The 72089-nt window shown below is 46.9% G+C and overlaps 1 long non-coding RNA gene across 1 annotated transcript; it reads right to left on the reverse strand.

Moving 5' to 3' along the window:
- Positions 1-14329: 14329 nt before the first annotated feature.
- On the reverse strand, positions 14330-45134 carry LOC119376891 (uncharacterized). Its single transcript, XR_005180689.2, has 3 exons — positions 45043-45134; positions 28323-28436; positions 14330-14513 (listed from the first exon to the last, which is right to left on the reverse strand). It is a non-coding gene; the product is annotated as an uncharacterized LOC119376891 (long non-coding RNA).
- Between the last annotated feature and the right edge of the window lie 26955 nt (positions 45135-72089).

Genomic DNA, 72089 nt, shown 5'->3' on the forward strand with positions numbered 1-72089 from the left:
GATGACGACTGAAGCGATACACAGGAGTTGCGACAGGTGCGTCCGGGATAGATGAACGGCTCCCAGTAGGAGTGTGGCGCATCAGGCAGGGTTGCGGTCGAGCACCTCCACCAGTGTCACGGTGCTACACGAACAAAGGACAAGAACAACTTACGACGACAAAACAGCTTCTAAAAACCAGCTGATAATGATGATAATGCCCTTTATAAATGGCTCACACCCACTCTGGGGGATTGGCCAAGAAACGAATAATTTATAGTTAAATTTTAGACATGTGAAAATGAATTATAGAAAGTTAGAATATATTAATAGTGCTAATTTAAAAATTCAGAATCAAAATCGCCCTGATTCAATTAAGAATTTTTGTACAGTGAAACAAACATCCCGGTGACAAGGACCTAATGAGGAGGCTCCCAAGCATAGAGTATTCGAAGTAATGAAATCCAATCTAATACGATTAAACGCTGGTTTGAGAATGTTTTTTCTCAGTAAATTGAAGCGGTTACATGATAAGAAATAATGTTCAACTGTTTCGTTCTTGTTACAAAACGAGCAAAGAGGGGAAGGAGCCAGACCAGATCTATGCATATAAAATTTTAGTTTTGGAACGCGACATCGTAATTTAGAAAAAATAACTTCATATTTTCTTGTTAAACAGAAATTCCTGCGCCAAGGGAACAAGAGGTGTCGATATTCGTTTAGATTAGTGATTAAAGTTTTACCGGAAACCAGCTGGACAGAAAAACGTTTCCTTCTTCTTTCTTTCCGAAACCTACTGCCCCACTAGCCAGAGTCTCTAAAATACTCCCATCGTCATTCTGTTATATGTAGACGTGTCAATATGAATGCATTGTAAAAGGAGGAGTCGTCGTATGCGTGGCAGAAGCGTAGAATCGCGCCAGGCTTCAAAACATGTGCATTGTGCAACGAGTGGGAGTTTTAAAGGCCCACCCATTACAAAGCGCTCAGACGTATTTAATCATCTTCATCAGCAAAAGCATGATCAAAGTGAGATGCCGCGCAGGTTCTCGTGTTGATTACAGACGTTTAGTGGGCCTTTCGCTGATTCACAAAAGGAATTATGGCGTAGTGCGCATTTCGCAACTGTACTTGCAGTAGGCGTCCTAGGATGGATTGAAACGGCCAATGTTACGCGCACAGACGTTCGTTTCTTTGCGGCACCGGTGAGGCATCCACCGAGAGCGGAAGCTGGGCTAGCAATTGACAAGGTGAGGTGCACGGGGCCCGATTACGCTATCGCGTTTTACTCATGAAAGGAAGCTGAAGCGTCTTCCAAGTTGTTGCTTTTAAGTTTGTTCTTTTTTTGTCTTCTTCAAAGTTAATGGTATGATATTATTTATTGGTTTACTTATTGTGTTATATTATGGTGTTATTATGTGTGTATTGTGCAATGCTATTTTATGCTACTATTGTATAAAGAGAAATGATCTCTTGTATTATACGTATAACCACTCCCCCTCAGTAAGGTTTCTTAACTTGGAGGGTAAATAAATAATAAGAATAAATAGTAAGGCTGAAATCCACAAGTAACACGGCGAAAAAACGCTTTCTCTGAAGCGGAAATATACGTGACCATGGCCATGTGGTACATTTTAAAACGTTCCTCGTTAAGGTTACCAATGCGTCAATGAAGAAAGTCGGGACGGGGGTAGGGTGCGTACACTAACATAGGGAGCTAGCGAAATCAGTTTTCTTTATTGTTGCGTCCTTTGCAGTGGTTCTTGAGCTTGCTGCGCGCAGCTCGGAACACTTCCTCATGCTGAAGAATGCACTCTTAATAGTGGTCGCACTTCGGAAGTTCAGCCAGTTCAGCTAAAGTGGCTAAAGCCCCTCGAAGCCACCGCTATAGCTACCGCAACATTGATTCATGCGTGCGATTCACGCGAACTTCGTATTCCGTAGCGGGACAAGCGTTGTTAGGCGTGCGCTGGATCCCAAAAATTTCTAACTGGACGGTCCGGAACAAATACGGGGCATATAGCTGTCCAGATAGGGACGCGCGGGACGCTGCATGAAGAGTTGGGATAGTCCCGGAAAATCCGGACCGGTTGTTAACCCTATTCCACGTTGAGCTAACTTTCAGGGGACCGGATTGCGCGAAAAGGTTGATTTCAGCGGTAGTAGTTCGCGCAGTCCGCGCAGGCCTGGCGTTTTTCATTGCAATAAAAAAACGGAAGGAGTTGTCTTTATCTTAGCAAAGTCGACAGCTGGGCTAGTTGGTAAGGCTCCATAATATTTTAGGACAGTGCAACTTCTTGTGTGAACTTCTTGTCCTTTGTCCCGTCTTTTGCGCTGTCCTAAAATATTATGGTTGTCTTTATTTATTAGTGACCATTTCCACTTGGTTGGTGCCCATGTTTGAGGCTTGAGCCGCGGTGTTCAAGCCTCAAACATGGACACTCCATCTACATGGAGTGTGCCTTGATATGTGGACGTTTGTGCTGGCAAGGACATGTCCATAATTTGTCGGGTACATTTGAAAATTCATGGGAGACACTTCAGCACCTCAGGTTAAAGTGTTCTGCGTTCCCCTCGCAGCCAACGTCGCTAGTCGAAGTATACAATCGACATAGTCTGCGATCTACGATCTCCAAAGGTCGCCTGTATTTGAGTGTTTGTGATCCTTGGCGAAGGCTGGCGCGTCTCCAAGGCGTTCATCAATCACATCCCGTCACAGAAGAATAGACTTCAGGCACACATTCTTGCGCATCAGAAGTGGCAGCACAATGCGGGGAATTGATTGATTGTTTACGCTGTATTTTTTTCATTAACCATTGCAGACGCCTGAGTATAGCACACTTCTTCTAAAAACCCAACAAACTTTCAATTGATGTGGCCTGCTTCCGTCACATGATGGGAATGCGAAGTTCTCAAAGAATAGTACGCGTTGCTTTAGAACAGGTAAAATAGGTGCAGTTATTTCCACCGTCCTCACTTCGTTTTACATGGGCGTAATACTGGCGTGTACACATACAACAGAGCCAACATCATCTATAGCGGCATGATGCGTACCGATATAACTTAGTTAGGTATAGCTTTAGCGCGTATCATTTATTCGACTTAAGGTGGAGTGAGACTTCGTTTGGTCAAAAAATACGATTTTGAGATTTTGCAATCATCTTATAGTAAATTTTTTACCATTCCAAAAATTATCACACTTTGGTACTCACGGTTTCAAAAATAATTTTGGTGTTTCTTTTTTGACACGTTGACTGGCAATGTGGGTGTACCTTCAGCTGATATCTGCGTTTTCCGCCAAACAACATTTTTTCATGTTCGTGCACCTTTTATTCACGAACTATAGGACGTAAGCATAAAAAATTCTCACATGTGTTAATTGGTGGGATTTACTTAACTGGAACTAGAATTAGCAGCCTAGGTGCATGTGTATTTTTTAGCATAAAAATTTATAGTTGGTATTCATTCTAAAAAGACAGGGCGTGCAACACGGACACAAGAAAGAGATCAGGACACCACAAACGCCGACGGACCAAGCAAATAGCAATTAAAGAAGCCAAAGAGGCAGGATTGTTCAGATAAGTAGGAGAACACGGAAAAGGGCTCAGAGTACTAGAAATGAAGTCCTGCCTCTTTGGCTTCTTTAATTGCTATTTGCTTGGTCCGTCGGCGTTTGTGGTGTCCTGATCTCTTTCTTGTGTCCGTGTTTGCACGCCCTGTCTCTTTTTAGAATGAATACGTACCAACTAGCTCAGCTCTCTGTTATAGTTGGTAGTTCTCACGATAGAGAAGTGCAAAAAACATAAATCTAGTATGTTTTCACACCGACACTTTGGTTCGACTTCTGTAAAGCGTTAGTTGCTACCTTTGTACAATATTGCAATGCTCAGCAGATTGTAAATAATAAAAACAGGCAAACATGTAGAAAAACTCAAAAGAAACTCAAATAAAACGCACTAAACACAATTAAAAGCTAGTTTTGATACCAATGTAACCTGCGCCTTTCATTAAAATTGCTTGAAAACTTTATAGCCATATTTATTACTACTCTGTACAGCGAAATTTAGAAACTCACTTTCAAAGTCACAACTAACCTTAACGTTTTTATGTTGCGTTTCATTCCCCTAGCACTGTACAGCAAGTTAGTCCACCTGTCCTCTCTCCTACCCTTCGTAACGCACAGCTCGCTTCACTGGAATGGCTTAATATTTATGCGGGTTCATAAATTATGGTGCGAACGTAAAATAGAAGTTGGATAACCCCTATGCTCGCAACTCTTGTTAAAAGTATACGCTACGGATAGGAGACTAGTATCGATTAAAATGACAAATCAACGAGAGAACTTATCATCTGAGGGTCCACCGATCGACCACCGGGATGTTATTACTTGTGGCTTTTTGGCTTCCTTATTTTTGCCTACTTCTCCAAAAATTACTAGTCGCTATGCATGATCCGAATTTAGAGAAAAACTAGAGAATCGGGAATTCGTCCTCCAAAGCTGTACCGGGTCCCGTATCGATCGGTATTTTTGCTAGAATGAGTACTCAGGTTTTCTGAGATCTCTCGGCCTTTTTGTCGTCATGCGTATAGTACATACATTAAGTTACTGAAGCATCTCGCTAACTCTTCGGCAGCTTGAGATTGGCGCGATGCTTTATAACGGAAGTTAGCCTTGTTAACTTCCGTAATTCTTCAGCTTTGACAACAACTCTTTCGTTACCACGCCTATGCAAATCGATCGCCGGTGATCGATGCATTGAACCATCGATTTTGTCATGTTAAATTTGTTTTTCATGCACCTCGCACATCCTACTAGTGAGTCCAGCGACTGAACTCTCAGAATCAGTTTCAATTTGCCCGTTTTGGCAAAACAGTGATTTTTCACACGCCTTTGCGCGAACTAATGTGCGTGTGTTGTTGGGAAAATGCCGTTGTCTGATGAACTGAAAGAAACGCATGCCGCTCGGGGTTATGCTCCGGTAACATCAAAGTTCTGTAATAAAAATAACTTTTGCAAGTGAGATATCAAATTATGGTGTCAGCGTCGCAATCTGAGAGTGTTGAGCGGTAATAATTGCCTGAAATTTATGCCACCTATTCACTAGAGAACTCTTGTTTGGAGTCGAGGAAGATTTATTCTACCACAAAAAATATTGAAGGTCCGCCGCATGTATAGCGTGTAGACGTGGCCTTTCAGCCAGTTTCCGGCAGCTTGGATTTCCCTTCTGTTGTTATATCAAACGGCCGCATCCTGCGTCGCTCCTATGGTGGCATCTTCACGCGCGCACGGGTGCGCACCTGCGCCACGAGAAACGCGCGCTGCTCGAAACTTTATGGCAATCGTACCTCCATTTAGTGCCGACAAGCTCTTAGTCAGAAGAGGACAGCACCTCAGCTTCATGCTGCGATGGCGCCGATGTTTTGCGTCACTCTGGGGCATCCGCAGCCGTCCAGGTGTTGCTTCACCGCATTGGAGGTGCAGTGAAGCAGTACCTCGGTTCAGATTTTTTAACACGAATGTGTTTTATGCCGGTGTCCACCAAGTACATCCGTCACAGATATGACGTTGATAAAATGGACACCAACGGGTGAGAAAGAAAAAAACCAAGAAAAAGACACCCCGCTGGGAATCGAACCCACGACGTTGCGGCCGCGACGGCAAGCGCCCGACGCGCTACCCACTAAGCCATCTCGGGAGATGCTAGGCACGGCGCGAACGCGCCTTATATCTTTCACACATTCTCTTTCGCGGCGGGCGGAGCGGTGCAGTGCCGCCGTTGGTGAGAGGTGAAAAGAAGTAATGCTTCATGATCGACACTTACTAGCGCTTACTCCGAGATTGCACGCGATATCTGAGGTCATGGTTAAAGCGTCTCGATACCAGAGAGGTAGAGTGGCCGCGCTGGCGTCGCCGAGGCACCCTTGACGCAGTTACGTTCTTTGCCTTTGGATTCGTATTAGCGTGCGTCGGCTCATCGGAGTAGTGTAGCTTCCACGTGCACGACGTGCACCAACGGATTTCTCCGGCGCCGACTGCTTCAGTTGCGAGAGCACCGACTAACAAAACTGCTGCAATATGCGTTGCAAAAGGACGCGATTTCGACGGGCGAATCTCGTGCCTTGGTCGAGTGAGAGCAGCGCCTGCGAGACAGAGGCCAGCGGGACGCACTCGTTTGTGGCTCAGGCTACGAACCTCTACCTCCCGTGTTGCTGAAGCGCAGTGTGTGTTATGCATGCATGAGCACAGGCGTCGGGTACTCATTACTAGAAAGCGCACACCGTGCCGTTTCTGTCCTTAATTGACGACGCTTTGAAGAAGTGCATACCGGGTACCACTGTTGATTAAGAGCTTGTTGATATCATCCTTACGCGCGATTCACGATTCGCTGTGTCCAAATATATGTTCACACCGTCAGCTACCACAACGGTTTAATCATGATCATGGGCGTTAGTCGTCGCGATAGAGACATGCTGTCAACATGGGTGCATCCACGTCAAACGGTGCTATAGCTGCCAAACACGAATAGACGTTGTACAAGCTCTCATATATCATTACACAATAAGCACTACTTCTGTAAAGACACGTTTCACTTTCGTGTTATACCGATTTCTATGACGGAGGGATCAGCCATGTTTTTTTCTATAATCTAATGGAAACGTTGTGTAGAACACTATTATTTTTACTCTATACCTGTGTCATATATCTTCAAAATTTATATTCTGAATTTTCTTTGTTCTTAGTGTTTTTGCATATATGGCGTTTCTTATTGCTCTGGCGTTGGCAACAAAAGGTTACACGTCTTCAAATGTTTATACATTCTGCAATAACTTTGTTGCTTTACAACTTATATTTTTTTGGAAAGACCATTTCATTATGCGTAATTTGGTACGCTGCAATGCATGCTGGACTACTTTTCAAACTAGCAAAAACGTTCTTTCCGAGACATAAGAAAATAACGATTTTCTCGCTGTAACGAAAAAGTAAAAGTGTAGTATTGAACCCCCAATAGATTAGGCTAAGCAAGGCATCCAATACCGTTCAAAGCAACTGACGAGATGTTCTAAAGGCAATTTCTACCATATGATCCCAGCGATATTGTAATAACTGATTTATCTGGTGATTTAGAAGAGCGTCGAAAATTTACTTTCATTAACAACGATATTGTAATTCCAGCCCGAAGGTCCGTAAGTTTCACTCTTCTAACAGTCAGGAGGTTGAGGAACAATTTTACAACGCATGCGCACAAAGTGTAGAAAGTGCAGGAACACGGCAGAAGGCTGAACGTAGACCTTTCTTTTTAAACGGTTACTTTCAGCTCTAATTCATTCATTCATTTAGTATTAGTGTCAGCCCTGTTATAGAGCTATTACAGGAGTAGAGGTAACATTGTACTAACAACGTTCACTCAATATACGTACCGAAACAAAATAATACTCTTTTTGAAAATGGTACACCAAGGCAAATTCTACTGGTGATCCTATAATATACTAATATAACACTAATATGACATTCACTTGGATACAGTTTAAATAAGTACAACAACAAGAAAGCCACACGCACAAAATTAGAAGTGCGACACACGACTGTAACCGAAGGCCAGCATTCATAGGCAGGTTGTGTTACTCTTACACGTAATAGAAACGTTTGGCCGGCTTCATGCAGGGCGGCAGTGAAGGGCGTATATCACCATTAGGCTGTATGTATTGTTACGCGAAAAAAACCACATACGCAGGGTATATTTGACAGCAAAAGCCTACAACGCTGCCGTAGTCCAAGCTCGTTCCGCTCAGCACTTCGTCGTCGTCGTTCGCTGCCTTTCTCCCCATGGCATTACCCCCGGCGGCAGAAGCACCGTCCCGGTGCGATGATTTCTCGGGGCCAGAGTGGTACGGTTTAAGTCGCGATACATGAACTATATCGCTCGTGGCTGAAGCTGTCGCTGACATAGCATTGAGTGTAGTGATCTCATAGGTCACGCTAGTGATCTTTCGTATGACGCGGTAAGGGCCAACGTAACGGGACATCAGTTTTTCGCATGACCAACCGTCGTGATGGTAACCACAGCAAGACCAGCGACCCCGGAGAGTACTGCACGTCGCGGTGTCGGCGATCGTAACCACACTTTTGGTTAACCTGTGAGGCGCATAGACGATCCCAGGCGACCTGGCGGGCGATGTCAGCACGGGCCAGCGCATCACGAGCATAGGCAGTTGATGAGTCGGCGTCAGAATGCAACATGGTGTCCATGGTAAAGGCGGGTCGTAGCCAAACAACAGGTAAAAGGTGAAAATCCAGCTGTATCGTGGCGCGAAGAGTTGTATGCGAACGTTACAAAAGTAGGTTGTTGTCCCAATCGCGCTGGTCCTCAGAGATACATTGCAAGCATGTCTGTCAGGTACGGTTCAGCGTTCGGTGAGGCCGTTCGTTTGTGGGTGGTACGCTGTAGTGAACTTGTGGTGGGTCGAGCAAGATCAGAGGGTCGTCGACTACTTTTATAGGAAGCAGCGGCCGTGGTCCGTGATCAACTGACGAGGAGCACCATGACGCAGAATGATGTCATGAAGAATGAAATCGGCTAAATCAGTAGCGCAGCTGGTGGAGTGCTCGTGTGACGGCATACCGCGTTTGCGTATCGGTAGCGACGGCAATCCGCCTGTTACTTGTGGCCGACACGGGACAAGGTCTGAGAATGTCGAGGCGGACTCGGAAAACGGCTCATCTGGGACTTCAATGGGCTGAAGACTGCCAGCGGGCAAAAGCGCAGGTATCTTGCGCCTCTGACAGAGGTCGCACGCCGCTACGTACTGTCACACAGAACGATAGAGGCCAGACCAAAACAATCGCCGGCGAATGCGGTCATACGTGCGTGACACCCCAGTATGGCCGGCGGGGGTGTATCATGAAGCTGGGCCAAAACATCGGAGAGGAGATGCGCAGGAACAACGAGCAAAGCTCAGCACCGTCAGGGCGGGCGTTGTAGCGGTGAAGATGTTGTGAAGGACGAACATCTGTAGGGAGCGGTCAGGCTGTGGAGATTGCAGACATCTATAATAGGACGCAAAGACGGGTCGCGGCGTTGCTGAGCAGCCATGTGGATAAAGTCTGTAAGAGAAACGAGTGCTTCATGTTCTCCCGTCGTTTCAGGGGATCGACTGGGTGCCGAGACAAGCAGTCGGCATCATTGTGAAGTTGTCCAGATTTACAGGATACAGGAAATGTGCACACTGTAAGCGCCGCGCCCAGCGACCGAGGCCTCCCGTGGGGTCCTTGAGCGAGGAGAGCCAGCAAAGCGCTTGATGGTCTGTAATAATCGTGAAGTGTCTGCCATACAGGTACGTCGGAATTTCGTGATAGCCCTGACGTGAGCTAAGCACTCTCGTTCGGTGATCGAAAAATTTGTTCCGATGGCGACAAAAGGCGGCTTGCGTACGCGACGACGCGGTGCATGCCCTGTTGCTGATGTGGAAGCACTGCGCCTATACCGTGGGCCACGCGCATCGGTATGAAACTCTGTAGTGGCAGAAGGGTCGAAATGTGCCAGAAGTGGCGGGTGGATAGAATGGCAACGAGGGATGAGAAAGCGTGCGTTTGTTGTTGGCCCCAAGTGAATGCCACGTCCTTTTTCAGTAGGCAGGTCAGTGGACGGGCTACGTCGACGAAGTGCTGGACAAACCACGGAAGTCAATCAGGTTTTTCAATCAATCAATCAGGTTTTATTCATAACAAAATTGAGTACAGTGCTTAATATTTATACAGTTGGGACCCAGAACTCGCATGAGCTGTGGAGCACAAGTAGGAACACATTCCAAGAAAACTGCGGACGTCATTGGCCGAGCGGTAGTGGGAAATGTCGAACTCCTCGAACTTTCCCAGGGTCGCTTGCCCGCGTGCAGCGTCAACAAGATGACCGAGTACGCAGATTTGGCGATGTCCAAATTGACATTTTGACGAGTTAAGTTGAAGGGAAAACATCAAGCGCTGTGGCAGGCGAGTAAGATGGTTTTCGAAGGTGGTTGAAAAAACAATAACATCGTCCAGGTAGCAAATGGACCACTTCATGCCGCGAAGGAGAGAGTCCATCATGCGCTCCATAGTCGCGGGAGCATTACACAAGCCAAAAGGCATCACCTTGAACTGATAAAGTCCATCAGGGTCACGAAGGCAGTCTTCTCTCGGTCTGGTCATCCGAGCGATCTGCCAGTACCCTGAGCGCAGGTCGATGACGAGAAATATCTGGCGCCGTGGAAGCAATAGAGTCCGTCGTCGATACGCGGGAGAGGATACACATCTTCTTGGTAATATGGTTGAGAGGGCGGTAGTCAACACAGAATCTCCAGCTATTATCCTTCTTTTTAACAAGGACAACAGGGGAGGACCAGGGACTGGAAGAAGATTCTATTATGACCTTATGAAGCATTTTTCCACCTCCCGTTATATAATAACCGCAAAGCTTGGTTAACCTCCCTGCCTTTCCTCTTCGTATCTCTCTCCTCTCTCTCCTCTCCGGTGCTGACACACGGTATGGCCGTCTGTGAATGGTCGAGCATCACCGGTATCAATGCGATGGGTGACCACGGATGTCTAACCCAAACTACGGTTGCCGAAGTCAAAGATGTCCTGGTAGCAAACGAGGAGGCGGTGGAGCAGACAATTGCTTTGAAGTTAGCTCTTCGGATATCATTGGCGTGAAGCGGTCGCAAGAGGAACGTGAAGTGCGAAGAAACTAAGAGTAATTAGGGGTACGAATACTAATTAACAGTATTTAGGATATTTAACAAAACCAAAACACGGAAATAAGAAAACTTTATTGCGTGCTTGAATGGATTACTAAGAAATAACGCAATTACTACTAATTAAAAGTATTTCAGTGTTGCAAAAAGCGAGAGCGACTACTTATCAACTCTTGACTCCACGCAAGACTGGTCGCGCCAGATTATGACTAATTCAGAGTTCTAAAGTGTAGCGTACACAAATTCGGATTGATTTCAGACTCAGCAACGCAAGCTGAAAATAATCAGGCGTAATTACACTCAATTATTACTTATTTAAATAATAAAAAGAAGCGAAGAATAAAAATGAAATGGCTACGCATTGACACTTTCGCCTTGTAAGCTCTCTTAAGGCCGTACCGTGCTGCCACAGCCCGTCCGATTCCGGTCCGTTTTTCTGTTCTCTTTCGAGCGGTCCGCAGGAAGCAGCCGCTCTCGGTGGGACCGTACGAGCGGACGGCATGGGCACACTGATTGGCCGACGCGATGTTCGCGAAGTGCTAGTAACCGTACGGCGCAGCAGATGTGTTCGATGGCGGCGACTATCACCAGCAGACGACTCAAACATATACTTTTGCCCATGTCCGTTCGATTTTCCACATTGTGGAGTAAACAAAGCATTTGCACAGTTACGTTCAGTTCTACAGCGGCACGAGTTGCATGGTTGCTGTCATGGACGCCCGAATAGCTGTATAGAGATGCTTTAACCTGTGCAATAGTTGAAATTCATGTATGCTGCCGCGGCTCATAGAAACAATCAGATCTGCGCTAGGACGCGTCCAGCGTGACATCGCAGCATTTGAAATTGTGTGTGCGTCAACATGCAAGAACATGGACCCCGCACACGTCTCTAATACGATGATTCAGGAAGGGAACCTGTCGCGGCTACAGCGCTGCACGCTCACGACGAACAGGCGATCGAATGCGAAGTGCAGACGTGTAGGTCAAGAATGAAATTTCTTCCTAGTCATGTCATAGAAGTGCGGAGTGCAGTGCCATAAACTAACGGCGGACCCCTGCCGCCGATGGCACCGTCACCAAATGCAATGAAAAAAAGCCACTTGCACAAATGGTATGTTTTCTTTGCAGCAACACTGCAGAATCTGCGCAGCTAGCAACAAAGGCACGATGCTAAAAAAAGCTGCAAGTAGGAGAATTTCCACACGATTCACTCGTATATCCTAGTTCGTCCAAAGCCTTTCGTCATAAATCCGCGGCCATGGCAAAGCCTAAGTGCCTGCTTAAATTAATGTCACTGCTTTCGGCCGTCATTTTTTCTGATAGATGTATGAGCTTCTATTAGATGTTGTAACTTTTACTGCTATAAGTTACAGCATCAAATCGGCATCCTGTACTATTATTGTGCAAGCCTGTGAGTGACTGTGTTCTTTTCTTATTCTGCCCAGATAAAATACATGGATACATGATATGTCTTTTTCTTGTGAACAGTTATGGCATACTGAGGAAGACATTACCAATATACAGTCGCGATACATGAGTTGTGCAACCAAGGAACAGTTATTCGTACAGCTAGGAAGAACAACTGGGACCCAGACAGCCCGATAATTTAACGGAAGACAGGGTGAAACTTATTTAGTTCTGCATGTATTCCATGCCCAGCCCCGCCAGAATGATTCACAAGATGTGGCAAAATCTTTGTGATAATTCTATCATGGATCCCACCCGGTATCTCATCGAATGCTGGCGATCAAGACAGCCACCTACATAAGTGGTAAACTGCACAGATGGCAATAATCCCAAAGCCAAGAAAAGAGACGCAAATAGATAATCTCGGGTCCGTTTCATTAGCATCATGCACAGGCAAGCCTACTTATCATGTAATTCTCAGATGACCAAGTACAATGAAGTCACATGAATGCTACATTAGTGACATGCTGAAATGGTCACACCAAGCCAGAAGCTACGCACGTAGCTTGACGTGGAATTGGTGACCGAAATCTTTTCCTGTATTCTGTGATCAGGTTCAGACCAAAACTCTCCGCACACAACAATATGCTACAAATTGAACCCTAAATATGACGTGTAATTGCAGATATTGCATACCAAAGCAATCATTAGAATGAGTCTCATGTATGCATTTGTCAACATCACACACAAGGCTGTTATAGAGACGCTACAAAAGCTAACCATCCGTACGTCTATGTAAGGACACCCATGTGTACCGTGTGATGGTGACCGTAACAGGCGAAATCAGATCATAAGACATAGAATTCAAAAGCTGGCGAACACGTTGGGAATTGGTTCCGTCTCCCTTTCTGCTTAATGTATACGTTTCCTGGCAGACCTGAATGGCATGACAGCATTACAGCATGGCCTGTAAGCTGATGGCGTCATTTTGTGGGTAGGTCACCGAATGTTCAGAGAGAAAAAAAACTGTGCAATGCACCACACAGGCTAAACCAGATGCCAAACAAGTGATGTGGCCTAATTATCTAAGGGATATCCATTTGTCATTCTGACTGAAAGAGCTCAACTTGATACGCCTAGTGCAGGCCTTCATATCATGCTGTGTGCAACACCCTACCAAACTGCAAACGTCAGGGACGACTGCTATGAATAGTGACTAAAATTATGGAATATTACGACTCACACGGAGTTCCATGGGCACACATATACCCAAAAAATTTCACATAATAATTACAAAGCATGAGACCGCACAAACAGAAATATTTCCCATGTTTTGAACGGAGAAATCTTTATTTACACCTTCTACCTGGAAAGATTCACTCCAAATCACACAAGAAGAAGACAGCAATGATGTGACAATGGACATAGTTTTTGCAACGTGCCCGTTGTAACAGATGGCGATACCAAGTGCGGGGCGCCATGTGAGCTGAAAGCAGCTAAGGAGCAGAGGAATGCCCCATTGCATTGGCAATGGCTTCCACGTGAGCCAATTATGTAATCAATAAAAGAAATGAATTTTGAGGGCTCGTTTCATTGTTTGACGCAACCGTAACGAAACCCAGCAAATAATGAAGTCAAGGAAGCTATAGGGGACGTTACTTGATTGTGAGTATGAGTTTTTAAACCAGTACATGTGACGTAGATGTGCAACGTTTTTCGTGCCGGCTGGTTTTTTGTTGATACGCAGTAATTGGTGCGTTCCTTCGGATTGCGCATGCCGGACGCTTACGGCGATTGTTCTTTTAAGGGTGTTTTCTGAAATGAAAGATTCAGTTGTAAGTTAGCGCTATGTTTCGTGTTCCTTCTTTCTTGAGTCCGTGTGTGGTTGCGTTGCCGTTTCATTACGAGGTTCACAAAAGCCTGCGGAGCGCGAAAAACGTAGGGGTTAGCCATGCATCTGTGGCGGCTGCACCCATGCCCACTAAACATCCAAGGTAGCGGCACGGCACATACATAAGGGGCGGAACTTGAATCCAGCATCGGTCTTGACAGCTTGATACCAGGGAGACTTGATCCGAGGAATGACGTAGCTGCAGGTGTGCGCGCCTTTCAGATAGAAGAATTTGCGCGGCCTCTGTGTGGAGTGACACTGTCAAGGAAGGAAAGGTGGCTGGCGGTGCAATCACGAACTAAGGAACGTACAAAATTTGATAGTAATTCACTTTATTACGAGTTGTACGCGTTGTACAAAACGCTGTTGCCAATGTGTTATCCGAAAAGCGTACAGTTCGTAATATTTGTTTGACTTAAATTTGTTTTTAAGTATTCCAAGCAGATCTGCATTGTACTGGTCATGTTCTGGTCGTTCCACACTCGGACATCGTAAAATGTTGAATCTGCAGCAAGTAAAAAATGGTCAGAAACGCGCAAGCTCATTTGCATACTTTTTACAACACTCAGTGCCAGTTCATTTGTGAAATTTTCACCAACGATATCAAAGCGCTCAAGTAAAGGGCGCATGTTCACTATCTACCGAATTGTCGGGAGCATTCTTTGTCGAATGATCTGTGCTTCAGCCTTATAAGTGCTACTTTCTCTTACCTATAAGAATGCACATCGCAAAGCCACCGGCAGGGTTGCCGTTGGAGGCTACTTTGCGCCAAGCTGACTACTTTTTAACCCGTCTGGAGATGAAAATTTCAGGTGTGCGCCATGAATATTTCTTGGCTACTTTGAGCTATTTTGGCGCATTCGGTAGCCATTTTTCTTATGATTTGCAGATAAAGTACCGAGGCAACTGAATGACTATTCTTTTTTTCCAAGCTTCTCTGGCGTGTCAGCCCATGCATGCGCATGTCCTCCCACCGCCAGCAGGCTGGTGCTGATCAAGGCACTTCAACGTAACGCGCGGCGCACCTGCTGAGACGGAGTGATGAATTTATTGTTCTTGTTCATCTGGTCTGACACCCGCAGGGGGGTTTTCACCAAGAACTTCGTGGTTTGATGAATTTAAATAAAAGTTATGGGTGGGGAGGTTATACAGTAAAACTTGCAAATTAAAGATGAAATTTAACTGCGCCTTTTGGTTATGATCAGACCGAAGAAGTTGCGCCTATGTTGACCTACGCGTGGCTAGCACGCTGTCCACGCTGCCCACCATCGATGCTGACGCTACGAGCCAGTTTCTGACGCTGACGCACAGCGCCCGTTCTCGTGAGAACGTGACATAAACGGAGATCCGCAACAGAATGAAGCTTGAGTTGTCATCTTAAACTAGATACCGCTACTTGAAGCTGGACTGGCATTATGACAACTACTAATAATTTTTCATCCACAAGTACAAGCGCAACCTGCTTCTGCGATTATATTCCTGCTGGCTGGTTGGCGGGATTGTTCCAATCTTGCTCTGTCTGGCAAATACTCTACATATTCTAGATACTATACAGGCGCACGGAACGTATAAATTGTTCGTGTATTTGCAACTTGCTTATGGCAAGTTGCAAATGGCTTGAAGACCTAGCAAGAGGAAAACAATAATGTACTGTTATTTCTTTTATTGCTAATTCAAATTGATATCTCATTATCAATTTTCCTCTTTCTTATTCTTTTATTCATTCTAGTTTACGTTGTTTTTTGTTTTTCTTCAATACTACTTCATGTCAGCGGGCTTTAATCTAGCCTACCTTCCCATCTTTTTTTTATACATAAATAAAGAAGACGAACAATAAACCATTTTCATATAATGCCTCTCTTTTTTTCCTTTCGGCTACAAGTATGGCGATAAGATGAAATGGCTTGGCTACCTTTAGCTTGTGTTCTGGCTCCTATTCGAACCCACCCAACAACAACCCACAAGCGGGAAGGAATAAGAGAAAAATTTCTCAAGAGATGAATCCTGAAATTTAAATGTCGGGCTCCAATGGTGAGGTTGCTGTATCGTATGCTCCCATTACTATCCCTTTCTATGCCGGCTGCTGTATAGGACCTCGGCGGCACAAGAGGAGGCTGGCTTTCGTCTTCCAAGCCTCAAGTGACAGCGCGTTACACGATTCAGCACATAGGATTTTTAATATATATTATATGGGTCATTCCATGTCAAGTGTACCAGGTAAATTTTCGATCATCTCCGATCGTGCTGAAATAAATTGGCCTGGTATATGTGAATGTCAGATGTAGAGCTTGAGGCGTTATATTTCGGGAAAAACATCTGTGTTGTCTAGAGGGCGCTTCGAACTTGGGGCACGGAAGTGAAACTGTGTCGTAATAAAAATTTATATAAAATCGCTGGTTTGAGTTATTACAACGAAACATTTTTTTTGCTTAATTCCAAGGTGCTGATCTTTCATGACTATGATAGTTTATTCATTTTTGTTTCAACTTTCTTTTTTTCGCCTTGACGAATATCCGCAAGATGCTGCATGTTTAGAATTTCTTAGAAAGAGCAGCAATTTTTCCGCGAGTCTATATTCGCATTGAGGGCTTTGCGGGTTCCCATAGTAAGTGATAAAAATACTGCGGGACCGAAAGAAGAAGAAACGTTGCCACAATAATGTGACAAATTTGGAAAAAATAGCGTTTGACCCATATTGCGGCTTCATTTTCACAATGTAGCGTTCCAATTAAAAATATGACTTTTGCATCGTTGTGTAGTATGCTTTCTGGGTATGATGTACAGGAACCTTGAAAAGAGTTTTTTGATATAAGTGAAAAAATTTTTCTCACTGAACAACCACAAGTTCGTACTAAGTTCTCCTTTGTCTCGCCTTCACTGCATAGCTCGTCAGTGGAGGATTTGAGCGGGGTCCTTTCCGCAGCAAATAATGCAAGTCATACAACTGCTTGCCACTTATTTTAAAAATACTGCTGTATATAACGTCAAAAATAGCCATAGGGCTAAAATTATGGAACGGTACTATCCCCTTGGTCCATCAAAGTGCAGGTAATATTCAACCGCTACATCGTCCAAAGGGGCATAATTATATTGAAGTCAATGGCCTGCAGAGCTATTCTAGGGCGTCGTGTTTGGCTTCTGACAATTAAGATCCGTGGTCTTACGCAATAATTAACAGCAAAACTAAGCTATAGCTTGTTTAAGTTGTTTTTATGATCTTTCAGGTATAAGCCAGCTTGTGCCCTATATGGCCAATATTATACATCTATGCTGGCTAGCGGCTTTCTTCCCTGCGACTTCACGCAAAGAAACACCACGAACTACTAAATTGTCTGTATGCAGCATATATACGGCTTGAAGCAGACTATCTTTCGAATAAACCAAGTACTTTAGACAGAATGTTGGGCTTTTATCTTACAATACTGATAATTTCTGTAGAATGTATGTCTCCTTCAAAAGTATGGGTGAGATATGTACCGCTCATATATATTCCCACGTTTTTCAGCATTCATTCGCGCATTCCATTTGTTTGCCGCTATGTCGTTTTCTTCATTCTCGAACACTTCGTCATTGAGAACGTGTGTGTAGTATAAGTGTATCTTGCTCATTGTATGTTTGTGTATCGTGTAGCTCACTAATGTAATGTCCCCTCTGCTGTCATGGTAAATATCGGTTTACGCCTGCTGGTGGGTCTTTCGTTGTTCCCCGCTGATGACACTCCCGTAGACATGACGAAGCACTTTATCATTAGAATGAGCGCTATTTTTTAGTCTGGCATAGCGTTCCTAATGAACCACCGTAGATTATTGCTTAATCAAAAGACGTACACAACTTAAGCAACAACCGTACATTACTCCCGCTGGCCGAACGTCGCATCGAACTCGGCAGTAGTATGAGTACGCCCTCGTACTCATACTACTACTTTTCCAGTTCTTTTTTTTCGCACAACCACAAATTGGAACAGCCTGCCCCACCAAAAATCGCCGCCCTAACCAGCGCACCCACATTCATACAAAAAATAACCGATCATTTTTCAGAATAAAATATCAGTTTCACCGCAGTGGCGAAGCAATGAATGCGATAGCAACATACGAAGTAAGATTGGCAGCTAACGTTTTTGGATACGATCTCGCGTAACGCTCGAAGATGCGGTTTTCATATTCTGCTCCTGTTGACAGCACAGCACGTGGAAGGGTATACGAGCCGTATCCCGTATGCTTGCCGAGATAGCGTGCGCAGTGATCGCGACCGCGCCCTTAGAATCAAAGTTCACAGTTCCTGCTCGCACGACGGACATGGGTCGGCTCGTTTCATCTCTGCTTCAGCCGCATTCCTCGCGCCCGCTCGTGCGTTTTTACCCGCGGATGGAACATACTATCCGCGGGGGGATGTTACCGATTGCAACTTTATACGGAGCATGCCGGCGACGGCGATGGCGATGGCTACACCTACGGCAAAAGCCCGTCGAGTGTTCATATAATTGCTATTGCAATAAAAGTACTGGATGTCATTTTTATTCCGGCCGCTTGTGCACATTATCCGGAATCATGTACCCTATAACTCCTGCCGTGTTTAATAATGGTCATACACATGTCATTTCTAAGTGATGCATATTAAACATATCTGAACCCTCCCCTCATATAATTTTCATGTTGGGCTTTTTAGCTAACAATATGAAAATAAACGAAATTAAATAAATGTATCTCTGTGCCTGTTACTGTGTACCAGTTGATGTGAACTCCTTAACAAACTCAACATTATCCAATGTGGTACCAAAAAAAGTATTTCATTCCCGCATATCGAAACAAGAATAATTATAATATGCATTTTGTCATACGACATCAGCATCAACAAGTACTGATTCAATAAATAGAGATCGTCGATTCTCTGCACAACCCCGTGTGCATGACCACTCATCTGTTACATTTTATTCTAGATACATAAATAAGAGAAGACAACAAATTTGGTGTACATTTCTCACCTATGCAAACTTGAAATGTCGCAAAACGTTCACATCATCGTATAAACAGCACGAGCATGAACAAGCAAGGAATACCTGCAATTTTCTCCGCTCCAAACAGATTGTACCAGCTAGGCCAAGACATTATGGGGAGCATTATAGTGGCAGGTCATGTGTAGCAAACTAGGCCCTACGTGCACTGCTTCACAAGTGTGGTACACCATTCCGCTCTCGTTCGGAAAGTTTGATACAGGACGCACTGGTCGGTGCGTTATTGAACCAATGAGGGATCACCCCAAGAATTTGTAAATGCATCTGTCTGCACATCGTGGGCACTCTAAAGTCTGTTCTACGTCGGTATTGTCAAAATTATAGGCCGAAGTAAAGACAAAGCCACTCGTAAAACTGGAAGCATCCCACAATAAAAGAAAATATATTAGCTACGTGTGAGTAAAACGTGTAATCTCTTGTACAGCGCCGTGTAAATTTTTTACGATTTTTAGGGTGATTGAGCTGATATTTTTAAATTATTTTGTATTGAAAAAATATAGAGAAGTTGAGAAAGAGATAAAAGAATCGTTTAACAGGTAGTGTCACAGCACCAAGCGCTTCGAAAATTAGACTAATCATTGTCAAGGCAGCAACTGCATTCCATAACGGTAGAAGGATTGAAAGCTGGGCTAGTTGGTGACAGTACATGAACATTCTTGAAAGAGCGCAACGACAACAAGCACGAAGAAAAAGGAACCAGCGCTGTGGTTTGTGGTTCCTTTCTCTTCGTCCTCGTCGTCGTTGCGCTGTTTCAAGAATGTTCATGTTTCATAACGGAGTATTTGCATAGACTACCTTCACTCTCCCCCCAACTTCATATTGGAAGAGCAGTTAACAAAGCAAGTACGCAGAGGGAAGGGAAAGAAAGAACATTAGGGCCTAGTGAAAGAAGCTGCCGTGTCAAATGGGAAAGTTAGGAGGGACAGCAAAAAATCATTGTTTCGCCGCAAGGGCCATAAAATGAATGCAATGACAACAAATTGCAATGGTATGGGAAGCAAGGCTTGCAGATCACTCATTTACGAAACGCGGCCGCTGCAGCCAATGAAGTGACGTCCGTGCTGTATATGGCTTCAAGAAGCGCAAACCTTGCGACGAGTACACGAAACGCACAAAAGCATGAGCCGCATCTTGGTGTCCTCTAATGTTAAAGCCGGCGCGACTTCTAGTGAACACGTCCGGTCGGTCAAAGTACGCATTTCCTGTTGATTCCAAACAACAAAAACCTCCCCCCTCCTATCGCCATGCGCCTTGCGCTCGACGAAAGACGGCCGCAAGATTCTTCCCTGCTTGAGCAGCGACCGTCGGAGGCACTCGAACGTAGAAAGTACGACGCGTTGGGCGATGTTATCGATTGGTACTTTATACGGAGTATCTCGCGGGGGACAGCGACGGCGACGGCAACAATGCGCGGGAAGTGTACATATAACTGCTTTAGGAATATATTGGTGGGAAGGTAAAAGCCCTAGATGCCGCATCAAACGCAAAATTTTACTGTCGGCATTCCGCGTCGGCGGCGCCAAGCGTCCTACGGAGTGGGGTACGAGTGATTAAAATATCATCTTCACGTGAGAATGTCACACATCGCCAATATTGTGCTGTCATCATGGCGTCACAAATTTTGTCGTGACGCAACGTCACATGATGCCTCCATCCGATGATATCGTAGCTTGGTCAAAGGCGGACCGATCACGGAGGCGTTGCAAAACTTGTTGAGGTGCCTCTTATCTTGGTGGCAGTGTAAAACCATGTTTAGTACACGAAGCTTTTGGAGAGTGGCGGGGCAGGATCAATGCATCGACTGAGAAGAAAAAGAACATGGTTTTCGCCTTCGAGCCGCAGTAGATGGATGCACAAGGGACCCCGTGAGGTTTATGTGATATCTAAGCACGCAGTGATTTACTTATCCCCAGCTAATATCTTGATAAGAACCGCGGTTCCGGTCACCATCACTGATCACCTGCGGTTTCGTTCCGCACTAGGCAGCATTTTATTAAGAACCTATAAAACTTGCATCGATTTTCTTTGTAGGTAAGCTTCTGGTTGAGCTAACATGCGTGAGCATTGAAAATCCGGCTTCTATCCTCCCCCCCCCTCCATAGTGCATATGACACTTAGAGTATTACGAAAAAACAACCAAAAAGAAATGGAGGGGGGTTGCAGAGGATCCCGGCATGTTTGAGGGTCTGCTTCAGGTAGACAAGGTATGGAGGGCTGAGTCATTTGGCTCAGTCATGATTCCGTTCGGGTGGAGGAAAATTGCGCAGTTGATTTTCCCCCAGTAATACGTATCATGGTGACCGGCAACTGAACATGGTAATTTCGGGGCAAGAATGATTAAAAATACTAAAAGAACAGGCTCTAGTGTTTCTGGTCGTCGATATGTGTTTAATGTATTGGATATATTCAATACCTGTCTTTGAAACGTGTATACCTATCGGGTAGATGGCATTGAAGCTGTGAATAAGATGTGAGAATATTTCTGCCTCTGCCTTCTCGGTATCTCTCGGAGACAGGATATTTGATCGGTATATACAGTGGTGTATATAGAGACAGGATATTTGAGTGGTGTATATCAGTTGGGAAAACGAAAACAAACAGATTTACTGGTACTTGTTGCACACTTATTTACATAGTAAATATTCGGGGAGGACAGAAGCATGTAGGAAAGGGTGTTTGAGCTCCGCTAACGTGAAACGTGTGGAGGGGCGAAGCATGCAGTGTGCACATGTGTTTCCCAAAAGCAAATCACTGCTGTTGGGCAATGAGAGACAGAAGAAAGATTAGGCACAGGTACCTGCAGTCCGCTTTTAGTTGACCTGCACGCTCTGAATCTTTATTGTTCAACTACCCACAAGAGAAATCTCCCACCGGCACTACATTGCATGTCAAGATACAGTGCATATATATACTGGGTGGCCGGTGAACGGTTGTGCAGCGCGACCAGTCTGTTTTAAAGACGATAGTCTTTCTTGGGGAACTTAAACGCAGAAATTTTGGTCTGTCTTTCTGTTTGTCGGCACTCCCTCGATTCAGCCACTCGGCCAAAGTTGAACCACTTGCACAAGGGCCAGCCATCGTGAACTGCTCACTAGGTTCATACTTGTGTACATGGTTGATCAAAAAGCAAACATTACGCATATCTGAGGCGCAACATCACTAGGTAAGTATTAGGTGGGTGTTCCTTTAATAGAAAATACATAGATACGTAATTCTAGAGACCCTAGTTTCTTAAGCTGCGCTGAAAATGCGACTGCGCCGAAACTTGGCTTCCTCCGTGCCCTCTGCGCGAGCTCATTGTGTTTCGGTTTCAGTTCAGTATTGCACTGTACGAGTGCCATGGGGCGCCGCTCTGGCATTCCTGCTTTACCCAGGCGACGTGAATATAAAAGAGTGTGTGGAGAGTACTCGTTGAGTGCGGACCTTTCTCCTGCTTCGGCGCTTCGCGCCAAACCGCGTGTTCGGGCTGGCTGGCGTCCCCGCCGGTCGCGTTGGTCACCGACGGTTTGCCTGCTGCTGCGCCGGGACTACCGGCCCGCAACACAGCATTCACGTTTCCCGACGTATTGCCAGATGGCGTTCCTATCTCACGCGCCTCTTCTATCGTCTTTAGACGACATTTGCAGCGAAGCACGCAGATACGCGGCCAATTTTTTCAATCAAGAAACTCGCTAGCAGACGCTGTCTGCGTCGGCGTTGTCTCTCGCGGGCGAGGTCGCGTTCTCGTTCCTTGCGAGCTGGCAGTTCAGCGTTCATCGCAGAAAGAGCGTTTCTGTTGCCAACGCGCGCCGTTCGCTTTCTCTGGCCACACGGCGAGCGCTGAGGCGGGGCCGCCCTCTCTTGCGCTCAAGCAAATGGACCGTCACGACAGCACGCCGATGCACGCCGACGATGCACGCCGAGACCCTAAGGTGCTTCGCCCCTAAAAAGAAGAGCACCACGTGGCTCACGATGGTGCGAGCTAGTGGAAACGCCTTGGCTTTTGCAGGCCTATGCCACAGGCGGAAAGGAACGAGACGGCTGAATCAGAATCACAGTGTATATCAGATAGATGTGTCAGTTACCAGAATCGACGTGTGCAGGGAACGCGAGCCGTAGCTACACATGCCGCTGCGAAGTTCCGTCTTTCTTTTCTTGTGTTGATATCGCGTGCTCCCTTGTTTTGTTCGCCGCCCAAAGGAGGGCACTACAGGGTCTTGGGACATACAGTGTTCGGACAACACGAGCGCAAGCGTCCGAGAGTGGATTGTGTTCTTCGCATGCGCCCCGGTGGCTCGAAAATTTTCTGGGTCCCCTAGCTCCTCTAGTTCCCAATACGACTTTTTTACGATGCCGTGACGCGTGCGCCCTTCCCCTAGCGGAGAAGTCGCGAAACACCCCTCCACCTCAGAGGCTTTTCTTCTGGCAATACCGGTTGGCCCAGCCCTCACCAGTGTTCGCACGCTTATCTTTAGGCGAGGTTCGTACGTATTGTGCTTTCACAGCGAAGTTTGGATTGAACCTGTACACTGCATGAAGCTCACTTCGCTCGCTGCAGCGGCCGCGTTTGCGAAATGAGTGAGGCGCTAGCTAGAAGAGCCAAAGTAGGGGTTAGTTGATGTAATAACTGTGACAGTTCGCCCTCGTCCTGTGTGTACCTGCACGTTCTTTTTGTGCGTCCTTTTTGTGCCTGAGCAGAGTGCTGCAAATGTCGAGCTGTGACAGTTGTTAGTTCCCACTCACACTGTGTGTGTGTGTTCTTCTCCTGCGTTTTTTGTGCTTGAACATCGCGCAGGATGTTTCGAGCTGCTTGCAATTCTTCACGTCACATTACAATTTGCTGCTATCGCATTCATTGTTTCGTCCTTTTGTAATCACCGTCACTGTAATATTGCGTATAAAGGCTAAATCGATAGCATAGTCCTGCGGTAGCATCCACCCTATCTAAAGCGCGGATCAGCAGACGCCTTATAGCTTCAAACTTGTCGTGTTCCTGCTGCTCCACTTGCGATGAAGTGAGGGACGGCGCAAAGGTTACTTCGCTCGCTGCAGCGGCTGCGTTTCCTTACGCTAGTGTTTTGTTGAGTTATGCCATGTCACATGCTAAAGAAATAAGCTGCTAGACTTACGTCGTATAGCATTAGAATTTGTTTCTGTCCCCTACATAGCTTAGACGTTGCGGGGAAACCATGATTTTTTAGAAATTGCTTGTACTCATGCCAAGACGGTGTGGACGAGGTAGACGCAGAATTCACTTCTTCAATCACTTTTTTACACGCAACCGTTTTATGCCGGGGTCCACAAAGACGTATTTCCATGACCGAAATACGTCAGAAAAATACACGCAATGAGACGTCGAAAAAGAAATAAATGAACTCAAACAGAAACATCCGTTGACGGGTGTCGAACCCGCGACATCACAGTGCGCGACAATAGGTGGCGGGCGCTTAACCCAGTGCGCTATCGTTCAACACAAGAAGGGCACAAAAACATGCCTTTGTCTCTCACACTTTCCGCTCAAGTAATCTTGGTTCGGGTGGTGGTATCGCGGTGTGGAAGCGGTAGACTGAAGTAATGCGTCACCTCCGCGATTATCTGCGGGAACGCGCGCATGAGGATGAGAGAAAGTATATTCTTTTAACGCGCCCTTGCTACGGCTGTCCCATTCGGCTTTTTTCCAGACGGCGACACCAACCGGCGAAACCAGGATCACTAGAGAGGAAAGTGTGAGAGCTAATGGCGCGTGCGCGTAAGCTTCTTGATGTTCGACGATAGCGCAGTGGGTTAAGCACCCTCCAGCTATCATCGAGGACCGAGATGTGTGTGTGTGGATTCCACTCCCCTCAAAGGAACTTTTTGTTCGAGTTTTAACATGAAAGTGTTTTATGCCGGGGTCCGCCAAGTACATGCGGTACGGATATGACGTTGATAAAATGGACGCCAACGAGTGAGAAAGAAAGAAAAATATGAAAGAGATCCGCAGCTGGGAATCGAACCCATAACGTTACGGCCGCGACGGCACGCGCCCGACGCTAAAGCGACTAAGCTACCGTCGCAGATGCTGGACACTTCCCGAACGCGCCTTACATCTTTCACACATTCTCTCCCGCACGGTGCACTCTGTAACCAGTGCAGATAGGCGGGGCGGAGCTTTAGGCGGAGTGGGGTGGTGACGCCGTCTGGGAGAGGCGAAAAGAAGTAATGCGTCACGATCGACACTTACTAGCGGTTACTCCGAGATTTCGTGCGATATTGGAGGTCATGGTTAAAGCGTCCCGATAATAGCGAGGGCGTCGCGCTGGCGTCGCCGATGCACCCTAGGCGCAGGTACGTTCTTGGCCTTTAGCTTCGTGTTAGTGTGCTCCGACTCATCGGAGTATTGCAGCTTCCACATGCATCAAAGGGATTTATCGGCCGCCGACTACTTCGATTGCGACGGCACCGACTAACAAAACTGCTGCAATACGCGTTGCAGAAAGGGCACGATTTCGACGGCTGAATGCCTTGCCTTGATGGAGCGAGACAGAGGCCAGCGGGACGCACACGTTTGCGGCTCAAGCTACGAACCTCTACGAACTAGGCGTCAACATGGGTGCATCCGCGTCAAAGGGTGCTATAGCTGCCAAACACGAATAGACATTGTGCAAGGTCTCATACATCACTACACAATAAGCACTACTTCGGTCAAACAAGTTTCACTTTCGTGTTATACCGATTCCTATGACGGAGGGATCAGCCATGTTTTTTTTCTTCTACATCTGATCGCGTGCATTTTGCTGACGTATTTCCGTGACGGAAATAAGTCATGAAAGTCTTGGTGGACCGCTGCCCAAAACACTTTCGTGTTAATAAGGAGGATAGAGCGAAAATAATAGGGTATCAATGTATACTACAGTATAGCTGGGGGTTTGGAACACGAAGTGAGTATGAGGATGAGGGAAAGGCAGAGGGGACGGCCACCAGCTTCGATGTCTCCTCAGTCTTTGCACCACTAGTGCGCAGCTGCCCCATTTTCTTTCCACCTCATACGACCTTGAAACATTGAAAATTAAGGCTTTCGCCTTGAAAATTTCTAGGACCTTCATGTTTTCTATAAGGCGACTTGCGTATATTGCTTCTAGAAAATAAAAATATGTTCCCAGCAATGCCTTTGTATTTTCACATGAAGCCGACCTTTAAGGAGATCAGTGTAAGCTTGGTCTTTTTAGGCCTACTTTGTAACACATAGTGTTGCATGGTAGCGTACTTAGCCTATATTCATGGTGGCGGCTTCATCGCCGATGTGTAGCGGCAGGACTCTCCACAGCGGTTTTGAACGCTGATGAGCACGTTCACAAACTGGTGTTTGACACAAACTTTGCCTCCAACATGTTACCACTGTGTCGTGTGCTAAACAGTTTCACTGGTCAACCACCTTCACAAAGCGTAATGGCTCACAAGTTTGTTTTTCCTCCAATGGAACTTGGGTGTGACACCGCGGCAAATATCACTCTGCGTTAAAATTGTTGCTCCTAATTCATTAAACTTCAACCTGATGACTCCTGATATCGGAAAATTCTTCTCAGTTCAGATAATAAACGACGCGTTTAGATATATGTACACAGTAAGAGCTCGTTATTCAACCTCATTAATTCAGAAATCGGATAATTTGGACGTGTTCTCCGGGCGGGGACCATACGCATTATTTGATGTCATGAAGCTGTTTCAGTCAATCAACCTTCGTTAATTGGGTCATATTTGTCCTCAACCCGCCTAATTTGGACAATCCTTGCAGCGTCGAGCGCGAAGCCCTGCAAATACGCGATGCCGAAGAGAGAATCAGCGTTCGCTAAAATGTTCGGCTGACAATTGAACGAGGCAACCGCTGTCGGCACCGCTATCTTCATCAGTTAACCTGCTTTCTCGATATGCAGTTCCGACACTCAACAGATTCGTTTGACTTGACGCAATGTACGCGTATGTCACAAAACTCAGACATGGCAGAAGCTGTTCAAGATGAAGAGCTGTCAGCCGCGGTCCCCATGCGGGCATCAAAATCGCTTCCCACCTCGCGATGGACGGACGATCAGTTGCCGGCCATTTTCCTACGAAAGATCTATCGTCACGTGCGCGTGGTGGTGTAGGTGGGCAGTAATAACGAAGAGGTGCAGAGCCCGTTTCGGGCTAATAAATGCAGGAGCCTTCCGCCGTGGTCACATAGCGAACGAAGTCACAGGATGACGAGAATTACGGTTTCTACACCGCTCTTATGCAAAGTGATGGATTTACGTGTTCATGAAGTAAATTAAAGGGTATTGATGTAACATACATTGGCTTATTGTTTTCTTGATACTTTCGATAATTCGACATTCGCTTATATCGTCGGACATTTCTTCCGGTCCCATGAAACTCGAATTAACCAGCTTTTACTGTATTCGTAAATGTATTTGAGCACATTGCATGCCTCCCCGTTTATTGACAACACGTGTGTGTGTAAATACATTATGCCTTTTGATTAATTTATTCCAGCTTATGACAAGTGTCCCCCGCTATCGTTTAAGGGCCGCAAATGCGGCCACTCAGTTGTAAAACGTATTGAGCAAACATCCTCTTCTCCAAAAAGCCTATTTAGCCACTGGCGGAGAGACATGCTGCAAAGATTGCGTGTTAATATACGGTGTTAATATGCTATGCGGTGTGCCGTTCGTTTCATTCCGATTTGATGTTTTCCGTGGGAAAACACCGTATTTTAAAAGGATTATTTGCTTCTTGCGTCGAGAATGATATTGTGTACTTGTCCTTAGAACTGTCTTTGCTCTGGTACGTGGTACATGCCCTGGCTTCACTCTTCAAAAATCACGCTGTTCTAAATTGTATCATCTCACGTCTTATGGAGTGCAGTACGCTCATCTAACGGCCTTTGAGAATGCAATGACAATAAACACGACAAACAACTAAACATATTAACCAGCGACGACTCTATATTTTAAGGTTTGTAATGCTGCTCTATGATAAAGAGCTCGGTCCTACTACAGCAACTCAAGGCTGTCCAGAAGGCCCACGACGCGGTGGTGAGGCTCGGCATCCCCGTCTCTACGTAGGAGCGGACCGCGAGTCTCTCCCTAGAAAACGAGGGTGGATTCGCTCAGGACCTAAATAAAGTTTTTTTTTTGTATATACGTGTAATACTGCAGGCTTTTTGATAGCCACGTAAAAATGTGCTGTCATACACAGATCATGGTTTGAAACAATTGTACATTTAAGATGTTGACCGGTGATGTATACTTTTTCTACATTTTCCAATCGCTGTTTCCGCAATAATAAGATGTTGCTCAGTATTCTTACCATTGGTGAACAGATCGACGCGAAACAAACCACAGATATAGTCGCTGGATGCAAAAAGTAACACCTCGGTGCTGTTCCATGGAACCCATTTTGCTGTTGGAAACTGGGTATCATCTGAAGATGGATGTTAAATACATTGTATTAGTAGTAGTAGTAGTAGTAGTGTAGTAGTAGTAGTAGTAGTAGTAGTAGTAGTAGTAGTAGTAGTATAGTAGTAGTAGTAGCAGTAGTAGTAGTAGTAATAGTAGTAGTAGAGGAAATAGTAGTAGTTATAGTGGTGGTCGTAACATTATAAGCATTAACTTTATGTATAGTATTCGCAGCCGAAAAAATTGGGCGACGCTCAAGCTTCGCCTTCAAGAGTTGATCGCGATAGCGATATACGGCACGATCTTCATCGCGCTCTGTTTCGCTTGTGATTATATTCAGTCACCCAGTCTCACACACAAACATACACATGACATACCTATTATAAAGGTAAAGCTTCCCGCCCTCTCTGAGAGCACTTTTATAACAGTGTACCCACTACGTGTGTGTATGAGAATGGGCGCACTAAAGTGCCCTTTGTAACGGGTGGCATGCTTTAAACCAGCACCAGTTACACGCGTGATATTCTTTTCGGAGTTGCGCTGCACCCACTGCGTGTCGGTAGGGAATACGCGCAGTATTGTGTGTGCCTTTTGTAATGAGTAGCCGGCTTAAAACCACCAAGCAATTCGCATGGCGTGACGCCCGATGGCAATATACGCTTGTACCCCGTTTTGCTGCGATATTACATCTCGTACTGTGACTCCTATGTACAGGACGCGTATGTTTGTGAAGCAATAAAGTGAACTTCAGTGCAGTTCCAGGCAATGGAGTGGTTCCAGGCCTGTAGCCAGGGGGGGCTAGGCCTCAACCCCCCCCCCCCGAAATTTTGGTGAAGTAGGTGTTTTTGCCAAAAATAAATAATGAAAAAGTATTTTCCTCAAAAATTCAGGGTTTTCAGCAAGTGGGCCCCTCCGAAAAAAATTCCTCGCTACGGGCCTGAGTGGCTCTATTGTGTATTACTCTAAATGGTGTCTGTTACTGATGAACATGCGGCGTTAATAAACCGGTAATAAAGAAAAAAATGGAGTGGCTCTTTTATGGAACAGCTGCTTGCCACGCAGACGGCCGGGGTTCGATTCTCACTCGAACCCAAGATTTTTATTATTTATTTTATCTGCATCTTTCCCGATTTTTCGTTCACGGACAAGATGGTGATTTTTCGCTCGCAACCAACGACGCCGACACCGACGCCGGCGTCCTTACCGGAATTTCTGCGGAACGAACAGGAAGGATGCAGATTGTTGAATGACGCCGTATATTGGAAAGATCTTGCCTACTTTTTCGCAAGGAAGGTAGGAAAGAAAGACATTAAATCGAAAAAATGAATGTGAACACAAAAAATTACCATCGTCCGCAGCGCCTAAGCTGTTGTACAGCTAAGAGCAAGCTGACCACCGCGCGCGGAAATTCACGAGCGACTTGCTCTGTGCAAGAATGGTATGGCCATGGAGTGAAACCCCAAAATTATCCTTTTTGTCACGTCGTCTGTTACGCCGTCACTCCAACGCGGACTCAGCGCTCGGATGAGGGCGCACCTAAGGCCACATACATAGAGTGGCTAGATTCCACTCTTCCTTCTTACAGGGTGGGGACAGGCGCCGCCATATAGTGTATGAGCGTGTAGGCCCGCGTTAAACTGGGAACACCACACGCGACAATATAACGCGCGTAGGCATGTCCGCGTCCTGCGGTGCGACAGAATATGGCGGCCGCACGATGAAATGGGAAGCTGATACCTTTTAAAAAAATGACCTTGGAGTGCGTAATGACAGTTTGATACCTGCGGAACTCTAAATCCGATGTGAGAATTCTCAAAAGTAAGCGCAAATAGCAGTTTTTTTTCATGAAAACAGGGGCTGCAGGCGCAGGGCCTCGTGAGATGCTGAAGGAACACGGTGACGTCATCTTCGGTGTACCGCATCATCGGCGACAGTAGCATTGTTAAAGTGTGGCCCTCGCCATCGGTTCCGGCAACGCGCACAGCCGGAGCTAGTCATGGAGATCACGGTTGAAGGTACAAGAGCCGATTGTTACTAGTATAATCCAATACATACTAAGCAGCAAGTTAGAACTATCAGGTATATAAGTTCTTCTACGCTAGCCACTTTTCGTAACGAACTAATTATGATCAATTAGTCAGATGCTATACGTGCAGAATGCGCTCGAGTAGCACACAAATTATTTATAAATAAATTCAGAGATAATTACCATAGGTCATTTCCACTTAAAAAAGTTCAGCCTTCCCGTAAATGCAAGGAACCATGGATCACAAAACAATGCTTAAAGGGGCCCTGCAACACCTTTCTTAGTTATATTGGAATAGTCTCATTATTGACGTGTGACTCTTCACGAGTCATATGCCGCAAAAAATTTTTCGAATCCGTCAAGTCTAAGTGGTGTTACCAAATTATAGAGATCACGTTCCGCAGCTTTCTCTCTCAACTCAACGCAGCGAGCGCGCGGAAAGCTGCGCGCGGCGTGAGGGGAGGGAGGGAGGGCGGAGGTGCGAGGAGGCGACGTCAGCGCCGGCGGCATTTTTTTCATTTTTTTTCTCTCTGGCGTCTCGGTGCAACCACGTGGTCTGTGCCGCCACTTCCGGTCGGCTTGCGTCGTTCTCGTCGAGCGGAGTCGATCGCGCTGTGTATCGCGCGTGCTTGAAAACTGCGCGTCGGTTTGGTAATGTTGGGTGTGCACCTCGAACGCCGTAGTGTTTTCATCGCTCTGCCAACCATGGAAGCAAACGTGCGCGCTCGTTTGGAACGAATGACAGCTGAGATCGGTTTCGGCCCATACTCCGATACACCGCCTCGTAAGACGGCACTGGTAGACGACCCCGAAGCGCCGCCATTACCGGACGCCAGCACTGTTATCGGAGACACGCTGCGCCCGTGCCTCGGTCGGTCGTGAGAACGTGCCGACGATGCAGTTCTCAGCTGACGAGGCAACACTCGAACGGCTGCCACTCTCAACGGCAACCGGCGATGGTCAAAAGCACAGAAATATTCACGTTTTCGGCACTGCGCATGGCGAAGAAAACGGAACCACGCAACTACGAGCAGACGAGCTGTCAGTGAGACCGGAAGTGCTAATATTAATGTTTGTTCGGTGTTTTTAACGCGATAACATATATAAACGTACATATTATCTACTTATTGAACTCAAAATTAACAACGAAAGTAATAATGAGGGTGTTATCGTGATTATAACATTAGCCAATGGTGGAACTGCCGACAATCGCGTCATATTTTGCGGACTAATACATCATTTGTCGAGAGAAGAGGGAGCGATTTTCAGCTGACTTTGAGAATTTATTGTAAATTCCAGGCCGTCCGCATCGCTATAATATTTGGCTCGCGTGTTCTCGGGAGCCTCGACTACCGATCGGCAGCGCTTTTTGAGCATGCTCGAAAAGTGTTGCAGGGCCCCTTTAAGAGAAATAGGCTCGAAAAATAAGCTTTATAATGTGTTCTTGAATGACAAAAGTGAAAAGGCGTTTAAAATTTTTAAGGCGCATAGAAACAAAGTGAATAATCTTTTGCGATATGAAAGATGGTGATGTTTACGAAAACTGTTCGACGTGAGTATAATGAGAAAACCAGGTCTTGCATACAAAAGTCTTGATGAAGTGCTAGGTCGCATTGCCGTGGGAAATGCGGATCTCTCAGAAATCATTGCAAGGAGACAAACGGTTGCTGGAGTCCATTTAGCAAACACATTTAATCATTATTTTACCTCTCTGCCAAGCGCTAACAGCCGCAGCTCACATTGTCTGCAGTACCTGGCAGTCCTACTAAAAGATAGTGCACGTCTTGCCCCAGGTGGTGCAAATTAAATAATTCATGCCTTTACGTCGCTTAAAAACAGTAACTCTTCTGACGCCAATGGCTTCCAGATACGGCGGGTAAAGTCTTGGACATAGTACCTCCCATTTTAGAAGGCGTTTCTAACCTTGTTTCCTCGCATGGACATTTCCCAGAGGAATTACAGAAGGCGAAAGTAATTGTTTTACACAAAGGTGACGACGCTAATGAGCTCTCCAGTTATAGGCCAATATCACTTCTGCCAGTTATTTCTGAAGGCTTGGAAAAGGTAATTATAATAGAATGATTACTTTTATTGACAAAATCAGATTATAACAGACAGGCAGTTCGGGGTCAGAAAAGAATTTCCTACTGAAGACGCTCTCTTGTCACAGAAAAAAAATCATGAGTCGTCAGAGCACGAAATGTGTACATTAGGCGTATTCGTAGACTATCCGAAGGCTTGTAGTAACATAAATCATTCTACTTTGCTGAAAAAGTTGAGTAAATATGTTTTTTGGGGTGTTTCTAGAGCTTCTCAATTTCAACCTGAAACATAGCCAACAACAGCCATACGTTAATCATCGTACCTCAGATTTTAAGGCGTTAAGTGCCGGTGTTCCGCAGGGCAGCATTCTCGGGATCCTTTTTTTTCTGCCGGTATATTATGGCATAGTAAAAACCGATAACTCCGCAAGATTTTTAATATACAAAGACGACACTACGCTACTTTTCACCGCATGCGATGCTGCAGATATAATAAAAGATGCCAATCACGCATTAGCAATTCTATCATCATGGACTGCTGACAATTCTCTTAAAACAACTGTTGAAAACAAAGGCTGTTTTGTTCAGACCCAAAAACCGCAGGATGGACGCTCACACTGGTTTATACTATGCCAATTAATCTATTGAAATAGTGCATTCTGCAAAGAGTCCAGGCCTTTTGTTTGAGGAACGCAGCGCCGCCACGGTGGTCTAGTGGTTATGGCGCTCGACTGCTGACCCGAAGCTCGCGGGACCGAATACCACAATAAGGTACGCATTTGGGCTGCTTGGTGCATGAATAACTGTAGAAAACAGCACCAAAAGACGGGACGAAGAAAGGACACAAACCGCAGCGCCGTGGTTTGTGTCCTTTCTTCGTGCCCTCTTTTAGCGCTGTTTTCTACAGTTAATCGTATTCCGACCGCGGCGGCTGCATTTTCGATGGAGGAGAAAATGTTTGAGGCCCGTGTACCTAGATTTAGGTGCGCGTCAAAGAACCCCAGGTGATCGAAATTTCTGGAGCCCTCCACTACGGCGTCCCTCATAATCATATGGTGGTTTGGGGACCTTAAACCGCAGATATTATTAGTATTATGTTTGAGGAACGCATATCCTGGAATAAGCACACTGAGCTATTGACAGGTAAAATTTCACGGCAGTGCCGTACACTCAATAAATGCAAATACTACTTGGTAAAATATATCAATCTGCTTATCTATAACAGTCTATTTGCATCGCATATAAAGTGCTGCTTAGTGTGGGCTACTACGACGCTGGCGCACATCAAAAATCTTCACATAATCCAGAAAAAAGCGATCCGTACTATGATGAACGCGTTACACAACAGTCACACCGAACCATTCTTTCTTCAATTGAACTTAGTTCCGCTTCCATTACTAAACCAAGAGACGCTATCTAAACGCTATCATGCTGGTTTCCCAAAAAACAATTTCTTACGCAACCTTTATTGTCTAAAAAAATAAAAAGCTACGCATGACTCGTCTTACAGAAGAATGGGAACTTCCGCGCACACGAACTAACTCTGGTAAACAGATGTCATGCTACTTATTGCGATGCCATTTAAACAATTCTTATTAGCGTGTGCGTTGCTCTTGCTCACGAAAAGAAAGCTTACAAGCATTTCATTTTTTGCCGTTATGAGTGTTTACATTCATTTTATCCATTATTAAGTTGTATTTTTTGTGCGTATTAATACAAGACATATTCTACAGCAAGTTTGCATTGTATGTGTTGCATTGCAGGAACATATTGTTACATTTTATGTTAAGCCGCGTTTCTCATGTACAATTGCATTACGTTATGTAAAAAAATGTGTTTTTTATGTAACATTTGATTCTTCTCTTTTTGCTTTTCTTCGTATTTGTGGGGCTAAAAGGACGATATTATGTTTAATGCTGTTCCGTGTTCATGTTGATTTCTGTTGGTGCCCAGTTCCAGGGACCGTGGCCTCGTCATGTCGTTTTGTCGCTTTTAGCTCACGGCACCCTCAAAATCTGTATTTTTAGCAATCTGACTATAAAATAAAATTATTCTGATCATGACATTCCGCTCGGCTGCGCGTAGTTATGGCAAATTATACATGAACATCGGATGGATAAACAGCGCTCTCGCAGTTAGTTCCCATCAGTGGGCGGGCGGAACCTTCCATCAGAGGGCAGCGTGGCTCCGCCAAAGGTACTGAGGATGACGCAGATTGTTTCCACGCCCACAATCTTGGCGCGTTCGCGTGGGCGGAGCTAGATAAAGTTTTGTTTCGCTTATTAGCCCATTAGCGTTAAAGTGGTCGTTTTTCAGAAATTCATGTGTCGCCGTCGTTGGTTGTGAGCGAAAAATCAGCCTTGTCCGTCAGCGAAAATTTGCGACCGATATAATTAATAAATACCTAATAAAACATCGGTTTGATTGGGAAACGAACCCCGACCGTCTGCACAGCAAGCAGGTGCTCTACCACTGAGCCACGTCATTGCCTGGAGCTCGACCTCAAAAAAAGCCTATACAAATGTCATGAAATGTGACTCGGAATGTTGCGTGGCAGAAGCGTAGAATCGCGTCAGGTGTGAAGATATTTCGATTACACGAGTGAGGGAATTAAAGGCTCTACCATTACAAAGCATTGAGCCACATTTTACCATCAACAGCAGCAAAAGCATCGACAAAGAGAGCAGCAGCGTAGGTTCACGTCCTTTTCGGACGCGTAGTAGGTACTTCGCAGAGTCGCAGAAGGAAGATGTATGGCGTAATGCGCACTTCGCAACTGTTCTCGCAGTAGGCATTATCGGATAATTTGCGATGGCTAATGTTATGCGTACAGACGTTGCTTTCCTTGCGGCACGGTTTACGCGTCCACCGAAAAGCAAAGCGAGGCTACCGATTGAAGAGGCGCTACGAACGGGGCCCTATTACGCTATCGCGTTAGCTCTTGAGGATAAGCTCAAGCGTCCGGCAACATTTTTAATGCTCCTGCTGCAACAAGTGGAGAAAAAATTACGATATCGTCGACAACTGAACCACCAAGTTTTCCGGCATCCTAAAATTACTTCAGCTTTCATTTAAAACAGGAGACAGCGTTGCATCGGTGCACCCTACACATATACGCATACATTCATTTATTCATTGATGCCCTCATTTTTCGAACAATACAAGGCATTGCTCGCGGTCAGAAGAAAAGGAGTTGGTTTGCCTCCTGACTAGCTCTTGCTCGCGCTGGGCGTAACTGCCGCAGTTCCTACTTAGCCGTATACGATAGAAACACAACATGCACGAAGACTAACCGCAAGCAGGCAGCAATATATATATATATATATATATATATATATATATATATGGCCCTCGTGTTGAGATTCCGCGCTCCCTCTTGACTGTCGCCGTTGTGCCCATCGTCGCCTAGTGCAGACAATAAACGACTTTAAAATTTGGTGCAGAGTGCTGCACCGTAAAACAGATTCGGTCCCCGTTCTATGCCCCTGGCGCTTCGATCCCGTACCGTGTCATCTACCATGCCTCAAGACGCCGCCCAGCAAACGCCTTCCCCTGCAACGACAGCATGCACCGGTGTACCCCGCATCCGCGACCCTCCTGTCTTCACCGGCGCGGATGGCACTGACGTGGAGGACTGGCTCGTGATTTACGACCGCGTGAGCATGCTCAATAAATGGTACGAGGCAGGGAAACTGAGCAACCTGCCTTTCTACCTCGCCGGTGTGGCAAGCCTGTGGTACACCAACCGTGCGCAACCGATGTTCCCACATGGTCTCATTTCAAGACTGCCATCATCGAACACTTTGCCCGCCCTGCCGTTCGTAAACTGCAAGCCGAACAGCGTTTACGTGAATGAGCTCAGCAGACCGGTGAGTCTTTTCGAACTACATCGAAAACATCCCCCGCTTGTGCAAGAAGCCGACGCAACCATGTTTGAGTCTGACAAGATCATCAATGTTATGAAAGGCACCAACGATGATGCCTTCACCATGCTGCTCGCTGAAAGCCCTCGTACTGTGGCAGAGGTGATCACGCTTTACCAAAGCTACGAGGAGCTGCGCCGGCAGCGGTTGCTGAGCCATCGACTTTCATCACGCGACGCAAATCTCCCTGGCTTGACGGCCATTTCTGATCACTCCGCGACCCTTGCCAAGATTAACTCATTCGTGTGCGAGGAGATTGCCCACTAGTTCTCTCTAGTGCCCTTCCCTCACCCGCAGAAAGTTGAACTGCCGTAGACCACACTGATGCCTCTGTTACACAGAGCTATTCAGTAGTAAATCGCGGAGGTCATCCCGGAATACAACCAGCCCCCTCCGGCGCGTGCGCCGCTCAGTTACGCGCAAGTTGTAACCAGCCCACCAAAAGCGAACCCTGTGACTGCCCCACTTACTTACGCTGAAGGCGTCGCCAGACCCCAGGCCTTCAAAGCGAGTGTGCCGGCTGCGTACGCCGAGGTCATCCATAGGCCACGACTACAGCCCACCATGCAGTCATATCAGCAGCCGTCGCGTCCACCACGTCATCCGCCACGGATTGGACCTACCGCGACGAACCGATGGCGCACGTCTGTCAACCGCCCCATCTGGGTTGCGTGCGACTGCGCCGGTCACGTCACCCACTATTGCAATCGCGTTCGCGCGGCTGCACGCGCCTTGACGCGTGCAGCCAGTCAGTCAAGCGGCCCCTATTACGACTCACCGTCGCCTATGTCACAGCCGTCTCGCCCAGCTCCATCTACCTGCCGTTAACCGTCACCACGACGCCGCTCACTGCAACCGATGCGGCCACGTCCGCTCCAACGTGACCAGGAAAACTAGTCGTCGCAGTCCACGAGGCAAGGGCTGCGACGCTATCGAACTGCGAAAGCTCTCAGCAAAGCCCATCGAACGTGTTAGACGTGTTTGTGAACGGTGTTCGCGCATCTGCCCTTATCGACACTGGAGCCGCCGTATCCGTTATTGACGCCAAACTTAGCCGATTACTGCGAAAAGTGACGACGCCACTTTCCGGGCTCTGCCTCCGTACAGCCAGCGCCCAAAGTATTCACCCTACAGCGCTGTGCACAGCCCGCGTCATGATTAAGGATGCTCTTACGCCGTCGAATTGACCATAATTTCTGCATGCTCTCACGACTTCATCCTAGGATGGGATTTTCTCTCCCATCACGACACCGTGATTCACTGCGCACCAGCCGAAATATACCTCTCACCATTCTCTGATTTGACGCCGGCTGACAGTCCATCGTCTGTGAGCAAGGTACTCGTCAAAGACGACACCAAAGTGCCTGCAAACTCGTCAACGGTGGTGTCCGTCTACTGCGCCAGTCTCACCGACACCGTTGTACTCATCTCGCCATGTGACCGTGTTTGCACGAGGAAAGGCTTGCTGGTGCCTTTCGCGACCGTGCAAGTCACTCAAGGCAGCACGTCAATTTTTGTTATCAAGTCATCTCCGTACAGTGTTACGTTGGTGCGATGAGAATGTCTCGGCAGCGTGGAACCCTCGAAGACGCAAGAGTTATGGACGAACCAGATGACACGCACTGCCCAATTTCCAGTACGCTCAGTGCTGTTTCCACGTCTGATTCATCGCCCGGTGATGTATTTGCTTCTTCCATTGCTGGCAACCTTACGCAGGTCCAGCGTTCTCAGCTTCTGGACCTCTTGGAAGAATTGCGCTCTTCTTTCGATGTCGCTCAAGCTTCTCTCGGCCGCACGTCAACCGTTATGCACGGCATCGACACTGGCGCGCACCTGCCACTGCGGCAACGTCCATATCGCGTATCTCCCACAGAACGCCGTGCAGTCACCGAGCAAGTCGACGACATGCTTCGACGCGATGTTATTCGACCCTCTAACAGCCGCCGGGCGTCTCCTGGCGTTCTTGTTGGGAAGAAGGACGGTTCTGTGCGGTTCTGTGTGGACTACAGGCGACGCAACAAGATCACTCGTAAGGACGTGTATCTACTGCCCCGAATAGACGAAGCGATTGATAGCCTGCAAGGCGCCGAATTCTTTTAATTCCTCGATTTGCGTTCAGGCTATTAGCAAGTACCTATAGCTGATGACGCTCGACCGAAGACCACCTTTGTCACTCCCGACGGCCTGTACGAATTCAACGTCATACCGTTTGGGCTGTGTAATGCGCCCGCCACCTTTGAGCGCATGATGGATATCGTTTTGCGCAACCTGAAATGGCACACGTGCTTGTGCTACCTCGACGACGTCGTCGTTTTTGCTCCGGACTTCCCCACCCATCTTCAACGCCTACGGCATGTTTTGAGCGTTTCAACGACACCGGTCTGCAACCGAATCTAAAGAAGTGCCAATTAGCAGCCCGGCAGCTAACAATCCTCGGCTACGCCGTGTCCAAGGACGGAATTCTCCCCTATCCAGCCAAACTTCGAGCCGTGACCGAGTTCTCCAAACCTACGTCCGTCAAAAACTACGAAGTTTCGTAGGACCATGTTCCTACTTTCGGCGCTTCATTCACAATTTCGCGACTATCATATCGCCACTGACGAAGCTCGTCGGAAGTAACGGGCCCATCCATTCATGGTCGTCAGAGTGTGACGACGCTTTCGAAAAGCTCCGTCGTTTGTTGACATCGCCTCCCATACTACGCCACTACGACCCTACGGCTCCTGCAGAGGTACACACAGACGCTAGCGGTGTTGGCCTTGGCGCTGTCCTTGCGCAGGGCAAACCAGGGTTCCCTGAATATGTCGTGGCATATGCCAGTCGTACGCTTACTAAAGCCGAGACCAATTACACCGTCACCAAAAAGGAATGCCTGAAAATCATCTGGGCCCTTACGAAATTCCGACCCTATTTGTATGGTCGCCCATTTGATGTCATCACCGACCATCATTCACTATGCTGGTTGTCGTCATTGAAGGATCCCTCAGGCCGCCTCGCCCGCTTGGCACTTCGCCTACAGGACTACGATATCCGCGTGCTGTACCGCAACAGATGTCAGCATGCTGACGCCTATACACTCTCGCGCTCCCCCTTGCCTGACGAAAAATACCCATAGCTCAGCGTCTCACAATACCGTTTCTTCTATCGACATTCACACCATCGCTACTGAACAGCGCAAGGATCACTGGATTGCCTCATTGATAGACTTGCTGACTGATCCATCGGCAACGCCATACACTTGCGCGTTGCGCCGTCAAGCCCACCATTTCACATTCGCGACGGCCTCCTCCACCGACGCAATTACGGCGACGGCCGCCAGTGGCTACTCGTAATACCCCGCAACCTGCGTTCTGACATTTGCGAGTCGTTCCACTCTGATCCGCAGTGTGCACACCCTGGGGTATCGAAAACCTATCACGGCATTCGCCTACGGTACTTTTGGCGAGGGATGTACCGCTATGCGCCGAAGTTCGTTCGCTCCATCATCGATTGTCAGCGTCGCAAAACTTCAACGCCCCTGTGGCCGGCAGGTCTGCAACCTCTACCTTGCCCTGACCGGCCGTTTGGGCGCGTGGGCATACACTTGTATAGACCAGTTCCTCTAACGTAGGCTGATAACCGCTGGGTCAACGTCGCTGTTGACCACCTTACCACCCGCAGACGAATGGGCTCACCAAACGCTTTAACCGCACGCTCGGCGACATGCTCTCGATGTACGTCCGCCGATCACACCAATTGGGATGTCATTCTGCCTTTCGTCACCTACGCCTATAATACCGCCCCTCAGAGCACTACTGGTTTCTCACCCTTTTCTTATTGTACGGCAGGTACCCGTCGCACACAATCGACACAATCCTTCCGTACAAGCCGGATCCGTCTGAATGTGCGCCTATTTCTGCCACAGCCAGACTTGCTGAGGAGTGTCGGGAGCTTGCGAAGACATTTACTACGGCAGAAGAGCATTCGCGGTGACACCACCACTTCTGCGCCCACGTTCCTCCCTGGAGCGCTCCTATGGCTCTCGGTCCCTACCACTGCAACTGGCCTCTCTTCCAAACTGCTGCCCAAGTACGACGGCCCCTACCGTGTCGTCGAACGCACATCCCCGGTCAAAGACCGATCGAACCCATTGAACCTTCTTCGGACATGCGCCGTCGAGGGCGTGACATTGTCAACGTGGAGAGCCTGAAGCCTTACCACGACCCGCTCATAGTGACAAGCAGTTAGGTCGCCATGCGGCTCCCTTTTCGTACCCGGGATAATTGTAGCGAAGCGTTCGAAGTCTGTAATGGGTCGCCCTCTCGAGCGCTTTCTAGTGGATGGTCCCCTTTAACTCTGCTCTGACAACACGCCCCTCGCGCACAGAGTCCGCGCTCTGTCTTGACTGTCGCCGCTGCGCTTCGTTGACTGGTGCCGTCAATAAACGCCTTTATATATATATATATATATATATATATACTATAAAGAAGACATCGCGGTGCTCGCCATCTCCCCGCAAAGAGAACCCTGAGTAGTATGCGAAGCAGCCATGAGTCGACTTAGATTTCTGTAAATGTTTTATTTTCTTCATGACAGTTCATGATCCTTCTATTCGATGTTCCCCTCATGTTGTCACTCGTCATATATGACTTCAAGCTCCGGTGAACGTTTTCCCTTGAGTATAACGGCCGTGTGGTCCGTGAAGTATAAAGTTAATGGCTCTTGCTGCAAGGGTTGCAGCTTGAAGTTTGAGAATGCGATGTCAACTCACCCGTTTCGCTTCGGCTTCGCGAGCCCGCCGCTCGGGATCGGCTGGGGCACTTGCTACGTCGACGCGACGCCGGGGAGACAGGCCTAATTCATAAGCTTCTTCGTATGTAAGGGTACCTTCCATGATTTATGGCGTAGTGGGTGCATTGCATGTGTGACGATAATTTATGGCGCAGTGGGTACCTTGAATGAGTGACGATGATTTGTGGCGCAGTGGTTACCTTGCATGATTTATGGCGTAGTGGGCACCTTGCATGATTTCTACTAGAGCACGTGCCGCAGTGGAGCGAGCGCTCTATCGCACGTCCATATGTCAGGCAAACTTCCTTTCTGCACACCATGCACGAGCTCTGCTCTCGTGCCAGCTCTTCGTTCTCTTCTTTCTTCCATACATCTAGTGGCACGCGGGGCACTGGTCATGCCGGGGGGACAGGCCTCGGCCAAAAGCTGCTTCGAATCTAAAAGACGCCACGCCTGCGCGGAACGCACAGCACAGTCAATGCGAAAGCTGCCGCTGCGAATTTCTGCCGCTGTAAACTCTCTTGTGGCTAGTAATACAAGTACACTGGCAACGTACCCACTACGCCACAAATAATTATTTGTGTGAAGTTAGGAAGCACTCATCACGATATTGTTTGTCATTCTACGGAGAAGCGAGGCACCAACTGTAAGGCATTATGTGCACTTTGTTGATGCGACTGTTGATGATGATGAAAAATTATCGCTGAACCCTTGTAATGTGGGAAGCTTTAAATGACCCACTAGTTACGTAATTCACATTCTGTGACGCCGGGTCGTTATTTAACTCTTCCACGACGCTTTATAACATGCGTTAACGTGAGACAGAGAAAGGGAATGATGAGAGCCTGAGGAAGTAGATCATGGGAGTCTCATGGGCTTCCTTGGCAACCACTAGAAGTGCGCTTGCGCGGAACCCACTACGGATAAATCATCATAATTTTTGTGATGTAGGGAAGCAGCCACTATGCAATTGTTCGTCGTTCTGCGGATAACCATAGTACCCACTAAACACATGTGAGGCACTATGTGCACTTTGTTGAAGCTGTGGCTGATGACGATGGAGAATTATGGCAGAGCCTTTGTAATGCACTCATTGCGCATTGTAAGACACCTGGTTACGGACGCCTGGTTACAGTGCGCATTGTAAGACGCCTGGTTACAGAATTCGCGTTCTGTGACGCCTGGTTGTTATTTTCCTCTTCTACCACACTATATTACACAGGTATGTGGTTCCTTCCCGACATGAAGGCTGTATGAGGTCTTTTTGCAAGGCAATTTCAAGCACCAGCATGGCTCTGAGGTACAATACTGTGCTCCCCGCAGAGACCAGGTTCGAACTTCGTTCCATCGCGGATATTTTTTCTCAGTTTTTTTTTCTTATTTCGTGCGACAGTGGTTACGGACACCGGTGGCGGCGGCGTTCGGGACAAACTACGGCGCCAAAAACAGCCCTTGTGATCTGATAACAGTATCTTTAATAGAGAAGCCGGCCTAGTGAACAATCATTGTGTCTATTTCTCATTTCATTACAATATATATATATATATATATATATATATTAGATTATAATATATATATATATATATATATGTGTGTGTGTGTGTGTGTGTGTGTGTGTGTGTGCGTGTATATATATCTATCATATATATATATAATATATATATATATATATATATAATATATATATATATAATATATATATATAATATATATATATAGTTCTCTCGAGTAAGGGGTATGACACACACAACGGAGACGTTGTCAACAATGCATATATATTTGTTTCCCAATAATAGTGGAGGATCCTCCCTTCGTCAGGGATGAGTTAAACTAATGTCGAAGTTTGAACTTGCCTCCTTCCGCGTTCCTCTCGTCTTCAAGGATATTTCAGAGAGAGTGAGAGAAAAATAGCAAAAACGAAGAAAGGATAAAGAGGGTTGATCCCTTTGCATAGGAATCTGTATTAACGCGAAAGTGAAACGTGTGTTACAGAAGTATTGATTGGTTTAGTGCACTAGGATATCGAGATTGTATAATGACCATTGTTGTTTGGCAGATGTAGCACCGCCTGATTGGGACGTACTCACATTGACACCTAGTGGCACATCTCCGTACCGACGACTAACGCCCATAATCCCGATTTAACCCTTGCGGTAGCTGAAGTTCTTAACATATACGTGGACACTGCATGTGGTGCATCCCGCGCAAATGTGGCATCAACAAGCACATAAAAACACTGATACTCGATATGTACTTCTCCAAGTCGTCGTTAAATGCGAAGAAAAACGCTTCGCACGTTGTGTATTCCCTTTAGCCTAGCAGTTATTTCTCACAGGGCGAGCGGGGAACGCGGGGCGACGGCGAGACAAGCTTCGGAGAGCTACTTTTCGATATGGATGGATGCTATGAGCGAGGCTTAGGCTAAAACCACCTCGTGGTGTGTAAAACGAAATTACACTTCTATTGGAAACGCGCTGGACGGACGGTCGCAGCAACGGCGGTTCTTTCTTTTGTTTTTGGAGCCTGGTGCACCACAAGTCACCACCCCGTAATAAAGGGGACGCTCATAGCATCCATCCAACATCCATGCAAGAGCACTGTGAAAGGAAAGTGTGAAAGATAAAAGGCGCGTTCATGTAGCATTTGTTATGTGTTTGGCGGTAGCTCAGTGGGCTAACGGTGGCCAGCCATCATCGTGGACCAGGAGTCATGTGTTCGACTCCTATCAACGGAAGTTTTTCTTCAAGTTTTTTCTTTGCCATTTGATGGCGTTCATTTTGCTGACGTATGTCTGTGACAAAAGTACGTCATCAAAATCTTGGTGGACCCCGGCATAAAACCCTTTCGTGTTAAAAAAAAGAAATCTTTCAAGAAATGTGTCCGAAAATCATCAAAAATAAGGGAAATGAAACGTTTCCTCGCTGCGTTCATAATTACTGTTCCTGAGGTGGAAGACATCTTGCGATGACTAGGCGCAGCAGTTACGGAAGATAAAATGAGACAACTAAATAAATATTCAAATAAAGGAGACAGGCGGTCGGGTCATATGGGAGAATTGCTTTCTTCATACGAATACGCAATTGCCGCTTTGACATTGTGGAAAATTGGCTGCTGGTATTTATTCGAAGCAATAAATCTGAACCATATTCACAAACGAAACCGAAACCGCAGCTCAGATGAGCGCAACTAACAACGTCAGAATGTGACGTTACGTTCCATGACGGCAGTTGCAGTGGTGTTAGTTCTTCTGCATTGTTAACGTACGCGCGCCATACGGACTGATCGGAACGAAACCCGCTCACCCATGAAGCGATGCCTATCGATTGTTAGTAAACTGCGGTAGCTCATTCTGTATGTCTCGGTAAAGTATGGCAGTAGCGCTCTTCCGAGCATTGGTTTCAGTTCCATCGGCGAAATTGGTCAGATTTGATTACTCCCTAATAACCGATAGCAGCTGCTTTGTGAAATCTCAATGCGCCAACATGCTCTTTCCAGGAAGGGCTGCAATTTTCCCATTTGACCCGAGCGCCTGTCTCCACTAATTAAAGATTTTATTATTTCGTAATAAACTCGTAATTGATGCTCTACTCATCTTAAGATGCCACCATGATGGGAAGAGTATTCTCGGATACAGTTCTCTAAACACCCTGCATATATTGTATTCATACATATTCTTTTTTACCGATAAGTTTTCCACTTTATTAGGCATTGCAATCCTTACGTGTCTATATACCGCCCCCTAGAAACGACGTCCTTAACCTACAAATATACATGTGGGCAACAGCATTAGCATAAACTGTGGTCATAGAGAATTAGCTATACAAAACAATATTAGCCAAGCAATGAAGCAAAAATATTGCATTTACTCACTAGTTGATGTTACGTTCATCGCATTATAGACTCCATCGGAATTGACGTCAGTTTGCTCCCAAAACATGCCGTGCATAAGAGTAGGAGGTACCTAAGAATTAAAAACGAAACTGTCTTGATATTACCAAAACTCGAAGTATGGTGTGATATCCTTACCATTTCCCTTTGAAACCTCTTAGAAAGTAAGTATCATTCGCAGTAATATCGTCATAATATCATCCTTGCACTGATCAGACCCTCCGGTGGTAAAGGCTGTGATTATTGGCTGTTTGGTATTGTAAAACTGTAAAACATCGAAAATGCTGGATTAAATGAGAGAATTCACGCACGGAAACCCTTTTCACCTGCAGAGATAAAATATTAGCTACAGAGGGCAGACCTCTAGAATTGGTGTTCAAAAGATGAAAAGTATGTCATGTGCCTGAATAAAGGCGAATTAATATCCCGCTCGCGCCTTTGTTCTACTAAATTTGCGGAACGGGTGAGGGGGGCAGGTCTGCGTCGCTGGAGCAGCAACTGCGAACTTTACCAAAAGGGCGCGATGGCGAGCGTTATCTCGACAGACTTCAGTAGACGGCTTGTATATTCCTTGTAAGAGCTGTGCTCTTGCCGTTTACTTCGCGCAGAGGCGGCAGACTGCAAGAAGACCGCTTTGCTTTCAGGAGCGATCGCATTCTTACGACAGCGTCTAGTAGAGCTACGCGAAATGGAATCCTAAAGAATCCTTGCTTCGTACACATTCCCATTAGTTTATATCGAATTCACTGCTTCGCCCTTGCGGTGACAGCCTAATTTTTGTCATTACTTCGATAAATTATTTTATGATAAATTCGAGGGGTCTGGAGCGGCGGCTTATGATGTCGGCACACCGCACCTGGCTCGATAAAGTGACACACAGCGCGAACCTCACGTTTCTCGCTGTAGCGGTCGCTGTTTCCTTACACCGGCGTTTGTGGACTTATGCCGTGTTGAACGTTAAAAAATGTCGCAAGCCTCACATTATGTAATCATCACCAGTATAGTACACTATAATCGCCAGCCTATGTGCGCCCACTGCATAGCAAAGGCCTATGCCGTGTTCCGCCAATCAACCCGGTCCTGTGCTAGCTGTGGCCGCGCTTTAGGCGCAAACACCTTAAATCTCATCTACCCACGTAACTCTTTGTCTCACCTTCGCTCGTTGTGCCTTCTTTTGAACTCGAGTCAGATACTCTTAAAAGGACACTAAAGGGAAATATAGGTCGACGTTTATTGTTGAAATAGCGTTCCAGAAACGTGTTTCGTGTCATGGAAATGCTTATTTTGAAAGAAACCACGCTTTAGTGGTCCGCACCGCGTCAGCGCACTTCAATAACCCGCCTGAACGGCATTCTGACGTAGCAGTTGCCGTGCCCACGTTCCCGGCCTTTACTGCCGCGCCGACGCTACGATGTCTGCGCAACAGCGACCGTCAATCTTGCCAAGACGCAGCCACGGGCCACTCCGAAACTGTATAGTTCGCTGTAACGAAGCTTAGCTTGGCCAGCAGAAAGAGTAGAATATCACCAGTTAGCGAGAGTCAAGCATACACAGCAGAGTCAAGCAATAGCAAGAGTCAAGCACACAGCAGTACACAATACCGAAACTACCACTGATACACGCAGCTTGGCGAAAACGGAACTTTGAACCACTCACGCCGTCCCCCATGGTAACGCCAGCAGTTCGGTTTCCATGAATCAAACAGAACGAACAGTAGATTTTAATACGTTGGTGTGGCACGGAAGGTTTTATTTTATCGCAACTAGAGTATTACCAGTGCTTAATTGTACTCGGGACACTTGACGTCATAGGGATCATTTCCAAATGTCCCACTCATGCCGCACATTATCTCCACATTTACCTTAATTTCACGATTATACAGCGCTGCTGTTCAGGCTATTGACGTTTTAGACGTTCTCACACATTGATATTTCACTCTGACATAAATTGTTATAATAATAATACTGGGTTTAACGTCCCAAAACCGCGATATGATTATGAGAGACGCCGTAGTGGAGGGCTCCGGAAATTTCGACCAGCTGGGGTTCTTTAACGTGCACCTAAATCTAAGTACACGGGCCTCAGACATTTTCGCCTCCATCGAAAATGCAGCCGCCGCGGCCTGGATTCGATCCCGCGACCTTCGGGTCAGCAGTCGTGCGCCATAACCACTAGACCACCGTTGCGGGGCTGACTAAATTGTTATCTGCCTTTAGTATCCCTTATTGCCCATCGGTTTACCTTGCCTACGCGCTACATGCCCTGCCCACGCCCATTTTTTCTTAATTTCGACTTAGATTGCTTAACACCCGTTTATTCATGCACCTACTCTGCTCTATTCATGTTGCTTAAAGTTGCACCTATCATTTTCCTTTCTATTGCATCGCCGTCAATTTAATCTGAACCCTATTGTAAGCCTGCAGGTTTCTGTCTATAGGTAGGTACCGGTACGAAGCAGTGTTATACTCTTACATTACACAACATTCCGATTTGTTGCTATAGCCCTCATTACTTCGCACTTGAAGTGCAACTGTGACTTTTTACAAGAAAACCTACATTTCTACCGTTTACACTTGCTGTATATGTAGTACCAAACAAGGTGTGGGTTCGAGCTAGTTGGTACTCCATGATCAACACTTCTTGCGCAAAATTTTCTCAGAAAACGGACGAAACAGACATGAACGGGCGCAAACTTCAAATGATTTATTTATGAACAAGTGATATATGTACATATATATATATATATATATATATTATATATATATATATATAGATATAGATATATATATATATATATATATAAAATAGGATAATGACAAAACAAATACACCATGGCGCAGGTGTTCAGGTGTCAGCGCGCATCAGCTACTCCCTCCCCCAAAAGCGTGTTCTTCCAAGAAGGCCATTTCCTTCTGTGCCAAACGACAACTGACGTCATGTTCAGCAGTTTGCTGCCCTCCCCGTTGCATTTTTGCTGCCTCCCAATCTCTCGCGTGCGCTGATCCCCGTCATGAAAAACAGAAGTACACGTTGGTACAACGGTTTGAACCCACACGTGGCAATGAATGGCAAATTCCATCCCTGCCCCCCTTCCACCTGTTCGCAGTGCCACGCAGGCGGTGGTTTAGACACCGACCTGTTTGCCCAATGTAGGGTCGTCCACACGATAGTGGCAACTTGTACACGACTTCCTTCGTGCACTCAACATACTTGTTTCGGTGTTTTACGCCTCATTTCTCCTTTTTCGGTATAAATGGGCGTGTGGCGATGCATAGTTTCGACAGTTTTTCAGGCGCAGATATGGCCACCTGTACGCCGGCTTTTGCGCCAATCTTTTTTAAGATTATGCGAGATGGCGTGCAATTAAGGAATCACCGCCATCTTTCAAGGCCGCGTGGTCTCCTGATTGTCCCCCTCATTGTCTTCAGGTGAAGCAGCCGCAGCTTTCTTCTGCGTCCTCCGAATAGCATCAGCCACAGCGACAATCATATCCTGCGGGTAACCGGCTGACGTCAGGCGAGACACCTGCGCGTTGAAGCTTCGGTCCATACCGTGCTTGCACGTCTTACTGAGCGCATTGTTCAGACAGGAGCTGATTATGGCTCTCTTCAACAACTAGGTGTGGGCGAACCTAAAGGGCAGCAATGGTTTCTGGCTACGCGGTTCGTACATCCAACACACGTGAGCTCTTGAAAACGTGAGGCAGATCTAAAATTTTGAGACTGCTCTGATGGGGCAACTCGTGCGTGACCACTAGGGGTTGTTGTTTTTTTCCTGTGATGTGGCTCAGACGTTGGCAATATTTGAAAAATGCTTAACACCCCTAGTGGTCACGCACGAGTTGCCCCATCAGAGCAGTCTCAAGTTTTTAGACCTTTGCCTCACGTTTTCAAGAGCTCACGTGTGTTGGGTGTACGAACCGCGTAGCCAAAACCATTGCTGCCCTTTAGATCCGCCCACACCAAATTGGTGAAGAGAGCCGTAATCAGCTCCTGTCTGAAACAATGCGCTCAGTAAGACGTGCAAGCCGGTAGGACCGAAGCAATCATGGACCGTGACAATCAGGAGACCACGCGGCCTAGAAAGATGGCGGTGATTCCTTACTTGCACGCCATCTCGCATAATCTTAAAAGATTGGTGCAAAAGCCGGCGTACAGGTGGTCATGTCTGCGCCTGAAAAACTGTTGAAACTACGCATCGCCACAAGCCCATTTATACCAAAAAAGGAAACTGCGGCGTAAAACACCGAAACAAGTATGTTGAGTGCACGAAGGAAGTGGTGTACAAGTTGCCACTATCGTGTGGACGACCCTACATTGGGCAAACAGGTCGGTGTCTAAACCACCGCCTGCGTGAGCATGCGAACAGGGTAAAAGGGGGCAGGGATGGAAATTTGGCCATTCATTGCCACGAGTGTGGGTTCAAACCGTTGTACCAACAGTGTACTGCTGTTTTTCATGACGGGGATTAGCACACGCGAGAGATTGTGGAGGCAGCAAAAATGCAACGGGACGGCAGCAACTGCGTGAGCATGACGTCAGTTTCGTTGACACAGAAGGAAATGGCCTTCTTGGAAGGAACACACATTAGGGGGAGGGAGTAGCTGATGCGCGCTGACACACTGCACACCTGTGCCATTGGTGATTTGTTTTCTCATAGTCATATACTATATATATATATATGTCACTTGTTCATAATAAAATCAGTTGGAAGTTTGCCCCCGTCCGTGTCTGTTTTGGTCCGTTGTCTGACAAAATTTTGCGCGAGAAATGTTGATCTTGCAGTACCATTCGCTGATTCTGAGAACCTCAATAATGTTGTATTCTTTCTTCCTGATACTGATTAATGAGACACATGTTAACTATGCTCATTTGCTTTCTCATCCGCGCCGCTGTCGTCGTGTATTAACATATCTCGCTACATTGCTTTTCAAACTGGCCATTGTAGCGCCGTGAAACGTTGCTTCTGAGTGTGCGCATATGTGTGGCGCGAATGTGTGCTTCTGTGTGTGCGCGAACGCCAACAGCGCAAGCGCGAAGGAAACCCACGTGACTTTTCTTCGTGAACTTCAAAGGAAATAAAGTTCACTTGTTGTTTGGGACGCGAGTGGCTTACTTCGCTTGCGCGACCTGCTCGCCCAGCTCGGCCTCGCAGTGCGTTCCAACATTGGTGACCCGGAATTGTGGTGCAGCCACCGCGGTCGAGAATCAGCGTCGCAGCCTTCGCCGTCGACGACAAGACTACGAGACTATGACTTCGACGTCCCAACGGACGCTATGCCGACAGTCTCCTCAGTTCACGGTAAGCTGCCAACCTTTTCGACCACGGACCCCGCACTCTGGTTTATTCAAGTCGAAGCCCAGTTAGCAGCGCGACGCATCACATCAGACTTGACCAAATACCACTACGTCGTAAGCAGCCTCCCGCCACCCACAGCCAGTGAAATACGGGATCTCTTACTCGACCCCAACTACTGAAAAAGCATACGTAACACTAAAGAAACTCTCATCCGCCGTGTCAAGCCCCCCGAATCGCAGCGACTACAGCAATTGGTTCACGACACGAACTCGGCGACCGTACTCCTAGTCAGCTGTTGCAACACATGCAACTATTGCGCGGCGAAACAACGAACACCTTAGGCGGACCATTGTTTCGAGAACTGTTTTTGCAAAAGCTGCCGTCAAGTGTTCGCTTGGTTGTCGAGGCGTCAGAGCAGAAAGACCTAGCTGCGGTTGCCGAGCTCGCTGATCGGCTCATGGCGGTCACCACGCCCACATCACTGGGTGCCGAGCAAGAACAACAGGCTCAAGATGACTGCAGCAAATGCGTGCCGATAATTCTCCACTCACCGACACGCTATCAGCTTTGCGTACAAGCAGTACAACACACAATGCAAGCGAGCCAAACACGTCGCTATCACAACCTCAGTGACAAAATAATTATATGCTGGTATCATCGACGGTTTCGAAATGCTGCGCGTAACTGTGTTTCCACCCTGCGCGCGCTCGGGAAACGACCGCAGCAAGTACTGAGGGCGACCAGTGCTTCTACGCTGCCTTTAAGTCGTCCCTCGGTATTTTTTCTTACCGACCGCAACAACGGGGCTCGTTTCTTAGTCGACACAGGCGCCGAGGTGAGCGTGATACCAGCGTCACAAACTGAAAGGAAGAATCCAACTACGTCGCCGCTCCAAGTCGTCAATAACACGTTGATACGAACATACGGACACCGTGCACTCACGCTGAATTTCGGTTCAAATGGGTGTTCATAGCCGCTAATGTCAAGTTCGCCATATTGGGCGCTGACTTTCTGCAATACTTTGGTCTGATGGTTGATGCTCAAAACAAACGGCTTCAGGATCCCGTATGCCGTGCAGCGGTTCAAGTCAAGCCGTGTTTGCGTCCTCCGCTCAACCCGACCCTACTCCGTCCATCAGGAGAATCGCGCTTCACCGCAATAGTACAAGAGTTCCCAGAGCTGACCCAACAGCAACAGGCATTCGCCGAAGTAAAGACGATGTCAGCGCCACATAGAAACCACAGGACCACCGGTCTACGCGCGGCCACGGCGTCTTTCGCCCGAGAAGCTACGGCTAGCCCGGCAGGTTGTGTTCGTATATAATAGAACGCGGCATAGTACGCCCTTCATCCAGCCCGTATGCGTCGCCTATTCACACGGTCCCCAAATCAACAGGTGGTAATTGGCGTCCTTGCGGAGATTACAGGGCACTAAACCGTGTGACGGTGCCGGACCGTTACCCAGTGCCGCACGTCCACGACCTGACCTCCGGCCTGCAGTGCGCGAACATCTTCCTTGAAATAGATCTGGTGAGAGCATACCATCAGATACCTGTAGCACCAGAGGATGTTCCCAAGACCGCAATAACAACGCCATTCGGAATGTTTTGAATTTTTACAGATGCCTTTTGGCTTACGGAATGCTGGCCAAACGTTTCAACGGTACATGGATTGCGTTGTCCGGGACCTCGACTTTTGCAAGGTTTACCTGGATGACCTGCTGATTGCTAGCCGCACGCCCGAAGAGCACGAGAGTCACCTACGCTGCCTGCTACAGCGGACTGGCTGAACATGGCATTGTTATCAATACTGCCAAGTGCGTGTTCGGGGTACCAGCGCTACCATTTTGGGCCACAGCATTTCAAGCGCGAGAGTGCAACAACATCCGGACAAGGTCGAAGCAGTACGGCAGTTTCCACAGCCAAAAACCATCCGCCAGCTCCGAGAGTTCCTAGGACTTGTAAACTTCTACCGTAGGTTCGTTCCGACGTGCGCCCACATCCTTCACCCGCTGCAAAGCCTACTAGCAACTCCAGGAACTGAGGCAGGCGACATTCAGTGGAACGACCAAGCGGTACATGCGTTTCGTCATATTAAGGAGTCTGTCGCGAATGCCGCCCTGCTCGCATACCCGCAACACGGGGTACCGCAATGCATAGTGGTGGACGCCTCAGACGCAGCTATCGGAGCCGTACTACAGCAGAAGTCAAGCGGAAGGTGGCAACCAATTTCCTTCTCCAGAAAATTGAGCCCAGCCCAACGCCGATACAGCACTTATGGTAGAGAGCTCCTGGCCATATACACGGCTATACGACATTTCCGCCATCATGTAGAAGGTCGGGAATTTTTCGTGCTCACGGATCACAAGCCGCTGACTTACGCATTGCGCGCAATCAACTCAGATACGGGTGCACACGTGGCACGAGAGCTCCGCCAAATGTCTACATCGCAGAATTCACGACGGATATACGCCATGTCAGCGGGAAAGACAGCGCAGCGGCAGATGCTGTTTTCGCGCAGCCCAGTGAACGCCGTCGCCCTACCAAGCGGCGTTGACTTCACCACACTGATTACGGCCCACGCAGCGATCCGGAGTTGCACCACCTACTGAAGTCCACAACCAGCGCCTTGAAGCTGCAATGGGTAGATGGGCCGACAGGAGCTGTATGTTGTGACATGTCTACCGGTAGGGCCAGACCGTTCGTGCCCCCGGATCTTCGCCGCAGCACTTATGAATCGCTGCATGGCCTCTCGCATCCAGGAATCCGAGCCACTCAGCGACTCTGCACAGCTAGTTTCGTGTGGCCCGGAGTAAACCGGAATGTCCGACGTTATACTCGGGAGTGCCTATCCTGTCAGTGCTCCAAAGTGCAGCGCCATACTGTGACCCCCCTTAGGATCTTTCCCCGAGCCGGACATTCGATTTTCCCATGTACATTTGGACATTGTGGGACCATTGCCTTATTGTCAAGGGCAATATACTTGCTAACTTGCGGTCGACCGCTTCACGCGATGGCCGGAGGCCGTCCCCATCCCAGATATCACTGCCGATACGGTTGCACACGCTTTCATCTCCACTGGGTAGCGAGATTCGGAGTCCCATCGACTGTGACAACGGATCGCAGAAAGCAATTCGGTTCTGCCCTATTCGGGAACATCACGCGGGTCCTAGGAATCCGGCGCATCAGAACAACGGCCTACCATCCCATCAGCAAACGGTATGGTGGAAAGGTTCCATCGCCAACTGAAGGCTAGCCTGACGGCAACTTCAAGTCACAGTTGGGTCGAGGCTCTACCTCTGGTTTTGTTGGGAATTAGGTCGACTCTGAAAGCGGACATTGGCTGCTGCTCGGCTGACCTCGTATACGGCACAACACTTCGCCTTCCGGGGGAGTTTGTCGCCGACAGTAAAAACGCAAACGCCCAGGCCAACAGCGAGTACGCCCTGCGACTGCAGGACATTATGAGCAAGCTGCGTTCTGTCCCTCCGCGTTCGCCAGCACCACGGCCTGTCCACGTCCCCAGTGATCTCTCCTCCTGTTCTCACGTATTCGTGAAGCACGACGCTCTACAGCGTCTACTCCATCCCCCTTATGATGGGCCCTTCAAGGTAGTGTCAAGGTAGTGAAACGAGGAGAAAAAGCACATCACGATCGGCAGAGGTGGCCGTCATGACGTGGTCTCGCTTGACCACGTAAAAACCAGCGCACGTGGACAGCAGTGAAGTGCGTGCACCACCTCGAGTTCCACAGCCAGAAAGGCTACCAGCAGACCAGATTGAACCAGGCCAACCATTCGTCGAAAGGTTCACGCGGAGTGGGCGACGCACAAGACCTCCGGTGCGAATGAACTTTTGAACCACAACGTCGTGATGACCCAATTTCTAGGGGGGGGGAGTATGTAGCGCCGTGAAACGGCGCTTCTGAGTGTGCGCGAATTTGTGCTTCTGTGTGTGCGCGAAGGCCAACAGCGCAAGCGCGAGGAACCACGTGACGTTTCGTCGTGAACTTCAAAGGAAATAAAAGTTCAGTTGTTGTTTGGGACGCGAGTGGCTTACTTCGCTTGCGCGACCTGCTCACCCAGCTCGGCCTCGCAGTGCGTTCCAACACCTTTAAATATTCGCTTCTTCTTTAACCTTACAGACTCCTGTGCTAAGAACTGTGGAGCTCTATGGTTGCACATTTTTTCCTTTCAAGGATAGTAGTTACCGAGGGGTTATTCGCTAGACTGTTTATATTCCTTTACATAATCTTCTCAGTCTTCTAGTGGTGAGAGGAGCCTGTCTGTAAATGGGCTTGATAACTTATCCTTACCGAGACTCTCATTGGTATGATGACTGCTTGTTCTCTTACATGGCTATTCAAGACGACATTTATACTCTGCGTACTATGCTTTTTCGGTTAAAGTCATCAGTCTTTTGTTTGCTGTCAGTATTCCTAAGCTGTAAATATAATTTCCTTATCTCAAGGTAAGTAAACGTCGTTGTTACTTTACTCCTGACCTTCCCAGTCTTACTTAGACTGGCATGCATTGAAACATGTAGTGAGTAGCATCAAAGAATTTATCCCGCATATCCTCACCGATTTATTTATCGGCAAACTTTAGCTTTTCTTGTGGAGAACCAAGGAAGCAACAAGGCACTTATAAATGTTTGCAAACATATTTCATTTTAATCACTCAACGCTTCCACGGAGCCCACTTCTTCAATGACAGCTATTATTTTTGATAATATATGAACGCCCTCCGTAAAAGCTCATACTCCTTCGATTTCTGAAATACCTCATATTGTCACAGATGTTATCTATTGTATGATGCCCGGACAGGAATCTAGCTTGTTCTATTAATAATTGAACTGCTTAGGCTCTATGTTGACTGAAAGTAATCATTGCCCTCGGTACGTTAGAAATCACGTTCGTGAATATTCTCGCGATGCCCAAAGCGGGCTACTAGAATACAGTTCTTCACAACGTTAACGTCTTCTTCAAGAAGAAATGCAATGACTGTGACATTTTAACAACAGGATTGTTCTAGGGTCGACTCTTTGCCGTCCGCGTCACGTAGGAGCAGGGCCACGTCCGTATTGGACCGGAAAAAGAATATTATACTGTAGCACGAAACTCGAAAAGAATAACTAAGAGGCAGAAAGAAGTTTGAAAGTTGGACTCTTACTCTTTACCGAGAGGAAAGTATCACGCAGGAGCAGCGTCAGGCCACTTGACAAGGAGAGGAGGGTGTCATGTAGGAGCATAGGCGGGCCCATCTGACCAGAAAAGGAGGGAAGACGAGGCTGTCCCTTAAGAGCAGAGTCAGGTCACGTGACCGGTAGGGGAGGGCTTTGCCCAGATGCAGAGGCAGGTCGCGTGACCAAGAGAGGATGGGAGAAGAAGCTATCACATCGGAGCAGAGCCCGGTCAAACAATCAGGAGAGAAGGGGAGAGAAGGTATCACGCAGGAGTAGAGGGAGGTCATGTAACCACGACAAGGTTTCGAGAGCAGCTGTTCCATGTAGGTCACGTGAACACCCCGCCTGGTAAGGAGTGAACCAATCAGAGACCGCGCCGAGGAAGGGCAATGGGCTCCACATAGCTCGAGGTCGCCAGCGTCGACGTCAAGTTGCAGACTCCAAGCTGCGAATGCAGAAAGTGGAAGCCAAGTGGCAGCAGAGGGAAGCCGCCAACCCCGAGGTTCGAGACAAGAAAGCGCAAAGGAAATGAAGTATGCCACAGCAAAACAAGCAATAACCACAGATAAGCAGAAACACCAATCACAGCAAAACACACGTAAAACACCAAAACAGAAAAAACACAGTGAGTCGCAGCAAAACACAGAAAAACACCGGAAGGACGAGCACAGCTCCGAGGTTTTCTCAGATTTCACTTCGTGTAACTGAGTTGGTTTTTTCAAACACTTTGGTAACACCGCAATAAACATCGCAATAGAGGTTGCGAGAATTTCAGCAGTACTCTGTTCGCCATCATTAAGAAATCAGTGTCTTCTCCAAATATTCCTTCCGCTTTCTCTCTCTAGAACATATATTTCAAGTAGTTTCTAAATTAATTACTATTTAAACAAACAAGATCCCGGTAGTGATTGCTTTGGCTCAGTGGTCTTATTTGTCGTATTAATGGAATTTGTTGTAGTGACGGTCCTATTAGTTTTATTTAAGCCTCTTTTGATTGCTGTTTCTCTGCAGTCTCAATGTAACTTAATTTAACTAGCCTACATTGGTCAATTTCTCTGCTAACTATTCAGGTTGTCATGATCATGCTTGGAAAGCTTTGCTCATTTGTGGCTTGTACACGTTAAAGGGGTCATTTCACGCCATCTTTCCCAGCCTTGGCGCTGCACCATCTGGGATTTGAACGAAAAAAAAAATCAAGGTCCATCTATCCGAGGCAAGAAGTCTATCGCCAAAATGGTTTTGGCGAAAAAACATTTTCAGTGTCGAAAACCGCAAGTGAAATTTTTCGGAAAGCTCGAAACTATGGCTCGTAAAACGTGTTTTCAAAACATTTCTGCTTTCTAATTTAGGCTAGGACCAAATTTTGTCTGCATAAAGATCGTAGACTTTTTGCTTAAAATAAGTTTCACGAATGTTTACGCCTTCGTTGGTTATTATGGGGCCTTAAATATGGACAATATGGCCCACATTGAGGATTTTTTTTCATAGTAAGGCGACATTCAGTGAAATGTAACATCTTGTATTAACGGATTGTCAGGAAGTTTTACTCTAGCTAAAAAGATAGTTTGAGAAGTATATGGCGAGAAGTGGTGTGTAGAGCTGGCGATAAACTTGGAAAAAAAATTCATTTTCGCACATGTTTAGTCCTAAATTTGATATTGAGGTGGTCCTAGTAAAATTGTAATAAATAGAGCATTTAATAGCAACATTAGATGTCTACCGACTAAGAAAGTTTTATCAAATTACTTTTTGTTCAAGAAAGAAAAATATTTTTCAAGTTGTGTTCTGGCGGTGTCCGTTCTTGTTCGTGTTTAGCCTTCGCAGGAACGCGTGCTGTGGTAGGTACAACCTACGGGGGCGCGAGGTTCGCCACGAAACAGCTAGACAACATAATCACCTTTCCCCGTGCTTATTAAATGCGCAGGATTTCTTAGCGAACTTCTGCGACTTTTAGCGTATCTGTCTATGTATCTAGCCGCCTACGACTATGAGCTCTCCTGGCCCTTTCGTTAATGAAATGTATACCAAAATTGGTATGACATGACATGACCGTATTAGCAACATAAATGACAAGTCATAACATGCAAATCATGATATGCATGTCATGAACAGCATGATTTACATGCCACGGTCTTGGGGCTCTTGCGGCCGTTTCGTTAATTTGATATATACGAAAATTGGTATGGAGTGACCATAGTGTATTACGAACACAAATGATAGGTCCTAATGTGCAAATCGTGACAAGAATGTCATGTACATCATGATTTACATTAATAGTCTCGGGGCGCTCGTGGCTGTTTAAATACTGGAGACATACCAAAACTGGTGTGATGAGACATTTCTGTATGACGAACGCACCTGACACATGATAACATGAAAATCATCACATGCAAGTCATGTACGACATGATTTACATGCTACGCTCACGGTACCCTCGCGCTTTCGCTGGCTAAATATACACCAAAATTGGTATTGCGCCACGAGACTGTATGATGAACGTAAATCAGAGGTGGTAACGTGAAAATCATGACATGCAAGTCATGTACGACATGATTAACATGCCACGCTGATGGTACCTTGGTGACCATTTCGCTCGCTTGATATATACCAAAATGGGTATTGCGCGACGACACTCTATGGCGAACATAAATGAGAGGTGGTAACATGAATATCATGACATGCATGTCAAGTACGACATGATTTACATGCCACTGTCATGTTGCGCTTCCGGCCGTTTTGTTAAATGGATATATACCAATATTGGTATGGCATGACACTAGTGTGTCATGAACGTAAATGGCAGGTCATGCATTGTATATTCCAGAATATACGTTTCATTAGCATGGAATATATCGGATTGTACATGCATGCATGTACGTCAAGCATGCGATATGTAGTCAACTAGATGCGATGGCATGATTTACTTCCCTTGTCTCAAAGACAAACAAGGCGATGCAGCAGCTCTTTCCCGGCTGCTTCGCATTACATCGATTTCCACAGTGCGTGGGATCTGCCGTATTTTTTAATACTTTACTAGCGAGTATTGGCCCGAGTCGCAGCCGTGATTCCCCGAGACCATGTCATGTAAATTATGCTGTACATGACACACATATCATGATTGTCATGTTATGACCTGTCACTTACGTTTGTCATACAGTCACGTTATGCCATACCAATTTGTTATACATCCCAATAACGAAACAGCCAGGAGTACACAAAGTCGAAGGCGGCTACATAGATAGATAGATAGATAGATAGATAGATAGATAGATAGATAGATAGATAGATAGATAGATAGATAGATAGATAGATAGATAGATAGATAGATAGATAGATAGATAGATAGATAGATAGATAGATAGATAGATAGATAGATAGATAGATAGATAGATAGATAGATAGATAGATAGATAGATAGATAGATAGATAGATAGATAGATAGATAGATAGATAGATAGATAGATAGATAGATAGATAGATAGCAAGGCTCAAAGTACCAAATGTTCGCTAAGAAATGAATAACGACCGGGAGTCACACAACGCGAATTACGTAACTAGTGGGTCGTTTAAAGATTCCAGCCCATTACAAAGGATTCAGCCATAATTCTTCATCGTCATCAGCCGTCGTATCAACAAAGTGCACATAATGCCTCAAAGATGGTCCCTCGCTTCTCCGCAGTAGGCGTGAGTATGAAAGTGAGTGATTGCCTAAAAGTGTGAGTAGGTGTGAGTATGAACATGAGGGAGTGCGTATGAGTGTGAGTAGGTGCGAGCATGAATGTGAGTGAGTGCCTATGAGTGTGAGTAGACGTGAGTGTGAACGTGAGTGAGTGCCTATGAGTGTGAGTAGCCGTGAGTATGAGCGTGAGTGAGTACCTACGAGTGTGAGTAGACGTGAGTATGAACGTAAGTAAGTGCGAAGGCTGAAAAAATTAGGGTGAGTGACTATGAGTGAGTATTTTCTTAGAGTGCCAACCTATAGGTAGTATGCGAGGTATTATTGGTCAGCTGCCAGCTCGTAAAAGGTCACGTACTACGTGACACCAACCGGCAGAAAAAGTGTTGCACATTGGCCGCCATGGCTGCGATCGGCGCTGACTAACACTCCTAGGTTTAAATGCACATATATACCCCATAAAATGGACGGGTGGATGACCGCAGCCGTAGCTCAGTGGTAGAGCATGGGACGCGTTATGCGAAGGTCGCAGGTTCGGTCTCTGCCTTACTACCAATGATATCCCCTATACATTCCTCGGTATTGTTGTCTGTTAGTCCTCATTAATATTATGAAGATGAGGAAGTTGCACAAATGATGATGATATGTCGAGATGACAAAGAAGTCACTGATTTGCTGCGCTCACAATATTGTGGAACGTTCCCAGACGTTCGGACGCGGTACACCCATGGCAGTGGTTACACGTGTAACGTAACGGTCCGGTTACATAAAAATGGAAAAATAAGCGCGTGCGGCATTGCTGCTTGGTCATACGGCAGCTTCCTTAGTAAAGTTTAGAGCACCACGTGGTCTAAATTGCGTCACAATGCGGACCGAAGGGATGATTTTCTCGAATTCGTTATTTTTCTCGTAAAATTTATAAACTTCACTGGTCTGAAATATTTTAGCGGAAAATACAGCTTCGGTAAATAAGCATTCATTACTCAGATATTCATACATAGCACAATATTACAGAAGGAAAAAAATGCCAAGATAGAACATTTTGGCGAAATTCCTCGAGGCCTATATTAGATAAAAATTGCAATTGTATTATTGAGCTTCGAACATCTTACATAAACCGATTGGCTTAACATGTAAACCAAACTGGTTTTTTAAAGATAAACGATGCCCTCAGTATGCATTATCTGAAAAACTACTCACAAGACCATCTGCGCAATTCCGAAGGCTGCCAAAGTGACCAAAATTTTTTTTATTTCCGGAATATTCTAGAAATTCACTGTTTTCAATGCAATAAATCAGCACCATTTTTTACGAATACATTTCAGATGGTCGCCGAAAGCGCTGGGATGTTTGGCGTGGAATGACCCCGTAGTAAAACACCAGGAGGACAGAGCATTTGCGTTTACCAACCATACACTGATCATCTGGTATATATAGCGATGACACCTTCAACCACCGTTCATTTTCAGTTGGGATATTCCTGTTCTAAATATATAAACATTAAACGTTCGCCAAACACGCGTGAATGTATGGTGGGCGTTTAGATAGCCCTTTACAAGAAAGATATGTTAGTTGAAACCCGCCTAATATTCAAAGTTGCTTTCATTAGCAACTTTCAGGTGCCTGCTGACACTTCTGTCGTAAGCGCCAAAGGTGTTTTGACAACCCTGTAATACCGTTAGCTCCGAAAGGGTGTTACGGGGTTATTACTTCACGCTTATTCTTGGCTAGTTTTTGCAATTTCTTGGCTATACAAATTTCTTGGCTTTTCAACATGGCAATCCGCCTGCGCCACTTCGCCGTGCAGCACCGACGATCTACAGCGCAGAAAGCACGTTGTAGTGAGCACATTCAAACCTAATGCTGTAGCTGATTCAATGTCACCAAATGATGGGCGGGCAGCCGGTGTCCCAGCGGACGAGTTCTAAAATAAAGGTATCCATCCGTTGGAGGACATGATCAGGTGGACATACTCCGCCCGGCTGACTTCTTGAATGTAACGTTCCTTCATGTTATTAGATGTGAAGCAGCTTTTTGACTAGCCTGTGTACCGCTGTCCCTCCGTGCGTCCGTACGAACGCGCCGCAACGCGCTCCCCTCGCCGCATGTGTTGGAGCGGTGCCAAGTGGGTAGGGTGGCTAGGATGGGGAGGTGTGAAAAGCGGCCGCGGAAACCGGTCCCCAATGTGCGCCGATGTCGCAAGGGGCGCTGTACGCAGGGGCGCGTGGTGTTGAGCAGACGACGTACAGCGCAGCCTTGCTAGCGTCGGACGATTATGGCTCGCGCTATTTTTTGCGTGCTACACTTTGCAGCGTTAATCGTTTCTTTTTACCTCAGCGATTGCGCTAATAAAGCGTAGATTTCCTCCTCCCATTTGAAAAGCAAGGTTCGTATTGCACGCCGAGTAGCACTGCGCGTGCCAGAGTAATGTTGCTAGCGTCATTTCGCGCACACCACTTTTGAGCAGCAAGTTTTTTTTTTTTTTTGTTCTTTTTGCGCTGTGTCCTGCCGTTTTACCACTTGCCATATGTATCACTGCAACTTATTCAAGTCATTTTTAGTGCTTATTCACATGGTTAAGGTATGTCTTTTTTTTTTTTTAAAGTGAATTTTTTTACTTTGATGTTCTGAAAATGTACGAACATACAGAATTGCGGTTCACAAAAAATTACGCTTCTATTGGTTCTGTTCGAAAGTTATGGTCCCTTTTTTTGTGACTACACTCAAATTGAAAATGACATGTTCGGAAAATTTATATTATTGTTTTTCTCGAAACTTGATTTCAGTAGGTTTTTGTTGCGAAAAAGCTCAAAGCTATTGAACAGATCAATATTTTTCCATGAAACTTTCCATGCTTCTTGCTCAGACATTTAATTGCGCCTGTGCAATGAACTAGAATCATTGAAACGATGAATGACTTTTAATGTTATAATACTTCAATTGAAATGCAACCTTCTGAAACAACACGACTTATGGTGGTTTTAGGCTATAATATACCTAATAATAATGATAGCGCAAGGATTCTAGCTCATCGCACAGCGTACATACACAGCAGGGCGTAGCAAGAATTTTTTTTTATGGGGGGGGGGGGGGTGTTCAACCATGTTCGTGCGTAAGTTTGTATGTGTGCGTGTATATATACATATGCAAAATTGAAAAATTTGGGGGGAGAGGGCGGTTTAACCCCCCAACCCCCGCCCCCTTGGCTACGCCCCTGGTACAAGCTATAATGCTGCGAAGCCATTTTTTTTTTGTATGGTGGATTGGTATAGTTCTGACTATTGCCGTGATGGCCGTGTTATGCGTAATATTGGTAATTACATTATAATTACCTTCCGTTATTTTTACTGAACGCACTTGCAGAGCCCTTTTAAAACTGTTCGCCCAAAGGCAAACACAAAACAATTAATTTTGGGTCAAAACCTAAGATTTCTAAAAAGGTGGAAAACATACCTAAAAAATTGCCTGCTCTCGCGCTTGTACCCATTACTATGCACTAGCTGCTGGTCAAAACGTCATGTGTTCGTTTTGTCGGCAGGTTGAAAGATTTATTACTTCAAAGGAAACAAATTCGTACACGAAGCAAGTTATTTGAACTCTGCAATAAAGAGCTATCTACAGAACACAGGTCTTAGCCCACTTGGCTTTCTCTTCTTCCTCCTTATGGTTAACCCCCTTTAAAAATAAATGCACCCGAGTAAGGAATAAAAGTGTACAACATATCACGTTGTACACGCTGTCGTTCACTTCAGACTACGCAATACCAACTAGCCCAACGTCGTTCCCCTCTACGTGCCTTGCGTAGAAATGCTTCTCGCATTGTGCTGCGTTCCTTGTCAGCTGCCTCTCAGCTCTCGGTATCGCACGACCTTACTTCTAAAATAACTCTTTCCACGCCAGTACTCGGAACAAACACGCCTTTTCTGTCGACGACAGTACCCAGAGTTGCAGCCAGGAACGAAGCAACAACGTGCAGTTTTCTTCTTCAGTTTATATCCTCACACCTCAAAAATCCATGACCCTTGAGCAATAAGCACCACTTGAACGATGAAAAATACGACGCCGCGTTGCCGAGTGCTAGGCTTTCCTCCGGTTAATCTGCAACGGCGGCGGCCGTACCGGCCGTACCATGCAGCGCCCCTTGCAGCAGCGCCCCTGGCGGCATCGGCGCGCAGAGGGGACCCCTCTTGGCAAGGGAAACACGCTGCGCTCAGCACACCTCCCCATTCTAGCCACCCTAAAGTGGGTCACGCCGCAGCTGGGCGTTGACGTCACGCTCCCCTCGCAACGCGCTGACGTCACTCTCTCCCTCGCCTGCCGCGCGCTCACCGCAGCGCCCGCAGCTGCCGCCTCGTCCGTTCGCCCGCAACACCTACCGCTACCGGAACGCTACCGGAACGTTCGGCGGCGGGAGGAGTCACCGTTAACACTCGGAGTCGGCGTGCGCTACGCGCGTTTAACTTCGACCTGGAAGAAAGATTTGGAAGCTTTCGAAGACGCTCCTGCTCCGAGTGCATTGCCGTGCGCGTCGGCGACGTCGCGATCCTCGCCCTGTACCTCGATCCCAACCTGCCGAAGGACCAGGTTCAGCGCTGTCTGGAGGAGATGCTGACTGATTGCGGCGAGGCGTGTCGACGCGCGCCTCTTATAGTCACGGGAGACTTCAGCGTTGACGTCAGCGGAGGAGGAGGAGAATGGCTCGTCGATTACATGCGTCCCGTGCACTCGCTGAAGTGCGTGTTGGCGTTCCCCTTATCGTGGTTGGTAGTTTCCCCACACGCCGAGGAGCTTCGCCCCTCAAACAAAATTGGGAGACTCCTAAGCTTGGCCTTTAAGAATTGAACGCGAAAGCGATTCCGGCCCCGTCCTCATCGGGCTCTGTTTCGCATGTCATTGTGTTCAGTCGCCCAGCCAGCCAGCCAGCCACACACGCGCACACACGACATATCTATTGTAAAGGCGGCAATACTTCTTTGCAGACTAGTTGGTTCATATTTGTAAACTCGACTTGCTGCGCAACCAGCAAGAAAGAAGGAGGGAGACAGGAAAGAGCGCAGACTACCTGTGGCGCTTGGTACAAATGAGGTGTTTTTTTCACTGCTCTGTCAGCGGTACAGTTTTGTAAATGAATCTTTGTATTGTGCGTGTCGTGATGGCGCAGTGTGGCATGCCTATATATTGGGTTCGTCAAACTGACAACAAACAGTTGGTAGTCTGTGCTCTTTTCCTGTCTCCCGCTTTCTTTCCTGCTGGTTGCGCGGCAAGTCGAGTTTACTATTGTAAAAGCGTCTGCCCTTTTCCACACCACTTTTATGACAACAGTGTAGCCACTACGTGTGTGTAAGAGAATGCACGCATTAATGTGTATGCCTATGGTGATGGGTCGAATGCTTTAAACCAGCAGCAATTACGCGCGTGATACTTTTTCCAAGTTGCGATGCCCCCACTACGTGTTCTCGTGTTCTCAAGGGAATATGCACAGTAATATGTGTGCCTTTTGTAATGGGTGGCCGGCTTTAAACTACCAACTTTATGCAATTCACATGGTGTGGCGCCCGATTGCAATGTACGCTTGTACCCCGTTTTACTGCGATATTACATCTCGTACTGTCACAGACGTACGCAGGACGTGTATCCTTGTAACGCATGGAAGTTAACTTAAGTGCGATTCCAAGCGATGGCGCATTTCTGGGGTAGAACACCTGCTTGACACGCAGACGGACTGGGTTTGATTTTCACTCGAACAGAATATTTTTTTATTTATTTTATTCGCATCTTTCTCGTTTGTTTGGTCATGGACAACGCAGACTTTTCGCTCAAAAGCAACGACGCCGACACCGGAATTTCTGCGAAACCAGCTCTTTATCTCTATCGCTTTAAAACATCCACACACACACATGCACACACACGCAGGACGTTCCAAGCAGAGCCGATCTGAGAGACTGGTTAAACAGAGAAAGCGCAGTAGCGCTTCCACAGCATTCTTCTCTGACGTTAAGTCCGGTCGCTGGTGCAGGATTCTTTCTTCCAAAACAGGTCGGTCGTCCAAGGCGGAAGCTTTCAGAAATAACGTTGCGGAGTACGTCCTCCCTCATTCTTACGTAGTCGCGCCAATTGTGCAAACAATTCTACCGTCAGCCTCGCTTTGTTTTGTTTCGGCTCTCAGTGCGCGTATCACGTCTGCCACCTACTATAGGCCTCGTGCGCTGCTGTTTTAAATCGCACATGAAGTGCCACTGCGGCGGCTGCTGGAAAAATGTCCCCGCAGGTTGGCAATGTCCCCTAGCCGTGCAAGCTTGTGTACCCGGCGAAAAAAGTCGAATTCTATCTGATCTTGCGGGTTCGCATGTTATAACAGCTACAGGAACACGGCCCGGAAACTGCCGAAGGTGCAATTGTACCATTTTCCATGGAAGTCATACGAGGCTGATCGGCGAAAGCGTTGGAACGCAGGCGTTTGGCGCGGCCGATATGCAAACACGTTGTGTCTTCGCGCAGTGTCTTTCGTTTTCTATCCAAGTCACTGGCGTAACCAGAGGAATTCAAACACCCTCCCCCAATTTTTTTTAAATTTTGCATGTGTATGTATACACACGCACATACAAACGCACCGACGAACATGCATTAAGTATGGTTTAACCTCCACTGAAAAAAAATTTCTGGCTACGCTACTGCTCCAGGTAATATGGACACATTGTTGGTTTCCTTAAACATTTTATTATTGTGAGCCCTAAACGAAGATTTGTGGCAATCATTTCGACGCAAAACAGTCCTCTGCAGTGCCTACTTTGACGGCTGTGCACGACTGTCGCGCTGAGGGACCTCAGGATCGATTTTATGATCTGAGGACCTACACAAAAAACACAGTTGCACATGTTCAAAAATATAATTCAGCAAAATGTTCGACGTACTAACAGCGCTAGCAAACTAAGAGACAGGCACTTCATACGGTTTCTATCATTTTATCGTCGCTAACATGTCATTTCAACTATCCCAGCTTTCGGCTAATGCGCGTCGGTCATTGGACAAGCGACGCGCGAGGCTTCCGCTGAGAAGTATTTTCTATCGTACACCAAGAAAAAAGTTTACTCGCTACTAAACGCGTGTCATACTCCACGCTATTTATAGACCTTATGCAAAATTGCTGCCATCTGTCGGAGGTTTGACGAAACTACCGATTCGGCGCCATGTTGGAGGCTTGTGTCCGAATCGTATTGCTATCGCTGCTATAACCTCTTGCTTTTATCTGCGTTGATAGTCGGCAATCGGGGCATAAAAATGTCAGACGAGCCTGTACACGTTACCGGCATTTCCTAGTTTTTACGTTGGCAATTATTACGTGCGAAGAACTGCCTCGCAACGAGAAGAAGGTACATGTTTGTCACCGAGTCACATGTAAGCCGGTCGTCGCTGAGACTGAAGCTTTGCGCTTGGTTATAAATTTTGTCTGTTTTTAGTGTAGCGAATGAAGCGTTGTTACATAGCTATCGGAATATCATGCGTGTGGTTTAGCGCGCGACGCGGCTGAGCACAGCGATGACGATAAGAAAATGCTGTTGACCCATTTCAAAGTGTAATTCATAAGGGAGAGCTACGTCGACCTAATGCATTGTGCATCTTTTTTGAAAAAAAAAAACGTTGTTCTGTTTGTTCTTTTTGAAACAATGTAGTCACTGATGTATGTTTTGCGTAGAGGTACCGCACGATTAAAATGTAAGAAAGGTCCGCTTCTCACGTACGTGAAAAGTGAACATGAAACACGTTAGTAGAGAGTTTTAGTTTTGCGCGCGCAACGGCCTTTTGCACGCAACGGGTGAGAGAGAGCAAGACTGCGCATGCGCTGAACCTAAGACAGATGCGTGGGTTTGCGCGCGCAAGAGATGCGCGCGCTAGATCTCGGCGCTTACGTTGCGCCCGCTACGGCCGTTGCGTACCTTACGGGCGTTTATCTCGCGAGATCTCGACCGGTCGAGACAAGCAAAATGGCTGCGTCCGACAGCAGCACAAGCGGCACGGCAGTGATGGCAGCGAATAAATCCCGCGTCCATTTCGCAATTGCCCTCGATTTGGAGCTCCTTGTCTACGTGAGTAGCTTGAATCCATTCGCGGACCCAGTGCAGTGGACAGTGATCGCTGCAAAGATGCAGGAGATATTCGATGTCGTCGAGACAGCAGTCGCCCTTCAAAAGCCACCGCTCTCGGTTTGTGAGCATCAAATCGTCTATCTCTTCCCATGAAAGAGTGGCCAAAGGCGCTGATTCGAAAGGATGCTGGAAGGCATTTTTCCTCCCTCGCTGCTGCTCGCCTCGTAGAAGTCGGACCAACCGTCACCGTTCACCACAGATCACCTCAACAAATTTGCGCCATTGTAAAATCTTGCCTTGTCTCGTGCCTTGACTTGTGTCAACTACGATCGGCGATTGTAGTTTATTTCTTAGCCGCTAGATGGCGCAGAAAAACACGCCGAGACGAAGGTGCTGACGCTTAGACGCAGTCCACGTTTCGGTTGTTGCGTACGGTAAACTAAAAATGTAGGAGACAGCCTCAACTCTAACGTACGCAGCGCGCAGGCCGTTGCGTACGTAGAGGTTTGCGCGCGCTAAACTAAAACTCTCTAGTTACTCCAAGAAGTAGGCGCCGATTAGCTACTATTTTATTGAATAGCCTTCCGACATGTACCCGTAAATAACACGATCCGCCAAGAGTATTTGCGTTCACATCGCCGCTTTCGGGCCTACTCGCGCCTTACAATTTCAACCCGTTGCAGCAAGGCAGTTTTGCGCCGCCGACAGAACGCTTGCGAAACCACCTCCGCACGCAACCAACGGTAGCGCACGGATGGTCGAATGTAACATCTGCGGTAACAGCATTTTTTTTTCAGTTTCATACGAAAAGTGCCACAAAAAAGCATCTTTTAATATTTCATAGCACACAGGGGTGGATACTGGATTTTTTTCCGAAGGGCGATCAGCGTCAGCTGGTAAAACCTGACATGTGCTCTCCTTGGGGTATAAATGCAGAAAGAAAGTAGGGGGGAGGGGGTGTCAGGCCATCCGGGCCGCCCCTCTGAATTCGGCAGTGATAGCACATGAAATGCTTGAAAAATACGCATAGTGAAGCAATATGCGCGCAAAGCACCCCGCCAGACGCTACCTTTTTAAACTACACAATCGAAAACAAACTACAAACAGCACGTTCCAGCACAATCGGTTCGTTCGCTGAGAATCGATGACGCGCACTAGCTACCTGTCTAACATGTAATTGTTATCAAAATGAAATAAACAATGTAATACTGTCAACAGCATCGCAGGCATGCGCGAGTAGCCGCGATGCAGCTTCGGAGGTCGTACACGAAGTCGGTTTGTCTGTGCCTGAAAGTACACGGCGCGAAAACTGTCTCGTTCCGGCATGACACGAAAGAGTGTCCTCCGATGACTGCCGATGCTGTCACATACCGCATCTATTAAGAACGGCGAACGTAAACACGGCGTTAATCGTAAGCAGTAGCCGGAGCAACGGAACGATCTGCCGCTTCCCATCGGCCGCAAGGAAATCTAATAACACATGGAGGCTAGTTTCCGCCTAACCTCTTTCCAGCATCCCATTTTCCTCAATCTCAGCAACACGGCACACGAAAATATGTCGGCATTGCCGTTCCTATCAGCCGCCACACGTCGATAAGTACGCTCCGTGTGTGCACATGCGGAGCGCGCTTAGCCTTCAACATGGCGGAAATGCGCACTGCGGCCGCTAGATGGCAGCAGATTTTGCATAAGGTCTATTGGCACGACGCACTTCTTAAAATATTTCCGTCGTACCGACGGAGCTGTGTAGTTCTTATCCCACGCAGTAAACGGAATTAGCGGCGTACGATTCGCCACGCCGAAGCGAAGTACTTCGTTTGAAGTATTCCTGAAGGTTTGCTATTCGTCCGTAGCCGCAAAAAGCAAGCGGGACTCGTTTTGCTTTGCCATTTTCACGCATCGACACTCACCGCACAAAACTGCGAGCTACGCGCCGGGAAGGGAATAAATTGGACTAAGTGGCCACGTTGGCGCTCCGCGCTCGGGGAGCGGTGGCGGCATCAACTGAGCGCACGAGGCCTATACTGCCCCATGGGAGTGATCCCAATGTGCATTGCAAGTGTTGCGAAAGCGTGGATGCTCCACACAAACGTGCCGAGCACTCAGAAGTGCTAGAGATGCATTTAAATAATTAACGGGTCCTCAGTGAAAAAACAGCGTGACGTAGACGCAGACTAGGATGCACACAGGACCAGCGCTGCCTGCGTTGCCATTTTCACGCATCGACCTTCACCGCACAAAACTGCGAGCTATTCCACAGGAAGGGAACATGGACAAATTGGGCAAAGAGGTGGCGTTGGCGCTCCGCACTCGGAAAGCGTTGGCGGCATCAACTGCGCTGGTCCTGTGTACTGCCTAGTCTGTGTCTACGTCGCGCTGTTTTTTCACTATGGGTTTGTACCTGGGCTGGGCAGTATCGCCATACAAGAGTATCGCGATAGCATTTCAGAGATACTTTTGAGTATCTGTATTTCTGTATCGAGATACATTTGAAAAATGTATTTGTATCTCAGTAGTGAAACACATTTACGATGTATCGTTTGTATCGCGATACTATGCAAGACACGGGTATCTCGTTACATATTTTTCGTCGGAAATGAGTTGACGCGAGTTTCCAAGGGGGTATGACGGTTTTTTTTTTTTCATTTGTTTTTGTGCCAAGACAAGCAAGGCGCGCCGCCGGTCGCCGACACAAGGGCGGCGAAGCAGAGAATGGCTCATGTTGCAAGCGCGCAACGCCGCAGAAGGCAGAATCGGGAGGCAGTGTTGTCGGCCTCTGCCAACGAAAGTCGCTCTCTCTCAAGGCCAGTACAGCACGCCTAATTTTTTTTTCGGGTGGCAAGCCATTACTTCGTGACCCCCGCGCGGATACCGCGTTGGAACGGAGATGCAATGCTGCGCATGCGTTTGGTTTTTTCAAAGCGGCGGCACTTCCAAAAGCACTTCCCGTAGTCGCGGTGGAAGTGACTAGAAGATGGCTATCTTTGTCGCGCTTTCAGCCACCTCTCCAACGTGTCAGGGTGAGCTCCTAATTGATTACAAGCGTGAAACGGTCTTTGTGGTACCAGGATCCCCCACCGCCCGAGCCGACTTCGCCTGTTGCGGATTGCTGAATGAGTGCTGGTAGCGTCGGTGGTGCGACAGCTTATTGAAGAGTGACCTTTCCACCCAGGCGACGAGTGTTTGCTGTTGTTCCTGATGGGGCGCTCTGAGCAGCTGTCCCTGTTTACACGTCTTGTTAGGAGCTGGCAGGAGCGATGTGTGAGGGCTTAAACCTTCTCACCCCCAAAGAGCGTGATTTTAGGAAGACAATGTTTGAATCGTGCAGTTTGTACATTGCGCTCCATTGCGCGTAGGTACACTTGAAAGTTGGAAGTCAGCGCGCTCTTTACCTCAGTTGACTCGTCACTTCCTGATCGTTTTATCCGCTGTTAACATTTTGAAGTGAACCCACACCAACTTGCCCAAGCGTCAACCCTTGCAAAACTGCGCGTAGGTAATTATGGCCGGCCATACGAGCAGCGGAATCCTCAGCTGTCTGACCCGGCGCCGACCGGGTAATACGGTTGAGGATTCCGAAGATGGGGACCGACTCGGCTTCTGAACGGTCACAACCCACGTGAGGGCGGAAGTGTTTCGTTTTGTAGATGACCCGAGAAGATATCGCCACGCTGCAGGGAAATCCGGCTACCAAGGCAGTATTCATTCACTAACATGAATTTGTGCTCGTCTTCAGCAGTAGAGAGACTTTCTTTCGTGAGTCTTGTGCTGAGGCTTAACCGACGCTGTCTAAAGACAGCCTATTTGAGAAGCTCACACAGCAACTTCTCAGCAAAGCAGATCTTAAGTGAAAAATAAATGTCCACTTTTTCTCAATTAATAGTGTTCATTAGTGATTCGAGTCATTTGCTTAAACTGTGCTATTCCGAGCATAGCTCATTTGATGTCACCAAGTATGCCGATTTCGGTGTCTAATGCATGTTACTGTTTGCTATGAAATAGATATTTATTACAATTTATACCTGTATTATGTCATTATTACTAATTATGTACTTTGCCCCCCCCCCTTTGTAATGTTTAATGGAGCTGAGGGTACTGTTATAAATAAATAAATGAACTCAAAGTTTCAATGCGCTGCACTAATAAATGACTTTGCTTAGTATGAACATCTTTCAAATAAAGTATCCAGTTCTGTATCACTGTATCTGTATTCCGGATACTTTTATCGTCTTATTGCAAAAGTATCTCCGAATATCCCGTTACATTACAGCCAAATGTATCTCGGTATCTGTATTTTAGGCGTCCGGTTGATGTATTTCGATATCTGTATTCCGGAATACGTTTCTGAGTATCTCTGCCGAGCCCTGGTTTGTACCAACTAGATCGCATCAATTCGCTCATAATTTAACGAGTATTGAATGCGAAAGCACGGCTTGTCGAAGTTTGTCACCTATGAGCCCCGAGAAGTTGGAGCGGCATCACTGGGTTCCATGGAATAAAGTGTCGCTCTCTCCGGCGACACGGCGATGTGGCCAATTCGCTTCGTCGCACTACGTTGTAAGGTGCTTATGTTCGCTTTTTTACCTTTCCCCGAGCTTTACATTGAGGACTAAACATACATTGAAGACTAAACATCAAGTTGTGTTAGCTTATTTAGAAATATGACAGCCCGCAACAAACTATAGGGGCGGTTTTTGTTAGTGCAACTGCCCATAACAATTCACAATTCTAGAGCAATGTGTATTTTTAACTCAAAAGCTCGATTACTACATAAACAGTGTTGCTAGATA

Source organism: Rhipicephalus sanguineus, unplaced genomic scaffold, assembly GCF_013339695.2.
Source record: "Rhipicephalus sanguineus isolate Rsan-2018 unplaced genomic scaffold, BIME_Rsan_1.4 Seq269, whole genome shotgun sequence".
NCBI lineage: Eukaryota > Metazoa > Arthropoda > Arachnida > Ixodida > Ixodidae > Rhipicephalus > Rhipicephalus sanguineus.